This window comes from Trematomus bernacchii, unplaced genomic scaffold, assembly GCF_902827165.1.
Source record: "Trematomus bernacchii unplaced genomic scaffold, fTreBer1.1, whole genome shotgun sequence".
Lineage (NCBI taxonomy): Eukaryota > Metazoa > Chordata > Actinopteri > Perciformes > Nototheniidae > Trematomus > Trematomus bernacchii.
The window spans coordinates 6,402,116-6,474,204 of NW_022987803.1; the positions used below are offsets into that span (position 1 = coordinate 6,402,116).

The 72,089-nt window shown below is 42.5% G+C and overlaps 1 protein-coding gene across 1 annotated transcript; it reads left to right on the forward strand.

Moving 5' to 3' along the window:
- The first annotated feature begins 44,060 nt into the window (after window positions 1–44,060).
- On the forward strand, window positions 44,061–58,779 carry LOC117498306. The gene is made up of 11 exons (XM_034150317.1): window positions 44,061–44,445; window positions 54,077–54,236; window positions 54,409–54,673; window positions 54,773–55,034; window positions 55,116–55,287; window positions 55,401–55,471; window positions 56,272–56,452; window positions 56,540–56,788; window positions 56,912–57,083; window positions 57,172–57,296; window positions 58,370–58,779. The coding sequence occupies exons 1-11, from the start codon at window positions 44,170–44,172 to the stop codon at window positions 58,627–58,629; spliced, it is 2,193 nt and encodes a 730-aa protein (XP_034006208.1). The 5' UTR covers window positions 44,061–44,169; the 3' UTR covers window positions 58,630–58,779.
- The last annotated feature ends 13,310 nt before the right edge of the window (window positions 58,780–72,089 follow it).

The following is a 72,089-nucleotide window of genomic DNA, read 5'->3' on the forward strand; positions in this document are numbered from 1 at the left end:
GATGGGAATTCAGAGTCCTATCATATTGTGTTTGTGCCATTCTCAAGGACTCAAAGATATGGATCCAATTTGGGCCCAAATACAATAGATACACTAAATGAGCAGCTTTAGAATGAGTGTGGCACCGCCCTGGAACACATAATCAACTCTATCACAACCATGGTAAAAATGAATAATAATAATACAAAATAAATAAAAGCTTCGGAACAGAAAGCATTACTTTAAACTCTTAAACAATGAGTAAAGTGAAATTATGATCAGATACAGCTGAGTCTTGACTTTTGTAACACACAAAACTACAGAACATTCAGAACGCTGATACCATATGACTGTTATTGTGAGGATTTACAGTATCTCCCTCCTTCTTCTCTTCTTTGTTTTATGTTTGTTATGTTCGTTCTGTCTGTCTGTGTGTCTGTCTCCCTGGCTGGGTGTGGCTGACCCACTTCTGATTCCCGCCAACTCACCTTCGCAGCTGCTGCTCATCATCCTGATTACACTACTCACCTTCACCTGCTTATATGCCCGGTCCTCTCATCCAGTATTCACCAGTTCGTCGTTTCACCTCGCTGGTAATTCGACTTGGTACATGTAGTTTATGGTAAAACTAACTCTCTGTGTTCCTGCCGAATCTAACCTTGTGTTCTCCGTCAGAATCCATCTGCCTACTCCTCTGCCTGCCACATCCAGCCACGTACCTCTCGTCTGAGTATCTCCGTGCTTCCACGCACACCGGCTCCAACCTGTCAACTATCGCCAGCTCTGGATCAGCGGCTTTCCTCGCCAGTGTACCTTAGTGCTTCCACGCACACCAGCTCCTTCCTGTCGACTCTCACCAGCTCTGGTCCCCCGGCTCTCCTCGCCAGAGTATCTCCGTGCATATCCGCACCACCTCAGTTAACAAACCCTGGCTTTGGGTTTATTGGATATTTAATCCCTCGTCTGACTCTATATAAGGTTTTTGGTTAATAAACCTTTTTCTACCTCAAAAGCTCTGTTTCATCGTCCTGTGTTCAGCATTGTGAGTTCACTCCTGTAGCTACCGGTGAGCTTAACAGTACGAACTGGTCACTATGAGCTCCGCTGACGCCGGATCGGATCCCGCCTCAGTCCAGCACGCCATTTCCCATCAGGGAAATCTTCTGGGCCATCATGAGCAGATGATTCGAGCCTTAGTGGAGAGCAATCAATCCATGGCTCTAAACGTCTCAAACCTTGCTGCTCAGGTCTCTGCTTTGACGTCTTCTGGTACACTTCCTGCCTCCTCCTATCCACCTGTGGATTCCACTCCATGCCGGGACTTCCCCATTGCCGATCCTGAGCCTTTCCACGGAGAGGTGGAGAAATGCAGAGGATTTCTCTTTCAATGCAATAAGGTATTTCGCCAGCGCCCCGTGTCTTTTTCCTCTGATGGAACTAAGATTAACTATATGTTGAGTTTGCTTCGTGGAAGAGCTTTAACCTGGGCCGAAGCATTGAGTTCTTCTGTGGATTACAATACACTTTCCTTTGGAGTTTTTTCGGATCATTTTTCCTCTGTTTTTGATCATCCTGAACACTCTGGCTCAGCTGCTAATCGTCTGTTGAATCTGCAACAAGGAACTCGAACCATTGCAGATTATTCTATCGAGTTTCGCACACTGGCGGCAGAAGCCCGATGGGACGAGGCGGCTTTAAGGGCTGTGTTTGTTAGGGGATTGAGGGATCAACTGAAGGATGAGCTGGCTGCAAGAGAGGAGCCTGCTGACCTCCAATCCTTAATCTCCTGGGTTTCTCGTCTCGACAGCCGGCTGCGGGAGCGCCGTGCGGAGCGCACGCAGCGTCCTCCTTTTGCTTTGCCTTATCAGCCAAACAGTTCTCCCAGGTTTGCTCCCTCTGTGTCCGGACCATCTGGCTTCACCTCACCAACCCGCGTGCCCACTTCTGCTATGGTGGAACCTATGCAGTTGGGACGCACTGGATTATCCCCTGAGGAGCGCCTTCGACGTATTAGGTGTGGAGAATGCCTGTACTGTGGAAAGGGTGGCCATATCCTCTCTGGCTGTCCTGTTCGCCCAAACGCAAGGGCTCGTCAGTGAAGTTGGGGGTCCTGACGAGTTCGCTTCCTACACCTATTGTAGCCCCAATTTTGAGCCGTTTTTTGATTCCTGCTAGACTTTGTTTCAACGCTCAGACATTGCCCCTTTCTGCTCTCGTTGACTCTGGAGCTGAGGATAGCTTTGTGGACGGTGAACTAGCCAAACAGCTGGGGTTACATTTGGAAGCTCTAACAGAACCTCTGACAGCATATGCTTTAAATGGGAAAAGCATTTCTAAGGTTACACAGCAGACACAACCTTTAACCTTGTTTATTTCTGGTAATCACAGAGAGGAGATTCAACTGAAGGTTATTTCCTCACCAGCAACCCCTTTGGTTCTTGGATACCCATGGCTTCGCACCCACAATCCACATATTGATTGGGCCGGAGGAAGAATCATGGAATGGAGCCAGTCGTGCCACCTTCACTGTTTACAGTCTGCTGTGCCTCCCGTCCCTGTCGAACCTAAGTCTGCTCCTTGTGTCTCTGCTGAAGTTGACTTGTCTGGTGTTCCTGAAGTTTATCACAGCCTGAGTGGGGTCTTCAACAAGGAGAAAGCTCTCTCTCTCCCTCCTCATCGTCCCTATGATTGTCCCATCAATCTGCTGCCTGGAGCTCCTTTACCCACCAGCAGGCTTTATAATCTGTCTCGGCCTGAAAGAGAGTCCATGGAGAGATACATCGGTGACTCTCTTGCTTCTGGGATAATTCGTCCTTCTTCCTCTCCTCTGGGTGCTGGGTTTTTCTTCGTGGACAAAAAGGATAAGTCTCTCCGACCCTGTATTGACTTTCGTGGGCTAAATAACATTACAGTTAAAAACAAGTACCCACTTCCCCTGATAAACTCAGCCTTTGAACCTCTCCAAGGTGCCACCATCTTCTCCAAGCTCGACCTCAGGAATGCCTACCACCTTGTTCGAATTCGCCAAGGAGATGAGTGGAAGACAGCTTTCAACACCCCCCTTGGTCACTTCGAATATCTTGTCATGCCCTTTGGACTCTCTAATGCCCCCGCTGTTTTCCAGGCCCTGGTTAACGATGTCCTACGAGACTTCCTTAACCGATTCGTGTTCGTTTACATTGACGACATCTTGATTTTTTCCACGAGTCTGGAGGAACATCAGGACCACGTCAGTCAGGTGCTGCAAAGGCTGCTTGAGAACAAGCTGTTCGTCAAGGCTGAGAAGTGCGAGTTTCACCAGGAGCGGGTCAGCTTCCTGGGATATATCATCAGGCAGGGCAAGTTGGAGGCTGATCCAGGAAAGATCCTAGCTGTCTCCGAGTGGCCAGTCCCCACTACTAGGAAGGAGCTGCAGAGGTTCCTGGGTTTTGCTAACTTCTATCGCCGGTTCATCAGGAACTATAGCAAGGTAGCAGCTCCACTCTCCAGTCTCACTTCTGTCAAGATCAAGTTTACCTGGACTACTGATGCTAACAAGGCATTTCTTCTCCTCAAATCCTTGTTCACATCTGCCCCCATACTCATCCAGCCGGACTCAAGCAAGCAGTTTGTGGTGGAGGTAGATGCATCTGACATCGGGGTTGGCGCTGTTTTGTCTCAGACGGCAGGGCCAGACAATAAGCTTCACCCATGTGCTTTCTTCTCTCGCCGTCTTTCCCCAGCTGAGAGAAATTATGATGTGGGCAACAGAGAGCTGCTGGCAGTGAAGATGGCGTTGGAGGAGTGGCGACACTGGCTCGAGGGCAGCGAGCAGCCATTCCTGGTTTGGACTGACCACAAGAACCTGGAGTACATTCAGTCTGCTAAACGGCTAAACTCCCGACAGGCCAGGTGGGCCCTCTTCTTTGGTCGTTTCAACTTCTCTCTAACTTATCGTCCTGGTTCCAAGAATACTAAACCCGACGCCCTGTCCAGGTCGTTTTTGTCTGAGGGACCAGTCACGTCTTTTGACTCTATTCTTCCCCTGAGCTGTGTTGTGGGTGGCCTCACCTGGGAGATCAGTAACTCCATCCAGGAGGCGCTATTAGAGCAACCGGACCCTGGTTGTGGTCCGCCAAACCGTCAGTTTGTCCCCAACTCTGTCCGTTCTCAAGTCCTGCAGTGGGTCCACAGCTCCCTTTTCGCTAATCATCCTGGTGCCAACCGCACACTCTCTCTTCTCCGGAGACATTTCTGGTGGCCAACAGTTGACAAGGACACTAAGGAGTTTGTTTCAGCCTGCACTACATGTGCTAGGAGCAAGGCCTCTCATCAGAGACCTGCAGGATTGCTCCAGCCCCTTCCTATCCCAAGTCGACCTTGGTCTCATATTGCACTAGATTTTGTCACCGGCCTACCTCCCTCACAAGGAAACACAACTATTCTAACAGTTGTAGACCGTTTCTCCAAATGTGCCCATTTTGTAGCTCTGCCCAAGCTTCCCTCAGCCCTGGAGACCGGTCAACTTCTCACCCAGCATGTTTTCCGCCTGCATGGAATCCCGGCTGACATCGTCTCCGACCGTGGACCTCAGTTCATCTCTCTGGTTTGGAAGAATTTCTGTCATTCACTTGGTGCATCGGTCAGTCTAACTTCTGGTTATCATCCCCAGTCAAACGGTCAAACTGAAAGGGCCAATCAAGACCTGGAATCTACTCTCCGCTGTGTTGCCAATCGCAATCAATCTACCTGGAGCTCCCTTCTACCCTGGGTGGAGTATTCCTTTAATTCACTCACGTCTTCTGCAACTGCTCTCTCTCCTTTTGAAGCCTCCTTAGGGTACCAACCTCCCCTGTTTCCTGAGGAGGAGAGTGAGTTGGCAGTTCCTTCTGTCCAGCATCACATTCAACGGTGCCGTAAGATTTGGAGGGACACTCGCTCAGAACTCCTCCGGACTTCTACCAGGAATCAACGGTCAGCTAACCGTCACAGACATGCCGCTCCCCATTACACCCCTGGACAATCAGTTTGGTTGTCTTCCAAAAATATCTCACTCCTCACCGAGTCAAAGAAACTGTCCCCTCGGTTCCTTGGGCCTTTCCTCATTGAGCGCATTATTAACCCCTCTGCTGTCCGCTTGAGACTCCCCAGATCCATGAAGGTTCATCCAACCTTTCATGTTTCCCAGATCAAGCCAGTCCACACTAGTGACCTGTGCCCTCCAACCATTCCCCCTCCTCCCCCCCGAGTCATCGATGATCATCCTGCCTACACTGTGCATCGGCTTATGGATGTCAGACGCCGGGGCAGGGGCTTTCAGTACCTGGTTGATTGGGAGGGTTACAACCTGGAGGAACGTTGCTGGGTGCCTCGGTCACGCATCATGGACCCTGTCATGTTGAGGGAGTTCCACAGAGCACACCCTGACAAGCCTGGTGGTCGCCAGGAGGCTCCCGTGGAGAGGGGGGTACTGTGAGGATTTACAGTATCTCCCTCCTTCTTCTCTTCTTTGTTTTATGTTTGTTATGTTCGTTCTGTCTGTCTGTGTGTCTGTCTCCCTGGCTGGGTGTGGCTGACCCACTTCTGATTCCCGCCAACTCACCTTCGCAGCTGCTGCTCATCATCCTGATTACACTACTCACCTTCACCTGCTTATATGCCCGGTCCTCTCATCCAGTATTCACCAGTTCGTCGTTTCACCTCGCTGGTAATTCGACTTGGTACATGTAGTTTATGGTAAAACTAACTCTCTGTGTTCCTGCCGAATCTAACCTTGTGTTCTCCGTCAGAATCCATCTGCCTACTCCTCTGCCTGCCACATCCAGCCACGTACCTCTCGTCTGAGTATCTCCGTGCTTCCACGCACACCGGCTCCAACCTGTCAACTATCGCCAGCTCTGGATCAGCGGCTTTCCTCGCCAGTGTACCTTAGTGCTTCCACGCACACCAGCTCCTTCCTGTCGACTCTCACCAGCTCTGGTCCCCCGGCTCTCCTCGCCAGAGTATCTCCGTGCATATCCGCACCACCTCAGTTAACAAACCCTGGCTTTGGGTTTATTGGATATTTAATCCCTCGTCTGACTCTATATAAGGTTTTTGGTTAATAAACCTTTTTCTACCTCAAAAGCTCTGTTTCATCGTCCTGTGTTCAGCATTGTGAGTTCACTCCTGTAGCTACCGGTGAGCTTAACAGTTATGGCTTCAGGTATCTTTTCAAATGTATTCCAAAGCCCTTCTTTTTGTTTTTAAGGCACTTAATGGTATTGCCCACTTTTATCACAAAGACTCTCTGTAATTTGATGAACCTCCACTAAACCTCAGATGCTCTTTAGCTGCACTTTCAACAGTACCCAAGCTAACCAAAACAAAACCTTAGAGGATGATACATCTATTAAATGCTCTGCTATGATTGGGAGCTAGTTGCTAACTGTGCATACAGTGGAGTTATCAAAGCTTGTTTGTAGTTTTCTGAAAGGTAACCTGCTGTCTTTCTCTTTGTTGAGCCCCATTTGCACAAAGTCAATAACACCTAAACTCAACTGTTGGGTAACTCTCAGAGCAAAATCCAATTTAAGGCAACACACAAGTCAACCTGTCCACATTGTAGTTGACTTGGACAATACTTCAACCAGGAATGAAAATTAACAGGAAGGCCAAAAGGAGCTGATCTTGTTAACAAGGTATTAGGAACCTGCTCTGAGGCAGCAGAGTATGAATAAATGATGAAAATCGAGGTATTGGGAGGAATTAAATGAGTGAGAAGTTCTGAGCTGAGAGGCTAAAACATATTTATAGACAGGACTCAGGATACGAATAAGCCCTGAGATGAATAAACTGTTGGTCTGGATTTTATTCTGCTGCGTTTTTTGTCGATTTGTGAAATCGGCTTACACTAATGTGACCCTTTGGATATGTTTTTATATTTACAATAGGGCTGTCAAGTTAACGCGTTAATAACGCGTTAAGGCAAAAAAAAATGAACGCCACTAATTATTTTAACGCGATTAACGCATGTGTATTTTTTGTCCTCGGCCGCCCCGTAGTTTAAGAGCGCATCGAGTTTAAAATACCATCTACAAGCTGATGCTGACAGCCCCGCTCCTGCCGCTCGCTTGTGGCAGACCACACTTCCACGCTCACCGGCAGGCCCGGACTGGCCATCGGGAGGACCGGGAGGGTGTGTGTATGTGTGGCGCGAGCGAGGCACACCTTACGTGTTGTTGTTGTCGTTAGCATCTGGTGCTAGCTAGCTGCGCTAACGGATATAAGGAGCTGTTTCAATTAAAACAGAGGAGCGACATTTCGCCGACAACTGCGCCGAGCACTTGACTTTATGCAGGTAGCCAGACAGTGGGACATTGTACGAAAAGTCAGCACACTCAGCACGGATAGTGCGCGCAACATGATTGCAGCGTCCAGGCAGCTCCCGTTCGAGCATATATGCCTTGAGCTGCACATAGCTCCAACGATCCATCACAGTGTCTCCACATTCACACACACACTTACTTTGTATTGTATTATTGTATGAGAGAGGTTCCAGGTTGAATTGAGGCGAATATTTGTAATGTTCAGAGGTTGTTGTGTTTAATATTCATGAGAATATTTGTCATTGTTCAAATGATAATAAACAAACATATAAAGCATATTTGTCCACTCATATGTTGATAAGAGTATTAAAAACTTGAAAAATATCCCTCTAGGTACATTTAGAACAGATAAAAAATGTGCGATTAACTATGGACAATCATGCGATTAATCGTGATTAAATATTTTAATCGACTGACAGCCCTAATTTACAACCAAACTGCAACCTAGATTGTGTACATTTGACTGTGTAGAGTCAAATGATGTTAACCTTGGGCATGTCAGGCAATTTTATGGTTATCGATTCTGGCTTAGGCCATAACCGCCTCCATATTGTCTGTGACCTCTCCTGCAGGTCAACCTAGGTTCAACCCCTACAGTCTGTGGTTCGACCTGAGGCAACAAACATCTTCCACTGAGGCCCCTATACACACCACTTGGTGCAGTTTATTAAAGGGAGATCCAATTTAGGTGAATTTGGAGAATATATTTACCTCATCTTTGGCTGCAGAGGAGTAGCGCCAAGCTTTCTAGCACGCTGTTATTCAGAGATCAAAGAGAAGCGGGGGGAGCTGAGGTTCCCTTTGTGAGTTTAACGAGAGGAAAAGGGCAGAAGTATAGAGATGTTCTTATTTAACAGGCTGCAGCGATGAGTTAGAAACTGGCTTCCTTTGGCTGTTCATCAAAAATAAAATCACAATCTGCTGCCTCACCACTTCTTGAGGTCATCCTGTAGAGTACACAGCCCCGAGACCACTTTGACTTTTTGTATTTGTGAAGCTAATGTGGGTTTAGGGACAACAAATAACAACACTGATAATGCACTTTTTTTCCTAACAGCATTGCTTTAGAATTGGCAATGTCCGTCAGTGGTAGGTCGATATAAGTCAACCTCTTTATGTGCAGTCTTAATAAAAATTATATAATCAAATCATGACATTTTGTGCATATTTTTGTGGTTCCAACACAAAAGACTCACCTTTCTCTTCAAACTTTGGATAGATGGCCGTGAAATGTGTTACAGCCATTCATGTCTCACTCACAATTACTTTGGAAACCATCTAAATGTTTATTTAAAAACATTTGCCCAACAGTGGTTTGTGACTAAATTGAAGTATTCAGGGATCATTAATTGTCGGAAAACCTGATGAACCAATCAAATGACCAGCAACAACAGCTGTATTTGTATTAACCAGTTGTGTAGAATGCTAACATGCTAACTATAGGATGATGACCATGAAACATGATTTTAAAACTTTTAAACATCAGCTGATAGCCTGATGCCATGCTGATATTGCATGCCTTACACCGGGGGACATGCAAACTGATGCATGCAATAATTCATGCTATCCGAGACATTGGAATTCTTGTTTTGGCTCGTAAAAACATGTCTAACACAAAGTGTTGTAAGTGAAGAAATGTACAGCCGAGTTCCTAGAGTGTCTTCTAGTAAACAAAACACTGTCTAGTAGCTGTACCACTGCCTAGTAGCTGTACCAATATATGCATGTAATCAACAACTGACTGAAGTAATAAATAAAGTACAAATAAAAAAAACTTGGACAATGTTTATTGTCACTTAACATTGACCTATACAAATACTGTATATTAATGTAGATATGTGTAATGTTCTTCTCGGGCTGTATTTAAAAATACAAGAATGATTTTAAATATAGAAAATAAATAAAATAGCTTTTGAAAAATTGTGCATCTTAAAATAAAGTGCTTAATATTATAAAGATAAAATAAAGTGTAGTAGCAGCTTGAGTTTCCCTTTTTTCTTTAACTGTTTCACATCTTGACTTAACAGTCTCAGACAATTTTAGAATAAATTAGTGTCAACACATCTTAGCAATGGAACAGTTTGTCTTTCTGTCCCTCTTATGTCCCACTCTCCACTTACTTTTGTTCAGTGAGAGAATTGAGCTCTAGCTCTTGTCCTGCCAGGAATTCAAATCTGATTATTTCCTTTGACCTCAGTTCTGACTTGAGTGGGTATTTTTGGTCAAAAACTGTGTGCTTTGTCTCATTTCCCATGAGCGCCACCGTCCCCGAGCATATGAGACACACTGGTGTTGTGCTCCCAGTGTTAGAATAGAAGAAATCCGTCAGAATTGAAAATCCCTTAATCATTTATTGATTATAGGTCGGCGTCCAGACCCGGACCGCGGTCTGCCTAGACCAGGGGTAGCCAACGCGGTGCTACCGTGCTGGTGCACGGTGCACCGTGTTGGTGCACCGTGTAAGTGCCTGCGGGCGACTAAGTGCCCGCGGGCACTTAGTCGCCCACAGGGGCAACGTGAGTCGCCCGCGGGGCATGTTCTAAAAATAGCTCGCCAAGCAAATCCAAAATGTATAAAATACACAAAACAAAAAAGGAAATGTAATTAAAAGAATCTACCCTATGCATAAACGAAACCTAAATCATAGCGAACTCTATCTAACACCCCTCCTCCCCCCACCCCCACAATGAATATCGACCAATCACGTTCTTGCTTGATTTGCGGCACCAGCGTTGCAGTCGTGAAGAAAAGCAATGTGGCACCTCCCCGCTGATTTTCCTTCTGGCAGAATCTACACAACACATCAGCCCCATTGAACAGCCTATCATGCCAGCCTATACAACACATGGGGGGCAGAGTTTTACTCTGTGTGTTGCAACTTGCATATATATTTATTGCACTTGACGCACACACACACATGGCGTAATTTCCAAAAAAGAAATCCCGTTTGTGTCCCCCCACTTTACAAATATGTTTATGAGAGAGCATACCTTTATCTATTTAATATAGATAAAGTCAGAAATCATTCCAATGTGTATAGGACAGTAAAAAAAAAAAAACAGTTGTAAAGGGGAGTGATTAGTAAAATAAGCATAAATAAAAAGAAAGAATGCTAACTAGGTAACATAAGATAAGAATAAACAAGTTTAAATGATTTGTTATTGGTTGTGATCATATTCTAAAGATGTTTGGATTATTGAAAATTATACAGCTCCCTTTCATCTGAGTGTTGAGAGCTGTATCCATACATTCATGTTGTGCTCAAAGTGCACCAAATTGATGCATTTCACTTCAACATTTAAAAATAATCTTCCCGGGGGAGCATGCCCCCGACCCCCCTAGAGGAGGTGAGGACCCCCCTAGAGGAGGTGAGGCCCGTCCACCCCCAAATAAAGCAGGTTAAAATAATTAGATTGCATTCATGTTCTTTTAGTAAACACTGAAAACGGGTTCCACAGACCCAAACAGCACACAAAGGTTAAAGGTCAGCATATCATAATGTTAAAATGTGCTAAATATATACACTGCAAAAAACAAAAAAAAAGAGTAAAAGTAGCCTCCGACTTGTTTTATTTTTTTAAAGTAGCCCTCACCCTAAAAAAGGTTGGTGACCCCTGGCCTAGACTATACAGCCTGCCTAGACTATACAGCCTGCCTAGACTATACAGTCTGACTTATTTTGTGTTTTAAACCCATTGTAGTCGCCCCCTGCTGGCCATTGAAGGAATGCAGGTTTAAGGCACTTCCGCATTCGCCTCAATTGCGCCCCCCATAGTAAGCAGATCGATTTTGTTTGTACCAGGTCCCAAGGAAGTGAGCCGGCAATGGAGCACATTTTCATAGTGGCCCAACGATGGTACTACACATCTGAATCCGTCACATAATGTTATTCAGCCCTAAAATGCTTTTAATCATTTACTTACATTGGGAAAGAGACATCTGTAAATCAGCAGATCAACTTTTTTTAAACAAATCATCTTCCCAAGACAAACACGTTAATTTGACTGAGCCGAGACCAGACGTGACGCTGCAGTGATGCGACAGCTAGGAGGCGGGCCTCTGGGCCCAATGTTTGCAGAAGATCCTCATGATTGATCTAATCTCTTCTGACATTAAAACGCTCTGACTCAAGCAAAGAGAAGACAAGATGGATGAATCCCTTCAAGATATTTGTTCTATCTCTTGGCTCATTCCATCACGCTGCCTCTTCTCTGTTGTGGCTCCCCTGCTGAGCTCATTGTCTCTGGCGTATATATAGCTGACTGTAAACTGTGGCGCTTTATGTTTTACAACAAAAGGAGGGGATGAAACGGTGACTAAAAAAGGCTCACTGCCATCCATTTGTCTTTCGTGTATATCATCTATAATAAAGTATGGTTTGAATGTTTAACTAAAGAGGAGAATGTTTGAAGCTCTTCTAACAAAGCAGGCCCTGTATTTGTTTCTTTACAAGTGAGCAGATTGGATTTGTGTGTTTAGACAATATGTTAATTTACTATTGGTTTGATAGCCATCATACTGTAGTAATAAAGCAGGTGTGCACACATTGAACAAAGGGGAGTTACGCTAAAGATAAAGCACTTATGTTTGAAAAGCCTCATGCAGGTTGGTTCATGCCAAGTTTGCCTCAATGATGTCACTATGATAGGGAGGTCACTACCATGAATGTTAGCTGACTACAATTTATAGTTGGAATTAACAATTCAATTATCTATTTCTATTCATTTTTTGCCATAAAGTGATGCTGCTGTGTTTGGCTTGGCTACCAAATATAGAACTGATTCCATTTTGTTCATCTACTTGGCTGCTTGTCCAAATGATGGATTTATTGGCTATGAAGTGATAATTCATCTTTGAATAGTGTGAATGTCGCCCAAGGGGTAAATAGGCTCCTATCAATCAGAGGGTTGGGGGTCTGATCTTCAGCCCCTGCAGTAAACATGTCAAATGCCCCTTTCACACCAACGCAACTCCGGTTCAAGCTCCGTGCTAGAGCTTTTCTGGTTCAGAACCGGTTCTTCGGTTTAGCGCCGGCTCTTTTCACACCGCTCAGAGCCCGACTGGTGCTGCCGCTGCTGCGTCATGACGTCACAGTTTACGTCGCTGAGTTTCTCCCCAACGCCGGAGCTCACCTCACAACAACAACGGGCCGGGGACTGCGTTGCTTTTAATCATACGAAGCCAGATTAAATTAAATAACGACTTCTCCAACCTTATACTTTTCTCCAGAGTGCCGTGGTTCATTGTTTATTAATGTGTTTCAGCGGCATTTACCGACCGCTGCAGTGCTGGCCGGCTGCTCTTCAACGGGAGTGTATTCTCCCGTTAGCTCCGGGTTAGCTCACACGGCTCTAAAGTATTCACTGTCTGACTGTCACACAAGCAGCTGATACATATCCCCAGTTCCCCTTAAGTGAATGTGTGTCAGTCTGAATTGACGCTGTTTGGTGTCAGTCTGAATTGACGCTGTTTGGCATCACAACGCTGTTATGAAAGTTTCTCTGGTATAACATGGGTGATGTTAGCATAGCAACCGAAGCTAAACTGACTACTTGCTAAGCAGTTTTCTACAGGCACTTTTTACCGACGTATTTTTCATTATGATTCTACTTGTGATAGTCGGACATGACAACCTGTGCAGCCCATGTATTGATTCCATCCGATAGCTGCTATAATAACAAACAAAACGTCTGCCTGCTCTCCACAATGATCAATAACAGCGAACGGATGGTCAAAGTAAGGTACAAATAAACAGAATCACACGTTAGTGTTGCCTGACTTTATAAAGTGTGTTTTTTTTAACAAGTGTGTGGTTGCGTTCTAGTCACTTTGCTCAGCACTACTGCTTGTTACAACTTTTATTTGCCGTACTCGCCTTAAGTGTTAGCTCAGGTTAATCTCGCCCTCCTCCGACGTAAGCGTGACGTATGCGGTTCTTGCTTCTAGACGGACAACTTTTTGGTGCTCGAAACGAACCGGATTCCGGAGCTATGACGCTGCTCCGCTGCGGTGTGAACAGGAAAACCCGGTGCTTTTCAAGCACCAGCACCGAACCGGCCCTGAAACACCGTTGGTGTGAAAGGGGTAAAAGTGTCCTTGGGCAATATAATGAACCCTGAGCGTAATTGCTGACGTAAGCATGTCTACAGTTTTGAAGTGTATGTAAGATACTTTGGATAAAATCCTCAGCTAATATACATGTAGTGTAAAAATTGTTGTTGATACAAAGATTCACGTCTCACTCTGTTGCTCTGTTTTTTACAGGTAGCTTTTTCCAAAAAATATATTTTATTACACTGAAAATAAAAATAAATGTTCAAAGATAAACAAAAACCCTAACCTAACAGTACCTGGAATAATTTGCACACTGTACTGTATATTTTTGCCATATTGTACCATCGTTTTTAACTTGTTCTTTATCGGTTTCCAAGTTGGACTAAGATAATGTACACAGTTTTGGTTTTGTCTTTAAAAATTATATAAATGTTTTGTTAATAAGTTTAAGTGTTACAATAGTGACATCACTATTAGGCTAATGCTCCAACACATTGTATGTGATATGCCTAATGGGCGGGACATCTCAACAGCTAACCAATCAGAGCAGACTGGGCTCTGGTTTCAGACAGAGGGTGAAAAGAGGTGCTGCAGCACAGACAGTATGAGAAAAATAAAGACCTTCGGAGACAATACAAAATATTGATCAGTTCACCTTTAAGTGGATGTGCATTAACTTTTTTTTTATCCCTGACCTACATTAACTTTAAAGCTGACAGACCATTTGCAGATAATTTTGCTAATGTCTAATGTACCGTGTTATGACTATATCAATGTCAAAAAGTTAATTTAAAGGTTTTTTGTTCACAATAACCACTTTGAGAGCCTGTAATCACTGCCATTCATCCGGTAGCCGTGAAAGAGCCTAAAAGCAGGTGAACATACTACATTAAAAGCAGTTACAAGGCGCAGCATGTTCAGGAAGTGTGAAGGTCATTCCAGTCTGAAGAATCTACTGAAAATAATCAATGTCAGGCTGAAAAATCCCATGTGTGCCTAGAAAAATGCTGTCCCTTGGAACATTTGAATGACCCCTGTTATATTAGCTGTCAAATACGGTTTGATGTGACACACAGTTAGGAAGCTTAGATGGTCCCATGAGTCTCGATGTCACACAACCTGTGTTTATCCTGTCAGGGATACTGCTTCCATTCCCATGGTAACACTGTGACAGTCTCCTTACCTGGGTTTCATTTCAGCGTTATATTAAACAGGCAACCGCACATAGAAATATACCAACACTGTCATTGCTGTATCACATGACCTCGGGACATCCTTCTGGTGTTTTCTGGAACGACTACTGTCTCATATTGAGTCATGCCCTTTACATGGATTTGTTTTTATGTTACAGAGTGAGGACACATTTCCCCTGTCAGCCCCCGGCCTCAACATCAAGGCCGCCGGCCCCCTACTGACACTGACTCTCACCCCATAGACATGATGCTTTACATTAATGCACATCATGTGAGCAAATCTTATTCATTTTAATATTGTGAATCCCGACCATCCCTATACTCTGCACATTTCTGTTCAAAGCTACCTCGTTTTAAATCAGCGCAGCTCTCCTCTTAAAATTCCATTACTGCACATATTTTATTTAACTTTTGAGGATTTTGTCAAATTTTACAAGGGCAATGTGACCAAAGGCAACGCAAGTCGGTGTTTTCTCTCAACAGCCCGGGCTCTGGAGGGTCCCCGTCATATCATCCGAAAAATGCTCAAATAGACTGTAGTTCTTTCTAACCAAAATATATGTCACTATCACATCACATGATGCCTCTGGATGAGGTAGATACCACATATTTTGCAGCAAGAAGAAATCTGCATTTTAGAATTGTTTAGAATAACAGTTATTTATAACTGAGTTGAGTCTTCAAGCAGAACAGGAATTTACAAAGGTTATTACTTAGATATACTGTGTAACTTACAGTATACCTGTACCTTGCTAAACTTGACCCTCTTCATTTTATTTAAACCTGCACTTTTTTGCCTATTTGGGCAGCAATAAAAGTGAAAGCACAAAGTTGATATAGCCTCAGCCTAGACCAGGGGTGCCCAACCTTTTTGAACCAAGAGCTACTTCTAAAGTTGCCAGTCTGCCGAGATCTACAAGTCCAAATAGATGGGGAGTGAATTGTCAACGGGGGGGTGCTAGCGAACTGTCAACTGGGAAATGGCGGACCTCTGTCGGTGCAACTTCAATGATGCCATTTAAAAACATAAAAAATTAAGGGCGGTGATGGCCGTCAGCGAATTGAGCCGGCCCTTGACGACCGGCTGTTCTGTGTTTCTCCAGATTCTACAGATGGCCAGTCTGCGGAGGGTGGAAAATACATACCGGAAGTAAACAAAGACGTGCAACGGGAAGGTGTTCCCATGGGAAACAAAACTTAAAATATTAAATGAAACAATCTCATCTCTTAAAATTCACAACTTATTATGAATTAAACATTCACAAACTTATAATTATGTATTCACATGTTTAACTCTGTTACATATGCACGTAACGAACAGAAGAGCGTAGGGCAGAATTAGGAGGGAATTCCGTCTCGTAGCGTTTGTGCACCGTTTTGAAATGCTGCTCTAAATTACCCTTCTTCGGTAAAGCCACGCTCGCATTGCAGATGACACAGATGGACTTTGAATTGGAATAAACAAAAAAATAATCATCATCCCACTCTGAGTGAAAATTATATATTTTGGGCTTTTTTGCTTCTGCCATAATTGCGGTCTTGTGTGTATGCGGAGTCTGCGGACTGTCACTCCTGTTGACACGGACAACGTCAGCTAACTACAATAGTATGAAGCTGCAGCGTCGGAGACTGCAGTCTCAGGACCGCACTCCTGGGGCCCAGCGCCATATAGATAGATAGATATTCTATTATAGAGAGGCGAAGTCCCTCCCCTTCCGGTTGAGCTCCATGGGACCTTATTTCGGAAAAGTTATGCATTGAAGTCAATGGAGAGAGAAAGATTATCTTTCGATCCGGTTTGAATTGTGCCACGAATTACACATATGATGTTTGTCAATTTAAAAGATAATTTTACAAGTAAAAAAAATATATATGTGTCGTAAAACTGTGAAGTAACACTTTTTCTGTGTGAAACCGCTCAATGAACTACATCTCCCGTCTCGCACCACGTTGGCACATTTCACTTCTTTCTTTCAGAATGAGGCGAAAAGTATTAAAAGAGGTGAAAATCACTACAAGTCTGGGCATGTCGAGAGCTGTACATACACACAAGGGGAGTTAGTCGGTTCCGTAAGAGCCAGCATGCGGGACCGGGATTCTGGGATTTGTAGTCTTTCTAGTTGTGTATTTTTCATAGTCTTATATTTCAACAGTTTTACGAACTGTGACTTTTTTGACATGGAAATTATTATTTAAGATTGACAAAATCATATGTGTAATTCGTGGCACAATTCAAATGGGATCGAAAGATAATCTTTCTCTCTCCATTGACTTCAATGCATAACTTTTCCGAAATCTGGGTTGCGGTCGAATAGTCTATTTAGCTTAGGAACCTTCCTAACGGAGTGAAATGACCCGGAAGTCCCTCAGTGGCAGCCATGATAAGTGCCGTTCGAATTCTCTAAATGAAATGAAAGGAGGTTTCAAACTTCATTTATAACCTCCTTTAGCTTAGGAACCACTGGACCTCCCTAACCGAAAGGAGAGGAGAAAATGCTGCCCCACAATGCCTTGCGGCCGCGGCATTTGGCGTCACACAACAGTCGGCCGTTCACGGAAACAACCGATTATGAACGAGAAATGATATCATGAAAGTTACGATGCTTATTAAGCATTTTAAAACGTATGTGGTAAGTTGCCAAAGTGCTTTGTTTTGAACGTTCATCAGTATTATAATCAAAAAGAGAAATATGAACGTTAGTTTTTACTGAAATGATCAAATAAAGTCAACATTTCACAGTCTTTACTGAGCTGTGTGGGGTATGTTTGAATGGTGATATACACAGTGATAGATGTTAAGAACTAACGTTTATAATAAATACATTTGTATTGATTTTAAGATCTTTTCATACAATCATACGTATTGGGATCATTTGTATTAATGTGGACCGGAGGGAGAGGGTGACGAGCATAAGTTTCACTTTCCTTTTTTATTTTAATTCCAACTTTGGTCATGAAGAATATGTTTCTCTGTTGTCCCCGTTCATAAAGCATAAAACAACAGCATCAGAGCACGGTGCAGAGTCTCTAGATGAGTTTACAGTAGTCCCTCGTTCTTATTAAACATCCATGTTGTAGTCCGCTGTATAGAAAACTGTAGTTTCCATAGTTTCCCCACAGCAGCAGACGCACATTTATGACGTCCGCTGGCGCATCATAAACACGTCGGATAGTGAAAGTGCAGTCGGATTCTCTAAAGTACCGCAGTCTCTTCTCCTAAGTACTTTTGAATTCTCCTATCCACTATCCCTTAACCCCGTGACGTTTCACTCAGAGGTCAAGGAATAGACGATAGGGTTAGAATTTAGGAGCTGATTTTTGGATTATTCGACCGCAACCAAGGTCCCATGGAGCTCAACCGGAAGGGGAGGGACTTCGCCTCTCTATATGGCTCTGCTGGGGCCGCACTCCTAGGACCCTAGTTGTTTTGCAACATCGCCACCTAGTGAATTGGATGACCGCAAAAGTACAACCAGCGAGTATTGAGTCTCATACACAGCGAGTCTCTTTAGACATTGTAATGCTTGTTATTAACGATCTGAAAATGTGTTTTTCTTACAGAAATTAAATTATTATTATTAACAACAATTTGTTGTTAATATGTTTTAGTTTTTTAATAACAAATGTATTTTGTATGTCAGATGTAAAAAGATATCTTTTATATTTGTCTTATCAAATTTAAATATATATATATATATATTGTAGTAAGAATGTTATAATCTATTTATAATTGTAAATGTAAATGTAATCAATTAAGGGCAGCTCTTTGTGGAATAGCCTCCCAACTGAGTTACGGGATTGTCCCACTTTGAACAGTTTTAAAGGTCAACTAAAAGAATGGTTGAGAAACAAACAAACGTGCAATCACCGCTAGATGCACTTCAATACAGGGGCATCTCCTCTTGCACTTGATGTAGCTCTTTTATCTTCTCCTGCACTTTATATTTCGTAGCTGCTACATTGTACTGCCATGTGGTAAATGCTTATATGCTGCTCATGCTCTTTCTGCATGTCATGTATTTATTTTGCTATGTATATAAATGTCATGTTCTTAAATGTTGTATGTGAGGGACTACGGATGGATAGCTCAAAGCTAAAATCCGGCATGTTTACGTTTTTAAAGCATTATTTGTTTTAAATGTTCATCAATGTGCACTGTCCCTCGTCAAATAAACGATTAAATGAAAAATGAAAATGAAATAAATGTATATAGTATGTAGACATACATTTAGATGTATATTTTGTTAAAAGAAAACAAAAATGTTAATTTAGTTTTTGGGAGAAGGGGTGGGATTAAATACGTGTAAACTCCGTCCCACGCCTTTTCGGATGTGTAATTAGGTAGATCATTTGTTTATATATAATTTGTAAGTCAATAATATTTAGTTTATCAATTTGATACTGCTTACGTTTCTACAGTATCAGAATTATCTTGTTTCATTTAATTATTATCATTTTTTGTTGTATTGTATTACACGTTCGAAATAAATCAAATCAAATCAAATGTGTCTTTGAAGAGGTGCTTGATTATTCAAAAACAAAAATAGCTGTTACGGCCCCTACACGCGGCGGCGTGCGTTGGCGGTGAGCTTGGGGAGTTAACGCGAGAAACGCGACCAGCAACCAATCACATGAATCTCCCGCCCCGGACATACAAAGCAAAAAAGCCCCGTTCTTCTATCCACTCTAGCCAAAATGGATGCCGGTTTGGTAGCAAGGGTGGCATTGGTATATGCATCTCGGGAGGTGACGTCGTGTGCGTCGCTGATGGGTACATCCGATACTCAGAAAACGTCAGCAACGGGGAGAATACCTCGTTCTGGTCCAAGAGCTCCGTCTGGATGACGAACTGTTTCAGCAGTACTTCAGAATGAGCAAAGGCCATTCCGACGAGTTGCTCGGCAAAGTGGGTCCACTGATTACAAAGGCGGACACCAACGGACCCGCCGAGCGACTCGCCATCTGCCTACGGTATGTTTTGTGTATTTCGACTTCTTTAATCTGACTCTGTATAGAAAGAGAGAGAATGCATGCCATGGATGAATGATGAATGAAGTCTGTGATTTAGTTCAGATGGATAACATTAATTAAGATAGCTAGGTAAACACAGTGTTGCTCCCCTGTGTGTGTGTGTGTGTGTGTGTGTGTGTGTGTGTGTGTGTGTGTATGTGTGTGTGTGTGTGTGCGTGTGGGGTCTGTGTGTGCGTGTGTGGGTCTGTGTGTGCGTGTCTGTGGTCTGTGTGGGTGTGTGTGTGTGGGGTCTGGGTGTGTGTGTGGGGTCTGTGTGTGCGTGTGTGCGTGTCTGGGGTGTGCGTGTCTGTGGTCTGTGTGGGTGTGTGTGGGGTCTGTGTGTGTGCGTGTTTGTGTGTGGGGTCTGTGTGGGTGTGTGTGGGGTCTGTGTGTGTGCGTGTCTGTGTCTGGGGTCTGGGTGTGTGTGGGGTATGTGTGTGTGCGTGTGGGGTCTGTGCGTGTTTGTGTGTGGGGTCTGTGTGTGTGCGTGTTTCTGTGTGGGGTCTGTGTGGGTGTGTGTGGGGTGTGTGCGTGTGGGTGTGTGTGGGGTGTGTGTGTGTGGGGTCTGTGTGGGGTCTGTGTGTGCGTGTCTGTGGTCTGTGTGGGTGTGTGTGGGGTCTGTGTGTGTCTGTGTGTGTGTGTGTGCGTGTGGGGTCTGTGTGGTCTCTGTGTGTGTGCGTGTGGGGTCTGTGTGTGCGTGGCTGTGTGTGTGGGGTCTGTGTGTGTGTGGGGTCTGTATATGACTTTTTTCTCAGGTACCTGGCAACCGGTGACTCATACAGGACCATAGCATTCAGCTATAGGGTCGGTTATATAACAGTGGCTGTCATCGTCAGGGAGGTTGCGGGTGCCATCTGGACCGCCCTGGTTGAGGAGACCATGCCGGTACCACAGATGGAGGACTGGAGAGCCATCGCTGCTGAGTTTCAGGAGCGCTGGAACTTTCCAAATTGTGTTGGTGCCATTGATGGGAAGCACGTGGTGATCCAGGCTCCGGCAAATTCTGGGTCCCTCTACTTCAACTATAAGTCCAGCCACTCCTTGGTACTACTGGCTGTCGTGGATGCCCAGTACCTCTTCAGGGTAGTGGATGTTGGAGGCTTTGGAAGGAGCAGCGACAGTGGGAGCCTGCGGAATTCCGCTTTTGGAGAGAGCCTCAGAGATGGCAGTCTGCAGCTACCACCTGACACCGTCATCCCAGGAGCAGAGCGGCTGGGCCTTCTTCCCCATGTGTTTGTTGGAGATGAGGCTTTTCCGCTGCTGGACAACCTGCTGCGTCCATTCCCTGGACGCCAGATCACACGCGAAAGGAGGATGTTCAACTACCGCCTCAGCCGGGCCAGGTTGGTGGTTGAATGTGCGTTTGGCATCCTCGCATCTCAGTGGAGAATGTTCAGGCGTGTCATCACCACCAGCCCGGAGGTAACAGAGATGTGTGTGAAGGCCGCCTGTGTGTTGCACAACTTTCTCCGCAGGAAGACAATAGGAAGGAAATCACGCACATCTGTCGAGGAGTCCACGGATGAAGCTCCAGATACTCCAACCCTGTGTGATGTACCAAGGATGGGCTCCAACAATGCCACACGCAGATCGCTCCAACTGCGGGAGAACTTCTGCTCCTATTTCAATGAGGAGGGTGCAGTGCCATGGCAGCAGAATGTGGTGTAGGGTCAACATGGCTCTTTTAAGAGCATCCAAACCAAAAGCTCTTTTAAGAGCTACCCATATTTTCTTTAAAAAGCAAATATTCCAAATGAGCCATTTAAAAATAAAACATTCCTAATAAACATGTTTCTTGAATTGATATTATGATATTGCTAACAACCTTTTTCCTTCAGCCCTGTTTTTACTGATAAACCACTCATAATTTCAATAGGTTTTCACATGGACAATTGTACAGAAGACAGCACATTATATATCAACATACATGAAGCTTCTGGTATGTTGCAACTGACAAACCACATGAACAAGTGAAGACACAGTATAGCCATAACATACTTTTTAAATAACTTTTATTTATGTAAGTGTGTGATGAGTGGATAAGTGTAAAACATGTAGTGTGGTGTAGTGTAGTATGTGTGTGAATTACAAAAAAGAAAAATCAGTTCTCTTCCATCTCCTGCTCTGCCTCAAAAATGGCTTCATGGATTTGAAACCGCACTCTTGCCCTCTTTGAAATTGACATCCTTCGCATGGCAGGCAAGAGGCTCCTGAAAAATAACTCGTCCTCATCCTCCACCACTACTGGTGGGGGTGGTGGAGGATGAGGTTGAGGTGGTGGCATGAGCAGAGGACTGATGGCTGACATCAAGCCTTTTTCAAAGGAGGACATGTCCCTTCCCCTTCTCCTTTTTTCCCCGGTCCCGGTCCTCAATAATCGCCACCTCCTCCTGTCCTGTCTCCCCTGCCTGGGCTTGCTGACTGTCGGCTGGCTGGCTGACTGTTGGCTGGCTTTCTAGCTGGCTTTCTAGCTGGCTCTCTGCCTCTGGCACCAGGTTGGATGGAGGCAGGGTTTGCCGGGGGACATTGCTGGACGTCTCACGGTCAATGATAAATGGGGTTAAAAACCCCATCACTGCCGTGAAACGCCAGGGCTTATATCCCCCGGACGACCCTTCCCCGCTTCTCTTTGCCTCTTTCTCCCTTATTTTCTCCTTGCGGAACCTGTCCCTCAGTGACTTCCATTTTGTCCTGCATACTTCCTCTAATGAAATGAAATGAAATAATAAAGTTAATTTCTTGAATTACTTGAAGAATTTACTAAATTGTTCCTCCATTAATGAAAACCAAATCACTGTCAATTGCATAAATGGTTTTACATGTCACACTTTATATGATGAACATTTACAACACAGTCTCACGGCATTTCGTGTTATAGTCACGAAATTAATCTATTGATTCGTGTTCACCAACACGATTTCGCCATTTTTTTCGTGTCACACAGAACGATTTTAAAAGCAATGTAAATAATAACAAATTAGAAGGAAAAAGACATAAAAAAATATACAGATTTAAGTATTCTGACACAGAACGATTTTAGAAGCAATGTATTTATATTGGTAGTATGTTTCGTGCCTGCACCAAATAATAACAAATTAGAAGGAAAAAAAGATGACATAAAATACAGATTTCAGTATTCTGAGGCTCTGAGCCCCATTTCTTTTCCTCACTGACGGCAAAAAAACTCAGACATTATACAATTTAAAATAAAAGGGATAGGGTTAGGCTTAGGGTAAGATATTGAGTAAGAACATGTTTTTATGAACCACACAGATTCTGGTCTTCCAAGACCCGACCGGACAAAAAGACGTGTTGCAGGCACGAAACATACTACCAATAGAAATACATTGCATTTAAAATCGTTCTGTGTGACACGAAAAAAATGTGAAAATCGTGTTGGTGAACACGAATCAATAGATTCAATTAATTTCGTGACTAATAACACGAAATGCCGTGAGACTGGGTTGACATTTATGACATTAATGTCTATGGTGCTATGTTATGCAACATTCCATGCTGGCTAAATATACTGTCTATGCTTGCTAGCTGTCCATTCAAACGAAGTACACTGGATATAAACTCCCCAAACAGGCGAAAACCTACCAGTTTCACCCACTGTCTCTGCCACCTCCCTCCATGCCTCGCTCCTCCGGTTTGTATCCCGGTAGGTAAAGAGGGACTGGTCGTATAGCACCGGGTGATTCCCTACCGCCACGATTATTTTCTCCTCCATTTTTTGACATATGGGAAATGAACTGCGGTATGGCTCTCCCAACATACACGCGGTTTGATTGGCTAGCGCTTGTACTGGCAGATTTGCATACGCGGGATTTGATTGGCTGACGCCTCCGTCGAAGCTTCAAAAGTAGAACATTGCTCTACTTTTGCAGCGAGCACCGCGAGAAAAGCAGTGACGTCACCCCATTCAAAGTGAATGGGCAGAAGCGTTGAAGCGGCAACGCATGCCGCCGTGTGTAGGGGCCGTTAGTGTGTTAATGCACTTGGCTGCCAAAGATAAACATGCAGTTTGACCAAGAGGCATTTCAGTGCAGAATCAATTTGTATTTATTTAGAAGACGGGCACAATTTCCTTAACACGGACACGGAATGACCTCTGGAGTCCAGCATGTCTGAGTTTCTCTGACCCTTCCTCTGAAAGTGTAGAGGACACTGAGGATTCTTCACTGGGGTGAGGCGGGGTCTGTTGTTCCCACAGCCACCAGAAAACAGCTCCAGCTGCAGTACCCCGGGAAGCCCTCTTCGGAGTTAAAACCCTCCTAGATTCCTCGCCATCCACTTCCCCGGTAGCCTGCCAACGTCCTTATTAAGATGGTCGCATTGAAAGCACCCGGTTTCATTAAACAAATAAACAAAAAGGCTAACAGTTGGTTTTGCAGCGAGTCATCATAGGCTAACAGATGACTGTTTCCCTGTAAGACTCACATTTAGCACGTGTTGCTTGTATTGCTGTCCAATTCAATACACCAGAATAGTTGTTAACTTTAAACAAACAACACGATTCACATTACTCACACTCTTACTGTAATTAGTGATTAAATCAATAATTAATGTAGGACACCTAGTTGAGCTTGCCAAAATCACGCTACAGTTTCATTAAACAAATAATCAAATATGCTAACAGTTTATTTTGCCGAAATCTATAGCTAACGAATAATTGTTTTTAGTGCCTTTAATCAGGGTTGCCAACTTTGGGTACCTGGCTGGAGTGAGATTTTGATATCATGGGTTTAATTCGGTTTAATTACACATATGCGCACGAAATGACTGCTATCGTGTCAGCAGCGGGACCTTAACATATATATAGGATATATATACAATATATACAAATACACAATAATGGACACAGACTATAAAGGGCACACAGTTTCATTCACTAATGAAAGTTAAACATGTTTGTTTCCACTGTTTTATTGTGTGCCTGTCGCGATAAGCAATTAATTTACTTATCGTACGATAAATCAAAATGAACTCGATAACTTTTCTGACCTTGATAAATTGCCATTTACATGAGGATGTGACTAGCAGTTTGAAAGGATGTACTTGAATTATTATTATATATTATCATTATGTCAGTGGTCTAAAATGGTCATACAACGGTGCCGACAATATTATCGTTTATCGCAATAATTTCCGGGAAAATGTATCCAACAAAATTAATTATCGTGAGAGGCCTATACATGAAACACACACACACAAACAAATCTACAGACTTACTCCAAACTGCCAAATATATTAATTAACACACTCTCACTCTCATATACTCTTTGACTCTATTTTGGCCTAGTAGAACAATAAGCAGCAGACTTTTACTTTTTTATCATTTCTACTGGATCTTAGATCCAGCATGCATGCGCTCCAGAGTATTTTTGTTGGGTAATCTATGGTAGTGTTAACCGATACAGTGGTGGGGCTCAAGTCAGTATTTGCAATGTAATTACATACACCAGGGGTCCCCAAACTTTTTCCTGTGAGGGCCACATAACTTTTCCCTTCTCTGATGGGGGCCGGGGTCAGTTTGTAACAGAAAAAGTGTGACGATCGCAGGGGTGCCTAAACGTAAACATTTATTGTTTTCCAGAAAGCCACACATAACCAAATATTAATAACCTTTTCCGGGATCTTCACAGAAAAAAAGTCAGGAAATAAATAATAACACTATTAATGAAATAAATAATAACCAAATAACCCTCTCTGGGTTCTTCACAGAAAAAAAGTCCACTGAACATTAACTTTCTGTTGTGCCGTGCACAATCTTAACAGGTAAAAGTTTAGCTTAGTTGTCAGAGCAGAATCTCTTACTCAAATGACTCATATGAGCAGTCTCTCAAAGTTCTTGTGTTCCTTCCTTATAATCCTTTTGTAGGTTCCAGTAGGCTTGTAGACACCGCTGTTTGCAGCTCTCTCTCATCAACTTCCCTGTGAAAACCACAAAGCAAGCAGGCTGAGAAACCGAACTAAGTGATACAGCACCCACACTGAGGTAATGGTTTTTGGAGCCAAGGCAGAACGTATAAAAGTTAGCGCTGAGCTTCAGTCTGCAATGTTCAAAACAACAGATAAAGCCAGAAATCTAGGTGTAGTCATGGACTCTGACCTGAGTTTCAACAATCACATTAAAACAGTTACTAAATCAGCCTACTATCACCTAAAGAACATATCTAGGATTAAAAGACTAATGTCACAGCAGGATTTGGAAAAACTTGTCCATGCTTTTATCTTCAGTAGACTCGACTACTGTAATGGTGTCTTTACAGGTCTCACTAAAAAATCTATTAGAAAGCTGCAGCTAATTCAGAACGCCGCTGCTCGAGTCCTCACTAACACTAAGAAAGTGGATCACATCACTCCTGTTCTGAAGTCTTTACACTGGCTTCCTGTGTGTCAAAGAATAGATTTTAAAATACTGCTGCTGGTTTATAAAGCTTTGAATGGTTTAGGCCCAAAATACATGTCGGACCTACTGCTAAATTATGAACCATCCAGAACTCTCAGGTCTTCAGGGACTGGTCAGCTTTCTGTCCCCAGAGTCAGAACTAAACATAGAGAAGCAGCATTCAGTTATTATGCTCCAAATATCTGGAACAAACTCCCAGAAACCTGCAGGTCCGCTGCAACTCTTACTACTTTTAAATCCAGGCTGAAGACTTTTCTTTTTGCCGCTGCTTTTAATTGAACTATTCACATCTTAAACTGCACTATAACTTTTAACTTTTATCCATGTATTTTTTCTTTTAATGTTTATTTTATTATCTTTTCTTTTTAATGACTGATTTTAAATGCCATTTTCATAATGTCTTCCATTTTTGTAAAGCACTTTGAATTGCCTTGTGTTGAAAGGTGCTATATAAATAAACTTGCCTTGCCTTGCCTTGCCTTGCCTTACACAGCACAATACATTTCACTACCAGTATGGTTGTGGAGATGGATTTTATCCCAGTAGATTTTATTATGATTACATTTGTTTATACTCAGAAAAGTCAGAAAAGTGATCTACCTATGTATGTTCATCAGTGTGAACTGTGGGCCTGCATCTGGCTGGTGAGAAGTTGAATGTCAGGTTCCATTCTAGTCACAGCCAGTCTCAAACACTGATGCAGATGTTCATCTGTCAATCTTGATCTCATCTGAGTTTTCAGGTGTTTCATGTGTGAAAAGGTTTGCTCGCAGATATACGTGCTGCCAAAAAGTGTAAACATCTTCATTGCGTGTTTTTTTATGTTAGGGTACGTGTCGTTTGGGAGGGCGGCATAGAAGTCAATGAGACTGTTGGGCTTGAATGCGTCTTTCAGAACATCACAGTTCTGTAACTCGGCCAACTCAAACTGATAAGAAGGCTGGGCTTCATCGATGTCGGCAAGAAAGGGGTTCTGAAAAAGACGGATTTCTTTTGCATTAACACGTAGTTGCCGGAATCGCACACCGAACTCCGCCTTCAGCATTTCCAGTGCTTCCACACACTTTTCAGCTGGGAACGGGACCGCTGGGTTCTCTGCAGAGAGGTTTTGGGTAGCAGGTAGATGGATGAAGTTGTGCTTTTTCACTTTTCGCCATTATTCCGTTCTATTTGACAGGGGCTAGTCTAGGATTCGCGTGGCCAGACTGAAAAAAAAATCATAATGCGTCTCTGGTATTGTTCAGGGGGCCGGGCCAAATGTGGAGGTGGGCCGTATCCGGCCCGCGGGCCTTAGTTTGGGGACCACTGACATACACGCTCCCCCCGACAGTGAAACGCCACGCGTGAGGTTTAGATTATTTCCCTGTCTCAATCCAAATTGAACTGTATGAAATAAAAAGGCACATTTGTCTTGTAGTAAATAAAAAGGGCGACCTGGAGCCAATCCTGCAATTTGCCCACAGGTGAAAGAGTTGACATGCTGAAAACCCAACCCCTGCAGGGGGGTCTGGGGGGATTTTCCCCCAGGAGATTTTTTTAAATACTAACATAAAATACACATTCTGGTACTCTCTTGAGAAGAAAAATAAATAAATCTATTACTACACATTTAAAAAAATGAATGCCATATTAGTTTTTTGTTACTTTGTTCTGAAAGCTGAACCTGCTGCTCCTCACAGAGAGAAGAGGGAAGAGGCTGTGTGAATTACTTTAAATTGTGGATAAGGGTGGATAGCCCCCATTGTTCTGTGTGTCAAAATGAAAGACAGCCCACACACCTATCAATCATCAAACCGTGGGGTCTTATTTCATTACGTGTTGATTTCTATCAACACGTAATGTTGTATCGATGTATAGAGATGTACTACCGCAAAAGTATTCTCCGTCGGGACTTCCTGCAACAACACCACGCCGTTATCGTGATTCTGATTGGCCAGAAGACATTATCAAAGATGTTCTATTGAGAAGACGATCACTACGTGACAAAAGTTTTCAAAACCGTTTCTAGTCTTCGGTATTCTTGTTTTTGGCGTGAGAATAGTTTGGGCAGCGTGAGAGCGTGAGATTGAGAGTGAAAGCGTGTGTCACACGCCAGATGCGTGAGAGTTGGCAACCCTGCTTTAATACGGTTAGAAGCTATCATACGCTAACAGATGTTTGTTTGTTTGTATTGCCTTAAGACTATCATAGTTAACGTTAGCTAATCACACTTCATTTCAAGACACCGGAATTGTTATTAATGTTAAACAAATAAAACTTTAAAAGCACTTCACATTACTCACACTCTGTGCGTTGTCGTTCATATTCATGTCTCCTGCTCGCTAGGTGGCAGTGTCACGAAAAACTAGGGTCCTAGGTAGGGCTGTGCAATTTTAATCGCAATTACGATTTTGGCCTGCCACAATTACGAAAACAACATAATCGAAAAAAACAATTATTTTGCTTTGCTAGGTTGTGACAGTGCACTGCAACATATTTGATCTAATTAATTTTGGTCTCATTTATTTGTATTTATCATATTTATATATGTTTAGTAGCTTGTGGAAGTGCGCTCCAAAATATTTGATGATCTTGTTTATTGGTATTTATTATTTTGATATTATTTATTTAAATGTATCATTTATTTAATTTATTTTTGTATTGGTTTTTCAGTTGAACGTTATACGTTCAGGGTAATCAACAGTTAAAAAGATAGTGTTCAAATTATTATTTGTATTTCTTTTAAAGTTCAATAAATTGATTTTTTCAAAGTCAATGAATAATCGTATTTAATAATCGTGATATCAGTCTCCGACGCTGCAGCTTCATGCTACTCGCCAACTAGTGCCCACCAGCCACACCCCGATACATGGGGTCACGCCAATCACAAAGCTTTGATGCGTTCAAGTCAAGCGGCAAACTCTGGGGAAGAGCCGGGACGCCAATACGGAAGTGCCACAAACTGCAGTTCATATATTGGCCGATAGGCGATGACTGCAGAAAGGAGCAATTTCCATAGACCCCCATGTTAAAATGCCCAATTTCACAGCAGAAAAAAAACGTTTCTAGCCCTGGATGCAATAAATATTATTATGTATATAGTTAGATACCACCTTCATGATTATGAATCTGTGAGTGAATTGTTTTCTAACATGACCCTTTTCTTTATATTAGGTCTTAAAGTTTTTGAATAAATTAGGGCGTGGTCGCATTGAGTGACAGCTCTGTCAAGTGACTGCTGCTGTTAGCTTCTTGTCTCTCTGCTAGCTGCTCCGTCTCCGTGAAGCTACAGGGACTCTCCATGCTCAGTTCATCCAGGGAACACAACTTGACCCCGGCCGTGTTTGTTTGTTCTTCATGCTTATATATCGGACTATTGTGACTCGCTCTGCGGTTAAAACAGACGGTGCATGAATGCGGTTTTGCGGTAAGTGAAATTCGAGTACTTTATTTATGTGTTTATGATTTCAATCAGCTACGTAATGAATGTTAAGGCTTGGGTTAGCGTGTAAGCGAGTGGTAGCTACATCGGTGCTAACGATGCTAATCTTAGCCTCCAAGTTAACTTAAAACCATAGACTGTATATATAAAGGTTAAAACGAAATAGTTAAGCGTTAAGTGGGATAATACTGTAGAACAAACGGCTTCTGTTTGAGGTTGATAAAATAAGGTCATCCTTGTAACTTAGAGAGATATTTTATTATGTAGGTAGGAACTGTATGCATCGCTAAGGTTAATTTAAATTGGCTATGCTCAAGTATGTAGACAAGCTAACGTCGAAGTAGTGTATGTGAAATCAACCTCACAATAAGATGTGTGTATATTACAATTATTAATGTCATATTTCAAGATGATTACTTAGATATTACAATATGGTTGGTTGAGCTGGAGTTCATTATTGAGCTTACACGTTAACATCACAGTCATCTGAAGAACAAACCCAAACCTTGTTGTTTTTATTAATTGCATTACCAAATTGGTATCAAATAAATAGTAAGCATTGGTGTGACGACCCCTGCCTTGTTGTCTCCTGTGGTGTGCATGGCCCTTTAATGTTTCTCCTCTGCTTGAGACGCCCTGATTGGGGACACCTGACGCCCTGATTGGGGACACCTGACGCCCTGATTGAGGACACCTGACGGCTGGCGGAGGATTAAGAGGCCTGGGCCAGAGTCTTGATCTCTCTCTCCCGCGGAGGACCTGACCACGGAGCAGCCACGTTGCTTAGCCTTTTTTGGCTTGTTCCTTTGTGTTAGTTTTTCTTTGTTTATGACAAACTTTTGTTAATAAATATATTTTTCATACATGTTCTTGTCCTTTCCCACGCTTTTTGTTATGGCCAAGAGCCAGGCCATGACAGATGGGGGCTCGTCCACTTCTTTTTATCTGTGATACAGCAACGGATAGGTAAGATTTGTGTTGGGAGTTGGTGCGCGTGTATAACGTTTGTTGGGAGCGCGTTTGCAGTGCGGCCGGTTTCTTTGTTTCGGCTTGTTGTGGGAAGGACATTAGATTTCAGATCGTTGTTTGGGGACTGATTTGATTACTTTGTGAAGCTTTGATTTGTTTGGTATTATATTTCGGGAGAGTGGTTGCTAGTTGTTCTTAGCCGTGGTCAGCTGTTTGTTTTGTTTTGTTTTTCTCCTTTTTCTCTCGTGGGGGTTTGTTGGTGCGTTGCAGGTGTAGCGGAGCGGTGCGGAGTTTTCCCTGGCAGGTTAAGCGGCGGTTCCCTTGGGATTGTTGAGCGGGGTGTGTAGTGTTGCGGAGAAAGTGGTTGAAGCTTCGGCTTGGGAGCATGGCCGTGGTCACAGTAGTGTTGCTAGCTTGCTAGTCGCTTTGCTGGGCCATCGGTCTCCGGTGCATAAATACCCACCACAAGTAACTGCATGAAGACTAGGGAGGAGATTAGTCAGTGGGATGGTGAGTTAGTGGGGAAACTCCAATCAGAACATTAGTGTTGTTCCACTTTGGACGCATCACGCATAATAAGCGTTGTGGTATCTGTCCGGTTTGTTTTTGTGTTTTTTTTTCTTTTTCTCATCTCTCGGTTTAAAGGTCCGGTGTTGTGTTGTGAGGGGTCGTTGGAAGTTAATATGGCTGACGTAGAGGCATTTGTTGAAGCTCCGTCTCAGGAGTTGCTTGGTACTTTTTCAAGAGAGCAGCTGCTCTTAATTGCTGAGCATTTCGCTGTGTCTATTGTCGGGGATAGAAGGGTGAAAGATAACATAAAGGACTCTATAGTGTCGACATTAAGGGAGACGGGAGTTTTTGCTGCAAAGGAAGAGGGGGTTTTGTTAAAACCTCGTTTTCAGGCAAGTGCACTTTCTTTTGAGCAGCAGAGGGAATTGTTGTTGTTGCAGCTGGAACATGACAAAAGGAAGTATGAGTTGGGAATTGAAAAGGAAATCACAGTGGAGCGGATGCGACAAGAATCTGAGAAAGCCAAGATAGAGTTGGAGGGACGTCGTCTGGCTATTCTCAGAGATGGCGCGTTGTCGGGTGAGGGGCAGGGTGAACAGGTGCCCAGGTCTCCTCATCGCTTTGATGTTAATAACCTGCGCTTGCTGCCTCACTTTAATGAAAGTGATCCTGACACGTTTTTTTTGTTATTTGAACGTGTAGCTAGGGCTAGAGAGTGGCCTGATGCGGACTGCGCTTTGATGCTTCAGTGTGTTCTCACAGGAAGAGCACAGTCTGCATATTCCTCTTTATGTCTGGAAGATAGCTCTAGCTATAGTAAAATAAAATCAGCGGTGCTTAGAGCATATGAACTGGTGCCAGAGGCCTATCGACAGCGTTTTAGGTCCTTTGAGCAAAAACAAGATCAAACATATGTGGAGATGGCGAGGGATTTGTCTGTTCATTTTAAGCGTTGGTTAACTGCTCTTGACGTCACTACTTTTGACGATTTGTGTGAGCTCATGACTTTGGAACAGTTCAAAAATATTCTTCCTGACAAGATTGCTACTTACATAACAGAACACAGGGTCACTTCTGCGGCTGAAGCTGCTGTGGCAGCTGATGAGTTTGTGTTGCTTCATAAGAGCAGGTTCGGAGGGCGCTCTGGGGCCCTAGCTGTTTTTGAAGGAAGTAGAAAGGCTGTTGATGTTGGTTCATTTGGGATGGAGCCAAGGAAATTGGGTTTGGTCAAATCTGAGGTGGATAATGATATTTGCCACTACTGTCGTGAAAAAGGCCATTGGAAGGCAGAATGTCCTGCGCTTAGAGCAAAATCTGAGGGAGGAAGATATTTTGTTGGGCCTGTTGCGTTAGCTGCTCCTGTGAAAAGCTGCTGTGTTGCCGATGTGCTTACATCCCACTTATGTGGATCTGAGGTTTTGGCATCTTATGCTCCATTTATACGAGACGGCTTGGTGTCATTGGTAGGTAGTAATGTCAGAGTTCCAATCAAAATCTTGCGAGACACAGGGGCTTTTGATTCCTATATTGTTGACTCTGTTTTGCCTTTGTCTTATGAAAGTGACACTGGTGACACCGTTCTGAGTTGGGGAATGGGATTAAAAGTTCTTCCTATTCCTGTTCATAGGATGTATATTGACTGTGACCTTGTTAAAGGTGAAGTAGCTGTTGGTGTACGTCCAGCTTTGCCAATCGAGGGGATACACTTCATCCTGGGCAACGGTTTGGCAGGTAGCAGAGTCTGGACTGATGTTCCCCCTGCGTTTTTAGTCACTGGCGGCCCGATTGAGTCAGGGTCTGAGGAGAGCTCTACAGTGTTGGCAGACGTCACGTCCTCTTGTGTGACCACTCGTGCTATGGACAAAAATATGTTTGGAAACCAGAAGATCAAGCATTGTCCCACTAGTCAAAGTGGTCGTGGCGGCGGTGGCCTTGATGGTGGTCGGGGTGGCGGCAGCGTTTATGGTGGTCGTGGCGGCGGCAGCAGGGGTCGAGAAAGAGGCAAGGAAATGTCCTGCTATCGGTGTGGAGACCAAGGACACATGGCTCGTGACTGTGGGTATGCCAACGACCGGAAGTGCTATTCCTGCGGTGGGCTTGGTCACATCCAGAGATGGTGCAGTAGGGTGAAATGTTACAGGTGTGGCGACATTGGCCACGTTGCGGTGCAGTGCAGTAAACCCAGTGAAACTAACTGCTACAACTGAGGAAACATGGGCCGTGACGGTAATGTATTGTCTGTCATACTGTTCGATAAATCGTTCTCGCTCTGCCCATCCTTTTAAAGTGTGCTTCTCAGGTAGCTTACCTGAGTTGCTAAAGATGTGGCTGGGTGTTGGAGGAGCGTTTGGCAGTGTGAGGGTTGTATGTTGCAATTGGTGGTTTTGTTGGAGGTGGGGTGCATTATGTCTTGTGTTTTTTTGGTTCATTACTGGTGTTTTTTGTTTTGTCAGGGTTGGGATTGGTGGGCCGGTGGTCCTGGGGACACCGACTTTAAGGGGGGGGGTGTGACGACCCCTGCCTTGTTGTCTCCTGTGGTGTGCATGGCCCTTTAATGTTTCTCCTCTGCTTGAGACGCCCTGATTGGGGACACCTGACGCCCTGATTGAGGACACCTGACGGCTGGCGGAGGATTAAGAGGCCTGGGCCAGAGTCTTGATCTCTCTCTCCCGCGGAGGACCTGACCACGGAGCAGCCACGTTGCTTAGCCTTTTTTGGCTTGTTCCTTTGTGTTAGTTTTTCTTTGTTTATGACAAACTTTTGTTAATAAATATATTTTTCATACATGTTCTTGTCCTTTCCCACGCTTTTTGTTATGGCCAAGAGCCAGGCCATGACACAACTTCCAAAGTTACAGTAAAATAAAAAGGGCCCTGACTCGGACAATACACAATCCAACATGTTCAACAGAAGATAATAAGTTATATTGTTTGTACACATGGTTCTTTACATATATATCTGTTTGTTTAAAGTGTCCAGGTGATGCAGACAGGCTGGACCAGAGAGTGAGAGACAGAACTGGACTCCTCACAGCAGTGAACTTCAGCACAGGTGCAAATACTCTTTTTTCATACTGTACAAAGAATCAAGAAAGATATTGGTTTAAATAAATGAAGTATTGACTTTAATACACTGCTATACATTCCATTAAACAATACTAAATACTAGATCACCTACACATCAGTGAAGTTGAGGGTTTTTTCCATGCAAAGGGTTACATTTAGATGTTAACAAGCAATATGACTGTCAGCTTTCTAATTTAATGTATTGAAGGCAAAGATATTTAACGCATAGTGACAACTGCTATTTATCTCTCAATATTGTCTGTAAAAACGTGGTAAAAGTTATTCTTTCAGTGAGAACAGAGCAAGCTTGTTTTAATAACAGTTAAATATTATTTTGATAATAAAAGATATTTCAATGTTGATGAATTTCATACTGTTCATTCATAATCTGATTGTCTTTGTAGCTCACTGTTGAAATAAAAAAAAACATTACAATTACAAAATAATTATATCTACAGCCCCTAAACACAAACACACCTCTTTCATAAATAACACACTTGTTCTGCAATAATATGTTTTATGTTTCTTGTAATTTTTGTTAGGAAAGGACATGCCTGAAAGACACGACTCAGCATCTCCTCTTTCTCTGAGGGTCAAGAAGAACATCCAAGAGGAAAATTAAAAGCTGATGTTATGAGATGTTAAGAGCAGTACAGGACATTCACTAAGAAACTATTTTTATTGTGAAAACAGTCAGCTGATCGAATGCACCTATTTCCACATCTACACTCCATCAGCTGATTATTTCTATTTGCCTCACTTCATGAGCTTCACAACATGTACCTTGTACCGCAGAGTTTGCAACGCAAATAAATGGGGCCAATCTTCAGTCAGATGTGAATGTGTAATCTAACATTTTCAGTAAGAATAATGGACAAAAGGAGTGCAAATACAAATTCAATTTATTGAAATGTGAACCAAAAGTTAATCAAACATGTTTTAAATAAAAAGCACATATGGACAGAAGGTGTAAACCTATTAAATGTATAAGTAAACACATTTAGTCAAATAAAGTGACAGACTAGGCCTGATCAGGTGGTATCAGCTATGCATGGGCTCCTCCATCAGGCCTGGTCCTCCTCACAGAGGAAAGACCCTCAGTCCTCTCCAAACCAACAGACTGGACGTCCATCACACGGAGGTTTCTCTCTGAAGTCTCTGCAGCTCTCTGGACACCACGCTGTCTCAATCCATCCACACTGAATATGAGAGGGGAAAAATGAAAATAATAAATGCTTTAGACTATTAAATAGAAAGTCATGACAGAGATAATGAGGAGAAAATGCTTAAGGAAGTAGGCAGAGAATATCAATGTCGAAATCATCTGTGCTCTCGCGATATCGAACCGGCAAATGAGTAGGGAGGGCCCACTATTGCACAGCGGGAGACAACGAGACATGGATAAAAACAGCAGACAGAGGACCGCTCCGCCCTTCTTCGCTGCAGCCACTCTGAAGACAACACCGGCTTTGTCTTTTCCTTACCCTCTGCTTGTTGTATCATCGTGCCATTTAATTAAACTCACCAATTTGAACCTTTTCGGAGACTCCATTAGTCTCTTCATTCTAAGCTCCTCTCCTGGACGCGAGAACATCGAATACTTCTAAAACTAATATCTCAGGTTAAGAGGCACCTTCAAATAAAGATTGGTCTTTAAATACATTTTGTCTTTTGAATTGTTTGTCTAAAGTCAAGGACCTAGAACTGGTACTTGTAGTTTTAATGATACAGTCTGGTTATAATGCTGTTTGGAGGAGGCCTCACAGGTAAGAGCACTAACTAGCTATCATCACATGTACCTTAGCTTAACTTAAATGTATTAAACGTATAATTAAGTGATGGCAAAATATAAATAACTAATGTCATGCAAACATATTAATATTTGCTTGATTCCAGTGTTTAATTTAGCACATTGCATACAAACGTTAAGGGATTTTAAGATTCTGAAGTATTATGCTAAAAACTAGTTTTGCTGAATAGTCTCATGTCCGCTTACCTTAGAAACGTAAAATGCGACGGCAGTGTGCAGATAGTGAGCATGTTAGCTTAACTTGGTAGCTTGAGCTAGCTCTGGAACTTCCAGCCCGGAGGCAGCAGGTCCCGCCTCGGCTCCGTCTCTTTGCCCTTATTTGGAGCAGGCGGGAGTGGAACTCTGACGTCACTGTCGAGCCGTTAGTGGCCGACTCCGCCTACTAAGGGCTTCTCGGCAACTCTGCAGAATCCTATGGGTGACGTCACGGACCCTACGTCCATTTATATATACAGTCTATGGTTCAAGTGCATTATTCTGGCACAGGAAGATTATGTTATAGGACATTAACGATAAAACAGAATATTGTTGTTCTATTTTTAGACATCTCGCGATCGACTGGTTGGGCACCCCTGGCCTAGACAGTTGTTTTGGCTATAATGTTGTCCTGTTTAAACATCCAGCAGACAGGCTGACATTATTGTTCATAAGGAGGCTTCGTTCCGGCCACCGGATAATTGTAAACCAAATGTTCACTCTCCTATTAGCTCTGTTTGGTCTCCATCAACGCCCAAACTGAATTTCTGGCCTTTTGGCTGCTAAATTATCCGCTCATTCTTTTTGGTGTTTACCACTTTGAGTGTCCCCATTCAACTGACATTCATCTATTGTTAATTAAAATATTGAGTAGTGAAGAGATCAGAGTAAATTAAACGGGTCTCTAAATGTCATTGTCTCACTTCTGTTCTTCTTTGTTCTAGGTTGTTGCGGTCTAATATCCTCTTATGAATTACATGGTTAAAAGGGTCTGTTTCTTTTTGGATGAGCACAGGTTATTAGCATTTTTATATTTTGCTCGAGGCAATATTTCCTAAGATGAAAATGCTTGAGGCCAGATGAAAGAGAGAAGGGAAGGGAGATCTGGTTAAAATATCTTTACAGCATCCTCCAGGAGGAAAAGTTCTCTCTTTTCATTTCACATCGTAAGCTAAATTGTCGTAAGGAACTGAAGTCATGTCAAAGTTCACTCAAGGAGATGAAAGGACAGTATAAAGTTGCTAAAAACTTACAAGGATAGGAGCATAATACCTCCTTGTCCAATCTTTCCATATTTGTTTCAAACAGGCAATAAAAGGGAGCTGTAGTGTGTTTGTGGACCTTGTTGCTTGACTAATCTGTCTTAATTAGCAAAAAGGTCCTCAGTGGCTAGTGTGCTTTTGCACTTTAGCTCAGTGTTGCGGTCTAAGAAGCTGAGTAAACCTGATAACATTTACAAAGAAGCCGTGGCGAATAAGGAAGGTGAGTCAAAGTCGGCAGCTCTCGTCTGCACGAAAGACAAAGGGACGAACAAATGAGTCCAAAAAAGATGGCGTCTGGGAGACGGTGGTAGTGGCTGAGGGGATTGAGAAAAGGGACACTACAAATATGACAAGACTAATGCCAAAAATGAACTTATTACAACATTTCAAAAACAATGACGAATACCATGCTACAGGGTATAATTAGGATTATCATGGCAGAGTGCACCACCTCAGGTGATCTCATGGGGAAGCAGATGTATAAAAAATGGAGACAAATGTGATGAAACAAGTTAGGGTAGAAAGGTTCCGCAGTGACAAAAAACAAAAGGCTAATCAAGTCGAGTCAACAGCAGTATGCTACCTATGCTAACGTTATTTTTAACCTGTTAAGCCCTGAGCCTGTTTTTCAGGTTTTAGGCTCAAAAATGACATTCCCGGAACAAATTACCATATCTTCACTTCTAAAAGGGTTAAATTAATAATCTTTTTTCTCAAAGCAAGGTTACATCTGTGAGTTGGATGTAGAAGTGTCAGAATCAATATAGATGTTTCTGTGTCAGAGTAAATTCAGATGGAACATTGTAAAAAAAGGTAAATTCTTACCTCCGCCTAAAAAAACCCCATTACTTATAGTGAAAACCACCCTTGGATGATGGTAAGGTAGACTAAAAGCTTTAGGAACATATAATAAGTACCCTGTATCAAGATTGATGCAAAACAAGTGACATTTGACCTCTTTAGAGAGATTTAGAAAAAGAAAGATAATATGAAATCTCCGTTTTTTACATAAAAATTCAATGATGGATTATCAGTAATCCTTTCAAAGTGACACAGACACATTGGATTAACCTATGGATTAACCTTCAGCGGCGTTTTTATCATTTTAATGCCATTGAACACGACTATTGATCAGAATAACAGCTCATTTGAGACGATCTCCCGTGAATGTTCCGTAATGCTACGTGTTGTGACGTCTGTCTTTGCTTCCCCTGTCACAAGTTCTGATCGCTCAGTGGTGATACTTATACCTATAGAATCTGTGGAATCTCAGCTTTAATCTGATATCTGTTTTTGCAGTTACGATAAGTAATAAGGATATTTTTACCTTGAGTTCTGTGCTAAGTGTGTTAGCATTTTTTCGCTCAGGGCTCATTTAGACGCTTCTTGTGAGACTTGTGTTTTGTTTCGGTAAAAATGGTTCATATTGTCAGTTAGCTGAGTTTCTTCCCATTAAATGGGTATGACACATTAATAGGTTTTTAAATATTAAGAAGCCCTGAGACACAGTTTCGTGAAAAAACACCCCACTGGCCCCTGTACAGGGGGCTCTAGGGCTTAATGGCTGGTAGGTTTACTGTTGTTTTGTCTCTTTTACTGGCTACTGCAGTTGCACTCTGAAAGAACTGCTGAATCATCTATATTACCTTGATAATATTGTACCTCTTGAATTGGTTTGTAAGCAGGTAGGGAGGTTTAAAGAGGTTCGTAGTTGAATTTGTGTTTCTACTGTGACATGTCTCCATGCTTTAACCTGTTACGCACGGCCCCCCCGGTACCGGGCGGATAAACGCGTCATTTGCAGGAAACAACGTCTAAGGAATCTTAATATTTAATAAAACTATGAATGTTTTATATCCATGTAACGGGAAGAAACTCAGCTAACTGATCTTTTTAATTTTTTTTTCCAAAAAAAACCCACAATGCTAGCACTCAGCCTCTGAATTATCCACGAGCGAAAAAAATTAACCTAAAACGGCACTTAAACTCACAATAACTCCCTTATTACTTATCCTAGATGCACAGCCAACCACTCGTTTTTGGTGTCCTGGAGACACTGAATCTAGTGGTGCCCTCCTCAACACGACGCTATAAACGAAAGCGTACATCATAACATGTGGAGCTAAGTAGCTAGAAACGCTAACATGGCTTACCTTGGTCAAAACTGGTCTTCAATGGCATTAAAACGATAGAAAAACGATGCTGCAGTTAATCCATAGGTTCATCCAATGTATCTGTGCCCTCTTTGAAATTATTTCTGATAATCCATAAGCAATAAAACTGCTTTTTAGTTTCCAAATCCAGAGGGAGAGATAGCTGCACTCTGCCATAGAGTTACATGCGCGCAGCCCCCACCTTTTCTCTTTACAATGAGTGTGTATGTGGGCCTCCCTCTTCGATTCTATTGGCTCTAACAGTCAGAAAGAGGTGTCAACCATCCAAATCGACCAAGGGGGGCCAGAGATATGAAAAAAAATACATTTTCACCCAAGTCACCTCAGAGGTGGGGTGGTTTTGGCTAAACCTCTCTAAAAAGGTCAAATGTCACTTGTTTTGCATCAATCTTGATACAGGGTACTTATTATATGTTGTACTTTGGATTCCTAAAGCTTTTAGTCTACTAACCCATCATCCAAGGGTAGTTTTCACTATCTGTAAAAAATAATTTTTGGACGGACACTATAATTTACAGTTTTTTACTATGTAAAATCTGAATTTTCTTTAAAATAAAAAACATTTATATTGATTCTGACACTTCTACATCCAACTCACAGATGTAACCTTGCTTTGATAAAAGAAATTATTCATATAACCCTTTTAGAAGTTAGGTTGTAGTCATTTGTTTTGGGCATGTCATTTTCGAGCCTGAAACATGAAAAACAGTCTTGGTGCTTAACAGGTTAATGTTCAAAAAGCTCTTAATTTTTCTCGTATTGCCTGTGCTGCAGCACCTCTTTTCACCCTCTGTCTGAAACCAGAGCCCACTCTGCTCTGATTGATTAGCTGGCCGGCTCTGTTATGATTGGTCAACCACTTAGAGATGTGTCGGAAATGTCCCACCCCCCCATAGCATATCACGTACCATGTGTTGGAGTGGTAGCCAATAGAAGCATGTTACGTAGTGATGTCCAATGGAGGCGATTAAGGCACTCCTTTTGGAGGGAAGTCTTTGCAGACCATTTACGTGCACAAACACCTATAACACAATACAGGAAAACCGAAACTCCTAAAAAGTATATTGAGGCCCCTTTTAAGACTCTTTCAGATCTGTAAAACACTCACATTACCAGTTAATCAGGTTTAAAACAACCGTACCGACCAAGGATTTCTGCTCTAGGAGGGGTGAGTCGGGCATAAAAAACTGCTGTCGTCTGAGGCCAATTTGAGTACCTCAACTAGCAACAAAGGAGCTCTTAAATAAATGAACCCAATTCCCCGATGTGTCTTTAAAGGGGCAATTTGCCAAGCGTATTGTTCCAGCCTCCATGTTGTGTATTGATTAGCACTTTGAATGAAGGTGAACTCCTGGAAAGGCTATAAAGTGGACCTTACCGTGTCTGCTTTACTTTTGTTTTCCGGCAAAGTTCTGGCTCCTGGAGGTGTTTCTCACATCTTACATAAAAATGGCAATTAAAAGCAAGTATGGAGAGATATAGCTTGTTGCCTGCGCTCCCTGTGGCCCTTTACTGGCCTCATAACCCATGAATAGAGTTTTTCTCTCTTGGTCTCTTTGAGCAAAATGCTGATCCAGCAAGCTGTGCCCTACACAGATAGGCCCTGGCACATTCAGAAAGGCACAGTCTGCTTCGCCGTTTCTTTGCTGCTTCATCCCGCAAGGCTCACAAAATCACAGCCAACAACACAGGAGTAAAGCTTGATGAAGAATACGGCCAAGATCGGGAAAGAGTTAGCTAAACTGATAGATATTCCGAATGATGGTGCGGCATTTCTCTGGGACTCTCTCTGATAAACTCTGCTGGAGAGGAGGGATGGTGTGACTTTGCAGCAAAGCTTACTCAGACAACACTTGGGCAGATCAATGCTCTCTCTGCCAGGGCCCTAATCGAGTTCTCTATAGTCTGTCACATTGTGTATAAACGGCAATGCTGCAGGTGCTACAGGAGCCAGGGAAAAGTACGACCACAGGAATGACATGGAGCACGACCGGGACATTACAGCAGGATGTTCATCTGCAGGTGTGACTCACCCTGCTACATCCACACTGCTTTTATCCTGCATGATTTGATTACATGCTGAGTGAGGAACATCTTTCTCACTTTACTCCGACAATGGTAGTTATCTGTACCGTATATAGTGCCTGGATGGTCATTTTTTATGTTTTGGGTCCAGTCATTTCATAATGATCTCCAGGTTAATCTAACAGAGATAATGTACATAGCAAGTACCTTTTGATTTATTTCATTTTCAAAAAGCCTAAAAATGTATCAGTTAACTAGTCTCAAAAAGGACTATTCAGCCAGTAAAAATTGTCCTTTATGGTTCTTGATGAGCTTAATAATCCTTAATAATAAAAATCATCCTGATGATTGAGTTTTTGTGTTCTATTTTGACCTTGTAAATAGCAGTTTATTTACAAAAGTCCATTAACTGGTTTTCTTCTGAAACTTTCACAAATGGCTGGTGGCCTTCATTAATGGGTTGGAATTGTAATTATTCAAAATAAATGGTTCCTTTCAATAAATAAATAACGGTTCAAATAGGGTAGCCTGATACTGTCCATCTTCAGAACAAATTCAAATGCTGTCTACTGATGTTGTATCTTACCATACCTTATAACACATAATATTAAGGTATAAGTGTTTGCTTGCCTCACTGAATTATTTGACCAAAGAAAAGATTCAAAATGTTGCTGACCTGCTGTGCACTGTGGTTACTTTGGTAAAACCAGTGGTGGAAGAAGTAGCCTACTCTTATTGAGTAAAAGCAGCAAAACTACATTGTGACTGTTACAAGTCCTCCATTCAAAAATCTTAAGTAAAAGTAAAAGATGATTGGCCTCAAATTGCTCTTTAAGTAACAAAAATGAATGTACTCGTATGTGTAATGCCCTTTACAGAATCACAAATGTCCTTTTATAAGTTATTATTATTGATACAGTACATTTATGTGACTATCATGTGACAAAAGAGGAGGAACATTAAATTACTCTGCTGCTGATTATCTCAACATGTAATTATGTCAATGTTCATTTATTTGTTGGTTTATATTTTGTATCTCTAAAGTAACTAAAGCTGTCAAATAAATGCGTTGGAGTAAAATATGGAGTAGAATTTTAAAGTAGCATTCAAAGAAAAATATTCGGTTAACGTACAAGTAACTCCAAATCGTACTTTTAGTACATTGCTTTAGTACATTTACTATAACGTTCCACCCCTGGATAAAATGCAACGTTGCAATCTATAACAAATATCATAGAATGTTTTTCTTCTTGCTAAAAAAATGAAACTACAAACAATACTTTCAGATACGGTTTTTTGCTTTCCGTTATAGGTAGAATAAACGTATCAAATTCCCAAATCCTGCATTGGTGTGAAAGCTAACTTTTTTTAAACAGTTCTGCTTGCAGCGGTATGGGGAATCGTTCAGCATCCGTTTTGAACAGGAAGTTAGAGCCAAACTGGATTAGAATTCAATCAATAGTATTGATCAGTGATTCATCTCAATCATTAGAAAGGAATCCTGTGTGGGCTTAAGTAAATGTAAGCATCTATCGGCATCTGAATAAAAACATGGCTGTTTGTCTCTCTTCATCCTATATGCTGGACAGCTGCAGTGATGTAAAGTAACTAAGGTACTTGTACTCTACTTGAGCATCTCCATTGTTATGATACTTTGTACTTCTACTCCACTATAGTTCAGAGATAAATGGTGCACTTTTACTCCACTACATTTATTTAATACCTTTAGTTACTTCACAGATCTGGATGAATTATGTGAAATATAAGCAAGTGTTAAATCAGACTTTAGTTCCACCTGGAGTAAATTCACAAGCTACCCTGCAGTATACAAAGTCATTCAAACTAGCTGCACCTTTACCAGCTTTGAGAACACTTTAATGATCAATCATTATAAAACATATCATATATATTATTCTGAAATGGACCAATCTGCAAAATGACTACTTTTACTTTTGGTACTTTAAGTGTATTTGATGCTAATACCTTTGTACTTTTAATTGAGTAACATTTTGAATGCAGGACTTTTACTTGTAACAGAGTATTCCTACACTCTGGTACTTCTACTTTTACTCAAGTACAAGATCTGAGTACTTCTCCCACCTCTGGACAGCTGAACATCCTATTATGAAAGCTGAGAGGACAAACTGTTATGATAAATCCATGAAGCAAGAGAGGAAGGAAGTTAAAGACTGCCATCAAGTGGTGAAGCTGAGGATAGGCTGATATAAACCAGTGAACACTAAAGAATGGAAATATATTAAGGGTTGGGAGGGTTACTTTAAAAATGTATTCTGTTACATTTCTATTTACCTGTATAACAAATCAGTAACCTCAATAAAAGTAATGATACCTGATTACTTTCCATTACTTTTGGATTACCTCAATATCAGATACAATGCAAATAAATACAGGAGAACAAATTAATATATTATGCAAGATAACAGAACAATATAACCTTAGAAACCAAGGTATTTAGTATACAAAATGATTTTATTGATAGGAAAACCTGCCCTCAGCATATTCAGGCAGCAGCATATGCACCAACACTGAAACACATGAGCACATACTACAGTTTAAAAAACCAGAAATAAAATATGAGCTGACAGAAAATGCTCCTTTTTAGTTTAACACACACAGTTATGCTCACACACTATTTTATGAACATATAGGTTCACCTACTGAATTAAAAAAGAACAAATGAACCAAAGAAAGTGAACCATAAAGCAGATTCAGGCAGTAGGCGTATAGATTCACACTACAGAAACCACATCATGCACAGAACCCCCCCCCCCAAACGCCTCGTTGATGGTCCTTTGTGTTATTCCATAGCGTGGTGACATCACTATGTAACTCATTTGCATAGCCCCATCCCCCTCACGCTTCTCTCGGCCTGCACCCCAGCACAAGCTCGTCAGAACCGGCCGAGCAGAACCCAAGTGGTTCCTAAACACTGCGACACCATGTCGAGAAGACGCTGTTTCATGCGCTGCGAACGGAAACTCCCCTTGTTTGGACTACCGAAGGAAGAGGAGTTGAGGAAGAAATGGCTGCAATTCATTTTCATCAGTATTCCCACCCAGTTCAACCCGAACCTATCATTGTGTTCCCAACATTTCACCGACGACTGCTTCATGAACCACACACAGTTCGTAAACGGATTTTCGCAACGTTTACACATGAAATACGGGGCAGTGCCTACTTTGTTTGGTGACCCTGGCAATCCGGTGCCACAACCTGTAAGTCATTTTTAATATTACTTGTGGAGTTGCTAACACAGTGCTAGTCTCAGCTAATTTGCTAGCTAATGTTAGGAAGTTCAAACTGTAGTGCTTATCTGCTTTATTTCAACCAACTTTATAAATATGGCGGTGTTCTTTTCCGTTCACAACATGTTGAAATGTGTTCTAGTGTCGTCGGTGTAGTGTTACAAGCTTTTATGATACGGTCTCTTATCAGCTGTAGCTTAGCTATCTTGCTAACGTTAGCTGAGTTGATAATAACTCTGGCGCTGTTGTTCCTGCCCAGTCTCTGTTCTCATTTCATAGTTGCGTTATTGCCAACCAATACGACCAAAACCACCGTAGTAAAATATGTCACACTTCAATGTATGTTGGCTAATTTGCTAACGTAAGACAAGTTGATACTATCACCGGTGTGTAAGATACACAGACGTGGACTTTGAGGACCCAGTGATAACTTTTGATCGCTTCTCCTCCATGGATGTTCTCCCTGGCCCTTTCTTATTTCACTAATTACCCCTCCTCGACTCATCGGTTGCGGTAGAATAGTAAAAAAATCAGCTCCTAACGTCTATCCCTTGACCTCTGTGTGAAACGTCACGGGGTTAAGGGATAGTGGATAGGAGAATTCAAAAGGACTTAGGAGAAGAGACTGCGGTACTTTAGAGAATCCGACTGCACTTTCACTATCCGACGTGTTTATGATGCGCCAGCGGACGTCATAAATGTGCGTCTGCTGCTGTGGGGAAACTATGGAAACTACAGTTTTCTATAAAACAGACTACAACATGGATGTATAATAAGAACGACGGACTACTGTAAACTCATCTAGAGACTCTGCACCGTGCTCTGATGCTGTTGTTTTATGCTTTATGAACGTGGACAACAGAGAAACATATTCTTCATGACCAAAGTTGGAATTAAAATAAAAAAGGAAAGTGAAACTTATGCTCGTCACCCTCTCCCTCCGGTCCACATTAATACAAATGATCCCAATACGTATGATTGTATGAACTATGAAAATAACTTAAAATCAATACAAATGTATTTATTATAAACGTTACTCCTTAACATCTATCACTGTGTATATCACCATTCAAACATCTTTTAAAAGTTGAACAAACCCCACATAGCTCAGTAAAGACTGTGAAATGTTGACTTTATTTGATAATTTCAGTAAAAACTAACGTTCAAATTTATCTTTGATTATAATACTGATGAACGTTCAAAAACAAAGCACTTTGCAAATTTCTTTTTGGAAACAAACTACTTTGCAAATATAATTCCTGTTTATTATTATTATTATCAACACAGTTACTTTTTTATACAGTGAGGTAAATGGTAGATGTGCATGTATGTCATTCAGTATGCGTTTACAGGTGAATACGTCTGCATTTCCTGCCAAATACTAGCCTCAAAAAGATTAAAATATAATTAATGCAAATAAACTACTTCTACTAATAATAATAATCATAATCAATTCAATAATATAAATACTATATTATTGTATTATAATATAGTTGTAATATAGTCAAGACAAAACATGCTTATGACATGCTCAAAAACTGATATTTCTTAAATCTGTATTCAAATGTCGTTCCCTCTGTCAGCAATGTATCAACAACTACACACACATTTCTATCAGTATTTCTCTGTGTTGTGGTTGACATGATGATGACTGTTAGGAGTTAAGGGGAGAGGCTGAGCATCACCATGAAATGTGCAAATTGACATACAAATGAATAAAAGGGGAAAAAATGCTCCATGTTTTTTAGGCTGTAAACTTTAACTGTTATGTAAGCCAACTAGACAGACAGTTTATCACTCTTCCTCCTGAACATTAGCAGATAAAAGGCATAAAATACTTGAATGAATGGTAAATAAAGAATGCTGGAAATAACTGCATCTCCATTAGCCTATATGCTAGGCAGAGACTGCATTCATGTCGTGAATTGCAGCTGATGTTTTAATATGGCAATTGGCAAAAGTTTGACATTTGACTTATACAACATTTGCAAGTTGTACATTTGACTCATGCAGCTGAGAGCTGCGCACAAGCCTGCATGATCGGCCTGTAGGGAGGGACGGCCTTGACCGTAACTTTCATGATATAATTTCTCGGTCATAATCAGTTGTTTCCGTGAACGGCCGAATGTTGTGTGACGGCAAATGCTGCGGCTGCAAGGCATTGTGGGTCAGCATTTTCTCCTCTCCTTTCGTAAAGGGAGGTCCAGTGGTTCCTAAGCTAAAGGAGGTTATAAAGGAAGTTTGAAACCTCCTTTCCTATCATCTAGAGCAGTGGTTCCCAAACTTTTTGTGCCCAAGGCACACCAAAGGACAAGTAAAAATCTCAAGGCACACCTATTGTGCAAAATAGCCCTTATAACACGTGTTATCACTCATATCATGTAAAATATCTGTAAATGTGCATAATTATTTACTAATGCCAAATAAAATGTGACAGACAACTATATTACTCATGAAATATTTATTAACGAAATATTTCAGAAATGAATTTGAAACTTTATCAAATTAGGCTTCATCAAAGCAGCAACACACTCATTTAAACCAGACAGGTCACAACATTAAAAATGAGGCAAAGACTCAGCAGAAATTCAGCACAGAGAACTGTCAATGCAAGGAAGCTGCACTGTCCATGGGCCTGAACTACAAATTATAAATGTAACATTTCAGCAATCAGCATTGAAACATGTGCTATTGTAAATATTTTTGCCGACTTACAAATTAGTGGGATACATGTGCCTGTCGGGGCGCGCAGATTTTTTTAATCCTCTCCTGAGGAGAGGGCCACTCGCAAGTCCTGTTCAACAGAGAGCCGTGACCTCCTGTTGTTCTTTATGTAAACCAGAGTACAGAACGCCAACTCACACAGGTAAGTAGTGGGAAAAAGAAGAAGTTGCTCAATCGCGTGGTGGGAGATGCTTGGGTACTCCGATGCAGAAGCCAACCAAAACTGATCCAGTGGGAGCTCACTAAATTTGAGTTTCAGTGTGTGGTCCACACGGAGCTCTGCGCACTCCTCTCTCTCTTTCATAGTGAGCTTTTCTGTTGGGAATTCCTGGTGGAATGGGTCTCGGATCCAGTCATAGTCCTCGATGTCAGCCACACGTGGAAAATAGCGGTCAAACCTCTCTTTTAAGGTCTGAAGGTGTTTGGCATATACAGCGCGCTCCCTAGCTGCCTGCGGCGCAGCTGATGCCAGCGGGAACATGTCCATGGAGCCCTGTTCCAAAGCCTCGCGCCACAGGATAAGTTTGCCCATAAACCCCCGAATCTTGTCTGTGGATGATCAAATGTTTTCATTCCTGCCCTGAAGCTTGGCGTTTAACTCGTTGAGATGCCCAAATATGTCTGCGAGGTAAGCCAGCCTGGCGCACCACCTCTCATCCGCGAGCTTGTCTTTATGTGGGACAGCGTGTTCACGTGAAAACTCCAAAAGCTCTTCCCGAAGCTCATAAAGACGGGATAGGACTTTCCCCCGTGACAGCCAACGTACCTCTGTGTGGAGGATCAGGCTTTGGTGGTCGGCTCCCATCTCGGCGCACAGCTGGGAGAAGAGGCGAGATTTCAGGGGCCTTGATTTGATGTAATTCACCATCTTCTCCCGTAGTATGGCTTTCCATTTCTTTGCAGAAGAAAAACGTCTCTTTGATAGTCAGCATCAACATATCTGACGTTTGCCAGAAGTTGGGCAGCCCCACTTATGTCAGTAGATTCGTCTATTTGTAGGGAAAATCTGCCGCTCGCCTGCAGTGCCATAAGACAGGTAACTTTCATGATACTGTCTGCTGACAGTTTTTTTCCTCTTTTCTTTCGGTGGTGGGTTGTCGGCAGTCTCTGCACTGGTGGTTGGTGGTTTGCTCCGCACAAGAAAGCGCTCCATTTTCCCTCTTGCGTGTTTCTCTGTTTTAATGTTGTCCTTCAGCCTTCGATGTGTCACGGTCTTATAATTCCCACCTGTGCAACTGCGTTAACAGCGAAATATGGGGTTCTGTGAGGATTTTTTTTTAAAGAATTGTTTTTAGGTATAGAGTTTGCCTCTGTATTATGAAATGAGTGCATACAAAGTACTGATATAGTAAATTATAAAAAATATTATTTTTGTGTAGTTATATTGCAATAATAACGTATGGTTGTCACAAAATCCACACCGTTTGTGAACCACTGATCTAGAGCAGCGGGAGAGAAAAAAATAACGAGAAAAAGATGAGTAAAGTGTCACTTGCACACTTTTGGCTGTCTGTGGAGACCGAGTTCCCCCAACTCGCCAAAAAGGCTGTAAAAGTGCTCATTCCCTTCACCTCCACCTACCTGTGTGAGTGCGGGTATTCCGCATTGACTTTGATCAAAAGCAAGTACCGGTCAAGGCTGCAGCCAGAGGATGATCTGCATTTATTCCTGTCTACATTGCATCCCCGCCAGAGTCCTGCACGGGTCTGATTTTCAAGACCCGCTCCCGCACCGTACCCGCGACGTGCAATACCAAACCCGCCCCGCCACCCGCACGTATTGCCAATTAGTTCCGCAAACCGACCCGACCCGTCGGCACAAGATCCGCAAACCGACCCGACCCGTCGGCACAAGATCCGCAAACCGACCCGAACCCGCATATCCTATGAGCAGTGAAAACATGCAATTAATAACACACGCAGTTGCGTATTTGGCCCAAAAAGCGTGGGATGTTGGTTATTTTCTCCATCTAGGATGACACCAAAAGCCTCCCAGACGTTGGATTTCGCTGTGGAGGAAGAGTTATTTACAATGCTGTATTCTCCGCTAGAGAGCTTCACCTCAGCCATTTCGAATGTGGCCCGCTCAGCAGCAGATTGATGCGGTGCAGCTGTTATGATTATGCGCGGTCCCGCGGGGGAGATTATAGCAACAACAACAATAATAATAATAATTGGGAGGGGGGGCGCGGCTGTTCTTATGTTCTCTGAAGGGAGGCTCGCCTTCCCACACTTTGAAAACCCCTGATCTAGAGAATTCGAACGGCACTTATCATGGCTGCCACTGAGGTACTTCCGGGTAATTTCACTCCGTTAGGAAGGTTCCTAAGCTAAATGGACTATTCGACTGCAACCCTCGAATCCTCGGTCCTCCGGTAGTGACCCGGAAATGACTTATCTCAGCCAATGACAGCTCTGCATGCATCCCCTGGATATTATTTTATTAACTGCTTTCATCGCGACGTGATGTTTACACTGAGAACAGCTGTGAAGTCCGTGCAGAAAGCAGAGCAGTGTGTATAATATATATCACTCAGTATAACAGGCCAACATTACTCTCTTTATTTGTATGCTTTAGTTTAGTATATCTACAAACAAAGAGTCGATATTTGTCTAAAACCATTTAGTGCTTCACATAATAAAATACACAACGGCTGATATATATGATATGCTTTAGGAGCTGTAGTAGTGCGTGTGGTACAGTGTGTGTGTGTGTGTGTGTGCGTAGATGCGGCGGACAGACAGGTTTCATGGATGTTCTCCTCTCGTTCACTTTCATCTGTTTGTGTATGTAGCTCTGTAGGTGACCGTGCGGATGCCTGTTCAAAACGCAAATAGCAAATGGGAGAAAAAAAAACACATGTAATTTGTTTATCGCTATTAATGTAATGTCAAATAGATTTGTGATGGATGTAAATGTTTAGCCATAAAATATGACGACTATGCATTTGCTTAGTAGAAGTACATGATTTACTTCTGAATTGTAGTGGGGTAGAAGTACAAAGTAGCATAAAATGGAAATACTCAAGTAGAGTACAAGTATCTCAAAATTGTACTTAAGTACAGTACTTGAGTAAATGTCTTAGTTACTTCCCACCTCTTTACATAAGTTACATCATCTTTGTTGTGTTAATTGCACATTTTATTAACCTATTTATATTTATCAACACAGTGCACAAATTAAGTTCAAATATGCAATACCGCTAGACATATTCATTACAGACATAGGGAAGGCAACACAAGTAGACATAACATCTAGGGTCAGGGAATACAAAGCTGAAAGCATAAAAGTAAAAGAGGAATATTATGTTCAAGGTTCAAGGCTTTTATTGGTCATACGAACATAGCTACAGTGTAGTTATGACAATGAAAATCTTAGGTCACAGGCTCCTCCAACAGTGCAACACAATAAAACAGAAAAACATAGTGCGAGTAAATAGTAAATACAAAAAGAAAAATAGTAAAAATGGTGCACCTGTAGAAGGTCAGGATCGTCTCTATGGTGCACCTGTAGAAGGTCAGGATCCTCTCTATGGTGCACCTGTAGAAGGTCAGGATCCTCTCTATGGTGCACCTGTAGAAGGTCAGGATCCTCTCTATGGTGCACCTGTAGAAGGTCAGGATCCTCTCTATGGTACACCTGTAGAAGGTCAGGATGCTCTCAATTGGCGCGTTCACACCGGAGTACTTTTCTCACAATAGTTCATCAGAACTCAGATATATTTGCGTTCACACCAAAAAGCCCCCTGAACTAAATTAGTTCATCAGAACCATTTTTACCCCCTTTTCAGTCCCTGCTAGAGAGCAGGGACTTTCTTGGGAGAAAAAGGTTCCTATGTCTGATTGGCTGGGCGGAATGCAAACCACGCCCCGTAAAACTCCCAAAAAGTTTTGTGAAGCCGCCATTTTATTATCCTCGCATTAGCATTATTAGCATTAGCCCAGCGCACAAACGCAGAGAGACTAACTTATGGCAACACAAAAGAAAACATGGGAGCAGTGGAGATGAGGAGGTGTCTGCGTTCTGGAGATTTACTCGGAAGGCTTCAATAGAAGCTGCTGGGAGTCCCAGCAGCGTCTACTGAAGCCAGTCCCCAACTCCGGGGACTTCCGGCCGGGGACTTCGAGTGGCAGTATACACCGTGAAGTTGCTTCCGGCCTGCCATTAAACTCAAAGCAGAAGAAGAAGAAGTGACGTCAGAGCCTTCATTTGCCTAATCCACCCCCAGGAACTCATTGCGGTGTGAACGCGATCTGCTTTAGTTCATCAGAACTAAAAGAGTTCTCATGAACTGAGTTCTCATGAACTATTGTGGGAAAATAACTTGGTGTGAACGCCCCTTATGGTGCACCTGTAGAAGGTCAGGATCCTCGCTATGGTGCAACTGTAGAAGTTGCAGAGTATCCTGGAGTCCATGTTGAACCTCCTCAGCCTGCGGCGGAAGAAGAGCTGCTGTCAAGCTGTTTTGGTGATGGTGTTAGTGTGATGAGTCCATGTCAGGTCCTCAGTGATGTGGACACCGAGGAACCTGAAGCTGCTGACTCTCTCCACCGTAGTCCCATTGATGGCGATGGGGGCGTGTCCCTCTCTGCTGCTTCCTGTAATCCACAATCAGCTCCTTGGTTTTGCTGACGTTGAGATGGAGGTTGTTATCCTGGCACCAAGATTTCAGGTTTTTCGACCTCCTCTCTGTACGCCGTCTCGTCGCCGTCGGTGATCTGGCCGATGACGGTCGTGTCATCAGCAAACTTCACGATGGTGTTGGAGCTGTGTGTGGCCACGCAGTCGTGAGTGAACAGGGAGTAGAGGAGAGGGCTGAGCACGCAGCCTTGAGGGGCTCCGGTGTTGAGGATCAGGGTGGAAGATGTGATGTTTCCCACACGCACTGCCTGGGGTCTGCCCGTCAGGAAGTTCAGGATCCAGTCACAGAGGGCGCTGTTGAGCCCGAGGTCTCTGAGCTTGATGACCAGCCTGGAGGGCACAATGGTGTTGAAAGCTGAACTGTAATCAATGAACAGCATTCTCACATATGTGTTCCTCTGGTCCAGGTGTGAGAGGGCAGTGTGGATGGGGGGGGGGCTATGGCGTCGTCTGTGGACCGGTTTGCTCTGTATGCAAACTGCAGGGGGTCCAGAGAGTCAGGGAGGGAGGAGGTGATGAAGGTTTTGACTAACCGCTCAAAGCACTTCATAATGATGGGGGTGAGTGCTACTGGGCGGTAATCGTTGAGGCTGGTTGGTTTTAGACTTTTTGGGGACAGGAACGATGGTGGAGTGTTTCAAACATGTGGGGACTACAGACTGCAGCAGGGACCTGTTGAAGATGTCTGTGAACACCTCTGCCAGCTGAACTGCACACACCCTGAGAACATGGCCAGGGATGCCATCAGGTCCAGGAGCCTTGTGTGGGTTAACCCTTTTAAAGGATTTGCACACATCTGCCCTGTCTAAAGCAAAAGGGCAGGGCTCCTGGGCTTCATGTGCGTCCACAGCCTGGCTGCTCTCGAATCGAGCAGTACATAAGAATGTGAAGAATAGAGATATATATTACTTTTGTGCGTTAATTAACTTCTGTTGCCATCGTCGCATCTTATCTGGATATATGTGTGCTGCACAGTGTAGTGTGTATCATTGTCATGAAAGGCAAACAGGTGTGTAGTCTTTAATATAAATCATGATCGCTGCAGATCACAACTTGCCGCTAGCTGCTTTCAAGCTGTGTGTAAACGTGTGTTTCACTTATAGGCTGCATGAAGGTATAAACAGGTCTTAAATCAACTTGGCATCAGATAAATAGCCATACACAAATGTTAAACTGACAACAAGAACACTAAAGAGTTAATGGGGTACTGTTTTGAACAGGCGTACACATCTACTTTCTCAGTCTCTTGTCCTTACTGTAACTTTCTTGAGTTAGGCTTCTCAATCACAGCGTCACACACGCACTGAATGTGCAGCAAAGTGTTCCTATGGAGTTATTTAAACCAACAGATGAGTGGGAACATGAGGCAAAACAATCAAAATGTTTATTTCCTGGTAAGTCGGCAATGGGTCCTCAAAGTCCACGCCTACCACTAACACATTCGAATATCATCAGTTAATCTTGCACACCGGAGCTTTTATAAATGAAATCATTAACTGTTCTAATTTCATAGAATCTTTACTTTTCTGACCAAAATCAGGTCAGCAACTTTGATGTCCTAAAAGGACATCAAAGTTGTTGCCATGTTAAAATTAGGTTCACCATAACGTTGCATATACAACAGTGTCACTACTTCCTTCCTTTGTTTCTATCAAGTCGCCTTAAACAGACAGTTTTGACGTGTGATCTTTCCTTAATTTGTTTTGCTTACAGTTGTGATGACTTGTTTGGCTTCCGATGATGTGTTGATGCAATGCGAATCACGTTTAATCTAAATTAAATAATACACTTTTCACATACTTTCATCAAAGAAAATAGCCATTTAGAATAGTCAAACAAATCAAAACAAGAGTCAAAACTCAAATAAAATAATAAACAACTTAGACTTCTTTCTTTTTTTTACTTTGTGTAAGCTAATATACCTTGGCGGTTAAAAACTGTGTCTCGACGGTATCTTTTGCACAGGTTTCCCATCTTTGTGTCTCTTCAGAGGCTGGCGCCGTGGGAATTGTAGTCTTGTATAGTGTCTTGACTACAGAGGTCACGAATAGGGGACATTTTGGCCTTCTTTTATAAAAACAAAAGACTGGCTCTAACAAGCAGTGTAGTTGTTCTTGATGTTAGACTGGGCCGTGTTTGTGCAACACAAGCTTAATGTGCTTTTTAGTTTCTGAATGTTCATCAGATGCAAAATTAATTTGATGTATCTAATTGCCCTTTCTTTTAATAAAATCAGATCATCGCACCTTTAGCCAGATTCCATGATGTAGGATGCCAGACTGACACTCCACAAACCATGTCAGTGGGCACGAGGGTTTTGATACTTCCAAAAAAGGTGACGGTCGGCACACAGCTGGCCTGGGGAACTCTGAAGCACAGGCACGTGAGAAGCAAAGGTATGTAACTTGGTTTTTGTGTTTGAGATGCAGTACCTGTAAAACAACTTAGTTGTATGTGAGTCATAAGTTGATATTCAGTGCTCTTGAGATTTAAAAAAGGTCCAGCAGAAATAACATGACTCAATGTTATAGCAGTGACATATTTGTTTCTTTTCCCTTTCATTCACAGGCAGCCAGACAACAGAGTCCTCTCTCAGAGTTGTCAACGAAACGATTTCCAGTCTCCCAGATTTCCATTTGCCCTCAACATCTATAGAGACACCAGGTTTGAGGCCAAGAAAGAGGCCTCGTCTTGAGTTGGAGTACGATATGGAGGAGGAAGAAGAGGAGGAGGAAGAGGATGTATGGGACCCTACCAGAGAGGTCAAAAGTGAGCCTAAGGAAGCAATGTACAGCCCTGTTGGCTCTGTCGTTACAGAGGGATCCGAAACGCCGTAAGTTTGAATATTTTAGTGAAATATTCCTAGGAGGTATTTGCACAGCAATATTGTAAATATTAAGCCAACGTCTTCATTTCTTCTGTTTGGTGTTAGGCCCACGTACAGCGACTGCAAGTACATTGTTTTTGAGAGTTGCCTCAAAGAGCTGTTTGACACCTGTCCTGTATGTAAGAGGAGCTGTGACGTCCTGCGGCGACGGATGGGGACGTTCGTGGCATTCACCCAGCTCTGCCAGAACTGTACTTACTCCAGACGGTGGCAGAGCCAGCCTGTGGTCGGGAGCACCCCCGTTGGAAACCTCCAGATCTCAGCAGCCACATATTTCACCGGGTCATGCTTCTCCCAACTGGAAAAGGTATTGCTAATGCCACCTTTAGCATGTGAACATTTCAATCATGGCACCTTTTTTACAACTTGTTTCTCATGTTTTTCGTAGATATGCAAGGCCATGCATCTCCAGATTTTTCCATATGACACCTTCAGGAAGCATGCTAGGAGTTTCTTGGAGCCTGCTGTTGTCTACAAGTGGAAGGTGGATCAGCACAATCTCCTGCAGCAGCTACACCAGGGTGGAAAGGTCGCAGTTGGCGGAGATATGCAAACAACGGGTAAGCCAATACTCTGACCACAAAGACCTGACAGGTCTTTTTAAAATAAAGCAAACAACTTGTACATTAAATGGTGTTAAAAGTCTTACCATTGTCTGTCGTGTTGTTTTTAGGGAAAAAGTATGGCAGCTACACTCTGATGCACCTGGAGAGCAACCGCATTGTGGACCTGCAGCTCGTTCAGGTGTGTTACAATTTTCTGCATTTTTTTTTAATGCTTATTTCACGAGGCCCTATTCTCCTTTTTGTGGTTTTCCCTTTCCTGTAGTGTGTTATATAGGTTTTTCTGCATGTAAATGGTCTGTAAAGGCTACATTCGGACTCCTTAGTTTACTTCTGTAACATAGAGACATCACGATGTCACACGCGTGCTGCTATTGCCTAGTGCTCAAACACATTGTACGTGATAGGCTAAGGGGCGGGTCATCTCTGACAGTTGCCCAATCACCACAGAGCCGGCCACCTAACCAATCAGAGCAGACTGGGCTCTGGTTTCAGACAGAGGGTGAAAAGAGGTGCTGCAGCACAGGCAGTATGAGAAAAATAAAGAGCTTTTTGAACATTAAAGCATGGAGACACTACATACTGATATGAGGCTGAAAGTGAGCAGAATAGGGCCCCTTTAAATGTATGTAGCCTCACAGTGTACTCCAGTCAGTTTATACATGTATCTTGTGCCAATTACTCCTCTTTTTTTGCCTTCTCACGGACATGCAATTCATAGTTTTCATTTTGTTGCACTGTTGGAGGAGCATGTGACTTGTGATTTTTCATTGCCATATCTACACTGTAGCTAATGTGCACATGACAATAAATCCTTGAATCTTGAATCTAGTGAAAATCCCCGTGGAATTACGGAAGGACTCAAACTTAGTTATGTTATTAATTTGCGTTCATTTTTCTAAACGTGTAAATGTTTCCGGATTAATTGCATGTGTTAACACGTTAACATTGACAGCCCTATTTATTTAATTTTGCCACCAGAGCAATGAAGTAGGAGGTAGGATCCACATGGAGAAGGAGGGGCTGAAACGTTGCCTGAATGTTCTGGAGTCTAACTGTTTGCCAGTGGAGTACATCGTGACAGACCGCCGTCCACAGATCCAGAAGTTTCTGAGCGAATGCAACATCACACAGTTCTACGACGTGTGGCACTTTGAGAAAGGTGAATGTTTATCACTGTATATCTCATAAAATACACTGTGCGTTTTGTCATTGTATATTAATTTAACACATGTGTACATTCTTGCAGATTTGTCCGTGAAACTTAAAAAACTGTCGCAGAGCAAGGACTGTAGGGTGCTGAAGAACTGGCTGCGCAGCATCAAGAACCACGTCTACTGGACCGCAGTGTCCTCAACTTCAGGGCCCGAGAAGGTGGCCAAGTGGACTTCACTGGTGAACCATGTGCAAAATGTACACATGCACAAAGACCCCATCTTCCCCAAGTGTGAGCATCCTGTCAAAGTGTCCCGGGATGAAAGTAAATATGTCAAACCAGGTATGTATTCATAATATGACTCCAAAAAGAACACCCACAACAATCATTTCAAGTATCTCTTTTGAAATACTGATTGGTCTTTGTATGGACTGTTTTTTATGGATTGTTTTTTTTTTATCTAAGGTTCAATTGCACTCAACAAATTGGAAAAAGTCCTCGTTAACAAGACAGTAGTGGGGGATGTGGAGAAGCTGAGTCATCACAACCAGACTGCATCTCTGGAGGCCTTCCACAGACTCATCCAGCGCTTTGTGCCGAAGAATGGGGTTCTCCCTTTCATGGAGATGTTGTGCAGGTAATAAGCTTGTAACAAACAAGTGGCTAAAAATTACAACAACAAAATCAAATTGTTGTTCATTCTAATTTGCTATTCTATTTTGCAGGTTGTACTTAGCAGTCATGCATTTTAATGAAAATGCAAACCGTGAAGTGGTCTACAAGGTCGTGATCCTCGAGGACTTCAAGGGTGAATGCATCACCAAGCCAGTGAAAACAGAGCCAACACACAGTGAGTCCTAACATCGTTTTATTTAAAGAGGCCCTATTATCAGGGGTGCACACAACTTTCTCAGTGAGGTACTCAGATGAGTACCTGGAGTCAGTGTTTGGTACTCCAACTTCTGGCGATTGTCAACGGGGGGGGGGGGTGACAGTGGAGTACAGCGCTTCGCGATTGTTGACGGGAGGGGGGTGGAGTACAGCGCTTCGTGACCGCGGGGCGTGTGAACGTTGTCATCAGCTGTTTTAGCGCAGGGCTGCTGTACAGACCGACGTTAACAGCAGCCCTGTCTGTGCACACGGAGACCAACTCTGTCGTCCGGTGATCTAACCGCCTTCTGGAAAAGCTTCACAAGAACGTCGGTACGCAAATGCGCTTTGTGACACAAGTGACGGTACGCATTTCAGATTGTTGCCGCGCATGCGTACCTGCGTACCAGTTATGTGCACCCCTGCCTATTATCCTTTTTGGGGTTTTTATTTTCCTGTAGTGTGTTCTATAGGTTTGTGAGCATGGTCTGGAACAAAGTCTTGCCTTTCAGAATATGAACTTCAACTTCAGCGATCGCCATCTCCTTTCACTCTGAAAAGTGCCGCCCCCACTCCCTCCATACGCCCCCCCGACAGGCTGACAACATGGCAGGGGCCGGGACAGTGGGTTTTTCGCAAAAATAAAAATTCTAGAAAAGTCTAGGTTTCACTGTATTGAAATATTCAGATAATGAATATAGCGTTGAAGTTTGTAAACGTACGATGATGGGCAGTGATTGGAGCAACATAACTGCAGAGGCATTAACACAGGTGGTGTGTGATGCGTGCGCTTCCTTGAAAATACACACAGCACAAGCACACACTCTCCGACTTTCCCTCATCCGAGTACAAACAGCATCGTTTTTTTAGGGGTACTATGCATCCAAAATATTAAGCCTGTTAGCCCCCTCACAAAATAACTGTAACTCAAAATGTTTTTGGGGTCTAAGGGATTTTGATAAATCACCTCACAAATACGTACAAGGAAGACAGATTCAGAAGATTATAATTGAAAAGCAGGTATGTAACTAATTTGAATGAATTGTTTTACAGATTACGTGGATGACCTGATGAGGCTGGTGTTTGATGAGGTGCTGGAGGACCCAACTCCTTTTGTGGAGGAGTTAAAGACCATCCCCATCCCCGGGGAGCGCTCCTCGCAGCAGGAGAGGCCTTCGAACCGTGAAGAGGTTCCCCACAACGTCTCCAGCCAAGTGATGTTAGGAAGCCAGCATACTAACCTGCTGGTGCAGCAAACCCCTGGAGTATCGGGAATACAACCCTGGTTTATCATCCTGAACGCCCCCAGCTGACAGGGCTGAAGAGATGAGACCAGACACTTTTAGCTGTACAGATAAAACCGTCTCTTCTTTGTTGATATGTATATATAGCTGCTGATTTACACATGTTTTATTCAGTTTTTCAACTTAAACAAAAATAAATTCACTTTGAGAGAAAAGTAATTTCTCTTTCTGAGTTTCTTTGCTTAGTTATTTGCGTCCTATGGTATAATAAACATACAAGTTCAGATTTGTTTTAACGGTTGACTCTCATAATACTTCCTCTTATTCAGTTTGATGCCTTATAAAAGGCAAGCGCTAATTAACATTAAATGTTGATTAAGTGTTTGAAGTTTGTTGGTGTAACAACCAAATGGAGATTTTCGTTTTAATTCTATAAACTACTGACCACATTTCTCTGTGTTGGAATTCAACACACACTGGAATGGAATGGCTGCCATACATACAGATTGAGATTTAAGAACAATTTGGAATTTTTTCCAGAGCTGTACATCTTTATTACAAGCATACTCCAACATGTTATTGTCATGTCATTTACCAAAGTACAGTTTTTCCTCTAGGCAATATTTGACCTATATTTGTTGTCGGCACGGTTGGTTAAATGTTTAAAGCATATAGAAAATGTGTACTGCTAGTGCTGCCGTTTTAAAGAGAAAGTAATTAAAGCTGTGTAAATAGATGTTTGGCCACATGGGGGCAGCAGAACAAGCTGTTGGCACTAGACTGAATTATGATCTTCTAAAGCAAATAGCTTGTGTTGCTATTCACTTGTGAAGCCACAATAAGACACAACAAATGTATTTGGAGGCATATTTGTATTCAATTGGAAAAACTCCTTTTAGCTCTGTTTTGGTCTCCACTGATACCAGAGGGAAATATCTCAGTCTTTAACTGTTCAATTCTCCACCATGCCAACAACTAGCAAGTCCCTTACCTCTTTACTCTAGCTGGCAGCAAGTAGTTGTGGATTAGGGAAGCAATGTGGGAGCCTAAATATATAATATAAATAGCAGTTTCTACACATGTTCTAAAAAACAAACGGCTAAACAAGATGATGATAAATAAGTTATTGTTATTACAGTGCAGCTTTATGCCATTATATGATGGTCTGGTTTTAGCTCTAACCTACGGGGCTGTTAGGGGTCACAGCTGAGACCAGAGGCCTGTACTACGAAGCTGGATTTTCGCTTAGCCGGCTAACTTCAGGGAAATCTCGGGCTTTCCGGTCCTACGACGCTGGTTCTCTTTTTAGCAGGCTAGATTTCCATGGTAACTTATGCTGAGCGGCAAACCTGCTCCGGAGCAGGTTAGGTGGCAGGCTAAGAGATCAACTCAGTGAAAGCACCGCCTGCTGACCAATCAGAGCTCCGTGTGCGGAGTTTAAAGCTATCAAGTCATATTACAGGATAGAGGAAATACAGAAAAACTGCCGTTGCAGGAAAGACGGCCGGCAAAAATCAACTGACTGTGTGAACGTGAAAATTAATAGAATATCCCCTCCCATCTTCAGAGCAATCTGACTATTATAATATTAGCGTTAAGAAAGCTTACTTAAATATCTGCCACGACATAAGTAACCGGATCAGAGTAACATTAAGTACAGTCCGCGGCACTGTGAGTGCAGACGTCGATGTGTCCCATTATCATTCATATCATATCACATCATAATGTATCATATATTTCCTTATTTGAGTCAGCTTCTTGAGCCGTATCTGGCCGTGCAACACTCACAGTGTCACATACTGTATGCAGAAGTATTATTTTAAGCAATACATTAAGTTGATGAAACACTCGAGTCAAATGTAATTAAAGTCAGATCCACTCGTGTCTTGGACGGCAGTGATTTCGGCAGTGATTTCATAAACCTGTTAATGTACGCATTCAAACACTTTTTCTGTTACCAGCTGTATTCACCTTGCAGGTGCAGCTATGTGGCTTTTATCCTGGATAAAGTGTTTAAGTCATGGATGTTTAAAGTTTAACTTCTTCATATTTGACTAATATTAAAGTTCACTTTTCATTCAGGAAGTATGACGCTGCGCTGTCAGTACGCTTGTCCGTGTTTGAGATTGGTCGAATGCTCCAAATACCACCCCTTTCATGTGAACGCGCACCTAACTAGATAGGACACGGCTGGCTTGAGCGATCCACTTGATAACCAGCGTCGTAGTACAGTTTAGCGAGAGCGCGTATGTTTTGGATTGGGCCAACCGGCTAACTCAAACATATCCAGGTTAGGTTGAACCAGCTTCGTAGTACAGGCCTCTGAGGGTTTGTTGATGTCCGGGGATTATATGATGATAAAATGGCCCACTGTCACTGGGAACGTACCTAAAATTTAAGTTTTATTGGCTTATTTTAACAATGTGATTGTTTTTTTCCTTCCGATCTGACTAGGTAAGCTAGGTTAGCTAGCCCTGAATGTCAACAGTGCTCCAGTCCCAGCTGTGTGCATCCCTTTTTAGTGTTTCCGTTCCGTTGTGATGTATTAGTTTTGTATAATTTAATTTTCTTTATTCAAAGGTTGGGCATTATGAGGGTTGTTCCAATGTTTCCCAGTTAATGAGAGAATAAAAAACACAATTTTTGAGATGATGGAAGCTTTAATAAAAACAGTCTTCCTCTCAGGTTTCACTGTTGGTGCACTCTGAACTCAGCACCTTGTGTCAAATGCAGCTTTAGAAGACTGCATTTGCAATTGCATTGTTATTGGACCATTATACAAGATATTTGCTCCGGCATTATACACAACACTATAATCTGCAAATGAATTCCCTCACAGTGAGTTCGCCTTTTCATCCAGTCCTCGTATGTGAAAAGCCGTTATTAGTGGTAATAGTTCTTGCTTTGGAACAATAGCCATGGGCAGGTTGGGCAGATTGTTTCCAAATAAACTGCTGTGTGTCTTCTCACATTCTGCTGGAGCCGCTCATTCTCTCTGTGTGCAAACGTTTTGCTGATTCTCATTCATTTGCTTTTCTCTCTAAATGAATCCTTTCCTACAGTGGCTGTGTTTAATGGTTGATAAACCACTGTGTACAGTATTTGTATAACAAAAATAAGTGGATAAATAAAAGAATACATAAATGCTGAAATAAATAGTTGAAAATAAAACAAGACATGAATAGATAAATATATTTAGTATATATTTCTCCTTTACATTCAGACCACCCACATCATTAGCATTCAAGAAATAAATAAATACCTGTAAGTGAATGTAAATGTAGAAATACGTTAAATAATTGTATTTATTTATATTGTAATTTTTGAAAAGGTATTTATACATTAATATAGTTATTTAGTGGGAATGCTGATACAGCATTCCAACTATATGTTATTCTACGGACAACATTTTTAATATTCCGCCGGAATTTTGCACCTCTTCTCCTCCTGCATTCAACATCGCAGAAACTCCGTTCAAACATCAAAACGTTCAGCTCGGTCGGGAATCGATGGCTATCACTTGTATTATTCATAACTTTCATAATTCCAGAGATACATCCCATAATACATCCCATTTTAACCATTGAAGTCAATGGAGAAAATCTTCAGACTTGAACAATCTTCATGCGACTTCAACTGCTAACTGTTCATTCATACTTTCACTCATTCCAACTTTAAAATGTTACACATCTTTCTGACATTATTCGTGTAACACAACTTTTAAATCTGATTCTTACTTTTAGAGATATTAAACATTGTTCAGACCTTGGTAAAGAGGCTTTCTTCAGATTTTAACATTAACTAGAGTGCGTGATGTCACAGCTAGAGGGTAGGAAATCTTGAAATTTGCCTTCATATTTTTTTTTTAAACTGCCATAATTCCCAAACCCTAAATTCTTGAGACATCATTTTTCATGACAAACGCAGGAAAACATCTCGTAGCTTGAAAAATGATTAAATTAAACAAAATGCCTCTTGAGGGCATGAAGTGACAAAAACTTTCAACATGTCTCCATTAAAACCCATTGTAATTTCAGGCTGATATATCCTCACAGCAGCAGCCGCACACCTTTAGTTAAACTGCCAAAAAGGCCACATTATTAACCCGAAAGTACACAAAAATTACACTTCAGATACTCAACTTCCTTGACATGCTTCACGTTTTGAAATTTCACAGATATCTGTTATTCTTCCACAAAACGTTCACATGTAAGAGGTTTATCTCTCATTCAGAACAATGCAAACCTTTGATCTCTACAGAGCTCGTTAGCTCAACTATAAACACCTGTGTAATGGAACACGATGATGTCATCACTCCAACTGACAGCAGTCAGTTCTAACTGTTCATTTCATACACACACACACACACACACACACACACACACACACACACACACACACACAACACACCACACACACACACACCTCTCTCCTCTATTAAACACACAAACCACACACACTCTCTCCTCTCTCCCTCTCTCTGCTCCTCCTCTCTCTCTCCTCTCTCTCTCTTCTCTCTCTCTCACTCGTCTCTCTCTCTCTCTCTCTCTCTCTCTCTCCTCTCTCTCTCACACACACACAGGTTTGGTAACGATGCTAGCCATGTCAACGCATCTAAGCGTATTATGGGTGGTCATCAAATGCCGTTGCCATGGCGACAGACCACTCGCCCCGAAACACGATGTCTCTGTAAGTCCAATGGACACGGTCCATCGTCCCCAATCTTCACTTGTATATCACAGGTCCATGCCCTCAACAGCTCTACGCCAAATTTGAAATCTACCATATGCCGTTTCCATGGAAACGGCATCCCTCGCCATAAAACACGATGTCCCTTTAACTCCTATGAAAATGTTCAAAAAGTGCTAAAAATGCACATGTGTGCTAACAGTCCAGCCGTGAAGACATCTACGAGACAGTTTTGAGATTTCTTCAAATGCCGTTGCCATGGCAAAACAATGCTCGCCATGAAACACGGTTTTCTCATAACTTCAGTGAAAATGCTTCAAACGGCCCAAAACTTCACAGGTTTGGTAACGATGCAGCCTTCAACGCATCTAAGCGTATCATGGGGTGTCATCAAATGCCGTTGCCATGGCGTCAGCTTTTCAACATAAAGCATTCCCACTAGCAATTTCTTCAGGAATTGCATTCTCTAGTTCTCACTGGGACAAATACAGGGAAATCTGAGACAAACGAATCACTTACTGCTTCATTTCACACTATTTATTTTTCTGCTAAAGTGAATGCACGAATGACCATGATTATACCTCTGTATGAAGTTCACAGCTTGTTCTAAACTAGTTCAGGTGTGTATGGATGAATTCACCTGCTCCACTGACGGTGTTTTGCAACGTCCCAGGTTGAGTTCCCCTTTTAGTCTGGCTACCTGTTGGAGGGGTTGGGACCAAAGGGGGCAACATGTTGGCCGCCGCTGTAGAGCCCTTCTTGCGAGCCCCTGCGGGGGTTTTCTTAGGAGCAGCAGGTGTTGGTGAAGGGGCGGAGTCAAGCTTAAGACGGTCGATTGTTTTCAAAAAGGTCTCAACTTGACTTTTGGCTGAGTGGAGTAGACATCCATTCACCAGCACCCTGTCTGCTGAGATTAACGGCACAACTTTACATTTCCACAGTAGTCTAGGTTAGAAGAGACATTTTAAGATAAGATAAGATAGGACTTTATTCATCCCGAAGGAAATTGTTGTGCCATATTACAAAAATACAATAAAAACAGCAGCATAATAATAAAACTGTACACTAACAGTGCAGTAAAAATAGCAATAAAATATCTACAAGAAACATAGATGGTCACATAAGTAATGCAAAAAGGCAGGTGTTTTAAAAATGAACATCCATCAGACACTTAAACGACCTGGTAACAGCAGGGGTCCCCAGAAAAGATTGCTGAAATGTTGACTTGAATTAAATGTATTATGTCAACAGATTTCACACAACTGTATTAGGTTAGTTGAAAGCAGCAATTAAGTTGAACCTACTATTTTTTATATAAACTTAATAGTATTGCTTTCAACTAACCTGATACAGTTATGTGAAATCTGTTGACATAACACATTTAATTAAATCCAACGTTTGAGTTTTTCAGTGATGGACGCCCCCCTTCAACAGTATGTCTATAGAGAAACTGACCTGCTCCTCTGGCAGGAAACACAGGCAGGCGAGAGGCTCTTCTCCTGGGTGGAGGAGCAGCAGCAGGAAGAGGAGGGGGTGGGGGTGGGTGTGTATCTATCAGAGGAATGGCTCTCAGCTCACTGGGTGTGTGAGGGTCAACAGGGCTGAGGCGGTGGAAAGAGGAAGACGAGTTTGGCTTCCTGTCTCTGTCTGCTGCGCATGTCTTGGCAAGAAGCACCTTGTCCCAAAAGTGGTCCTCCTCATCCAGACTTTCAGGACGGCCCTGGTTTTTGTTGATGTACTCCCATTTCAAACGAGGTACATATAGAAGGCTTATCCTCTTTCGCCGAGAGAGATCTGGACTTCTGGAAAAAGCTGCTTCTCGAGGTCTGACTCTCTCCAGAACAGCGGCGTGTCGCGCATCCTCTGCAGCGCACAGCCTCTCCGTCTGCTGGGTCAATGTGGCCCTCTGAGACCTCTGTGTGTTCAGGACCCTGGACTCATCTGAGACCCCTTGTCCACAAAGGCTACCAGTTTGCTGTGGAAACAAAATACAGTTGAGCTTTTGACTCCCTTTCAATAAAATATTGGAATACTTTTACATAGACAGAAGGCCAGAGATAAGTAGAGTCGGTTACTTACATCACCATAATCGCCATTACAATGTAAACTCTTCCTAAAACGGAAGGTCTTTGATATTTGTTGGTTCATCACTTCCAAAAAACCTAAAAGGACATTCTCCTTGTCACCGCCAGAGGGCGCCTTATAATAACGGTAGAGGTGTCTGTTTGTTTGCCTCTTGCTCGTTGGTACACAGGTCCGCCTATTTCCTGTTTACCGTGGTTGCTTCCATGGGTTGCTTCCGCCACACCGGCGCAGGTATGTTTGACAGCCAGGGGCGGACTGGGACACAAATTCAGCCCGGGACGTTCAGACGCACCGGCCCACGCACCGGTCCGCCGGGCCGCCGCCCACGCATGCGGGCCACCCTTGTAGCCTACAGATAAATTATACATCTACTATGCTCATATATACTGTTATGGCTAGATTCCCCAGAGTCAAGCCATAACATAAAAGAGATGGACAACAAGAGTAAGGTGCAAAATGAAACCTTCCTTTATTTAAGGTTTCTTAAAAATGTCCGTGTCATGTGTGAAGTGTGTCAAAGTGGATATGTAGAAGTCAGTAACGTGTGAATGTACGGGATTAAGGACAAAGTACAGCAAATGGGTATAGTCAAAAATGGTTGCCTGTGCCTGGCTGTAAACAAAAAGAAGTGCCAATGCACAAGCAGCTCAGATATTCAATCAATGCCATGTGGTATAACCAACAAATGATTCTAATAGTCATTATGAGAGCACTTGTCCAGTATTAAATAACCAACTTCAAGGAATACAACAGGCACATACCCTCTCAGAAACCCCAAAACAAAGAGACTGTTCTACCTTACATCACCAGCAGGTGTCGCAGCAGCTCACTTGTCTCTGCGACCCTGTCAATCACTCCATCAGTGTCCAGAGCCATCAGAATCTCCTTCTCTGTGCACATGAGCATGAATGCCTCCATATGCTCCTGGGTCAGGGTGGTCCTCAGTCGATTCTTCACATATTTCAGTGTGGAGAAGGTCCTCTCACAGGCAACTTGACTGAATGACAGTGTTAGGAGGAACTTGTAGCCCAATCCAATGACATGATAGGCATCAGTCAGCAAGTTGTACTGTGACAAGACATGATGCACACAAATAGCACAGTTTTTGCAGTAGTTGCAACTGTTCTCTAGCTCCAGGTCTTCTTCTCTTCCATCCTCCCCTTCGGTTGTCCTGACATTGTATGCATCCAAATGGGGCATCTTAAGTCTTTCCCAACAGTTGGCTAGGCTTGACAGCTCAGCCTGCAGTATTCCAGCAGTGGCTCTTTCATCATACTTCTGCAAGCATTCGCTCAGCTTTTGCAATGCTTCTGTTGGAAGGCCCATTTCCTTTATTTTAGGGAAATTCCGAGGATCAAGACATGCAAAGTCTGCGCAGAGTGGTCCATTTGCAGCATAGCGACTCTGAATGCTCTCTGTGACTGTGTCCAGAATTACATTGTGGACCTTGATCCTGTAGTCTGCCTCAGCGTCTGACACAGGCTCATCTTCAGCCAACTCACCTGGCATGGCCTTCTTTCTCCTGACCCGTTTCTCTGGGAGCACAGCTTGGACCACAACTTCACAGTCCTCCTTCTCCTGCAGCTTGGCATTGGCCCACTCCACAAATGCATCTGCTGCTCTTTTCACCTCATCAAAACCCCTGACACACTTGTTGAGGCTCTCTTGGGTCCCTATTACTAACCGATGGGCAGTCAGTAAGTCCATGCCGCTGGTTTGGAGATACTTGGAGAGGGGTGACGTGATTTCAAATATTCTGAGAAAGATCTGAGCGGTCAGTATTGTCTCGAACCTTAGGAGAGACTCTGTGTACCCCCTGGCTTTTGCTCTGACATGTGGCTTCATGGAGTCATCTTCTTCAATCCTTGTTAATGTTGACACCAAGTCAATAAACAAGGCACGGTCAGGATTGCCAAAACACCCAAATATCTTGCTCAGAGCCTGATCCTTGGCCCACCACCTTGTCTCCCCGATTGGAGACAGCCGTCTGTGTCGTGTGTCTTCACTCACTTCCTCCCACATGTTCATACGCTTGTATGACTCTCTGATGAATACAGCAACATCATTCAGAAGTGAGAAGAGCGATGCACTGGCTATCACAACACCTGTGGTGTCTCCTAGCACAAGGTTCAGGACGTGTGCGTAGCACCAGATGTGCACTTGGTTGGGAGACTCTGCGGAGAGCAAGGTGGAGAACCCCTTGTATTGGCCCTGCATGTTTGCCGCTCCATCGGTTGAGTTTCCCACACAATTCCGAAGATCAATGTCCACCTTTGCCAGAGTTTTCTTCAGTAGCTCTACAAAATATTGTCCAGTTGATGACTCACAGTCAACCACAGCTATGAGCCTCTCGTGGACCACATCTGTCACATACCTGAGGATAACAGCACACTGGTCTGTAGATGTAACATCCTGTGTGGTGTCGATCTGCACAGAAAACATGCCTGCCACCCTTACTTCCCTAGATATGGTTTCTTGGATTAAGTGGCTGATGACATTGATCACTTTGTTCACTGTAGTTTTTGAGAGCAGAGTGACAAAGGACCCTCTGCCTTTAGACCCAGTCTCATGCAGCTTCTTGCTTTTTTCAACACATTGGGTGACATGTTCCTGCAGGCAGACATCGTATTTGCTGAGCAGGATGATTAATTCCAAGAAGTTGCCATGGTCAGCAATTTTCTCCCATGTGTATGCTGCTTCAAATTGTTTGCCTCTAAAGCTTAGACCACGCTTTCCAATGACTCTCACTACTTCTATGACACGTTCCATGACTTGCCGTTTCTTTCTGACATGGTCTCTGTGTAGAGACATTTGTTTGCCACTGAGTAGGCTTGCTACGTCTGCTTTACTAGCCTTCATAAAATATGCCTCTGCACTTTCTCTGTGGACTTGGTTTTTCTCGTGCTCTTCTATTCTTTGATGTACATGCTTCCAAGATGTCATTCCTCCTTTGATGAATGAGCTGTCATTTGCAGATGGCTTTGCATACGCTAAACATACTGTACAGTAGAGTGAGTTGGATTTCTCACAATATGTAAGCCACTTTCTATTGATTCCATCTTTATTGTTGTAGATATTTTTAATTGTTTGTTTTGGGGGTTGTTGAGGGTGGTATGCGAAAAATGTATTTATATCTTTAGCCTGAGGCCGGGCAAAGTAATCAAAGCTCACTTCATCAGTCTGCATCTCCCTGTCTTTTGGTTCTCCTGTGCTGGACCCTGCAGCTGTCTCACTTTCCTCAGGGTCAACTGTACTTGACCCTGCAGCTGTCTCCCTTTCCTCAGGATGAACTGTACTTGACCCTGCAGCTGTCTCACTTTCCTCAGGGTTAACTGCATAAGAAGAACATCAGCAATCAATTAAATTACCAATATTATATCAATATCATGCACAGTAATGTCAATCACTAAAATGAATGCAATAGTGAATTGGCCACAAATCTCTGTGTCCTTATTATTTAATATTAATATTATTAAATATTAATATTATTTAATATAATTATTTAAAATTATAATATTAATATTATATAATTTAACTTGGAATATCATGAGCATATGACTCTATCCTAATGCATCTAACCTTATGCACAATATAATAGTCTGGCCAGCCCTGCAGCCCATTCTAGGTTCTGATAGGCTCTCTAGGTTGGCATTCTAGCTTCTGACTGGCTGTCCAGGTTGTCAATCACAGCCGTGGGCATTTTATACTAGTCGTAACATTGCTAAACTTTTTTCATGACGGTTTTCTCAGTTAACTAATGCTATTGCCAGTGGCGACTGGTCATTAGGGGCAGGTGGGGCACAGCCCCACCTAGTGTCAGCAGAAAGTATTACACATAATGATTACAAAAAATGCAAAGAGATGCAATATATAAAATATATTTTAAGGTCATGTTTAATCATCTGATTCGTCTGTACATTGCTGTTTTAGTCTGTGTTCTTCTAATTAGTGTCTACAGTGCCGTTTTGACCCATGTGGGACAAAACCTGACCATGCCCCATCCACTCACTGTCAAAGTGAACGGTGACTGTAAAAACTACACTGCGCATGCTCAGAGTATTTTTCAATGTAATGTGTGTGGCAAAAAAAAAAAGACCAAAGGGGCACAGAGCTGCCATCCCCACCATACGTCATCTCACATCATTCAGAGCTGATTGGCTGTAAGTACGTGTACCGCGAAAAGTGTGCTGTGTGAAGAGGAGACGAGAGAGCTGCAGTGACGCGTCCTAAAACCAGGAAGTAAGCTGCAAAAAAGCAATGAGGTTTCTACATACTGTAGGATTTTAGAAAATAGCTCGAAATAAGATCTGTGGGAAACGTACCTGTTAGATAAATGCACGTTTTGTTCAGCCGGATAATATCCACATGTCTACCCTACTTTTATAATTTTTTATTCATAAATCTATCGATTAGATTTATGATAGACTTTTGAAACTACAAGAAGATAAGGAGGACTTTTACAAAAAAGTTATAGAAATTTTTGTCCAGAAGGATAGGCAAATGGAGTTCATCTTCAAGTCAAGGTAAGACCGCAATTTTATTGAAAATGGGATCTTACTAAGAGAGAACAATTCAATATTTAAATGATAAAATTACATTTTTTGGGTATCCTTTTGTTGAACTGTCTGTTTAAAATTAATCGAAGCATCAGACAAAAAAAGCTTTTGAAAATAATATTATATTTTGGTTTAGGTCAAAATATAATATTTGTAAACCTGAAGAGTCAGTGCCAGTGCCTCACCAGCCATGAACCTCACTGCACGTCACTGCAGAAGCTTATATATAGACATCTATGTTTTTTGTGCCCCACCACTTTTGTACTTATAAAAACGCCACTGGCTATTGCTAACAGTAACATACATTAACACAGCCCTGCACACTGCACACTGCACCTGCTGTCATTATATGCCGGGTCTGTGGTTCATCATCTTCCTTCTCATTCTCCTCCTCATTACTGCGACAGGGAGCGGGAGCCCTTCTACTAAACAGCTCTGTGATTTTCGAAAATTTTCCAGCTTCTTCCTGTAGCAATTTTGGTTTTTTCATTCTGGCTTTTTCAGCCCCACCCTTTCTTTTTTTACTGTTCTCCATCTTTTCTTTCTCAATTTTGCTAGCTAACTTACTGATCAATCATCAAACGAAGCTAGGGAGCTTGTCTGATGAGTGCGGACCTCTGACGCGGGCCTCGCCCTCTTTCCAATTGGAAGAGACGACTCATCTCTCCCGGCCCAGCCCCTTCAGTTCATTCAGCTTACTTTCAAAAACATAAGATTGACAAGTTTGACAACCTATCAATAGCCCCGTTTACATGGAATGTTTTTCCGGTCGTATCCGATCACTAAATAAAGCGATCCACGTTCACTCGTGGGCCAAGCATTAAGCTGATTACAATTTCACCGGTACCGAAGTGGGCCGATCGGAGTGGGGCAGTGGGCCGCGTCGAGTGGTCCGACCGGCCCACTTCGGTACCGGGCTACCGGCCCATCGGGATTCGTCCCGATGGCCAGTCCGCCCCTGTTGACAGCTGTCTGTTGCTTGTCCCGTGAATGAAGCTGCTAAATGCCGTTGTATCTGTCCGTTGTCATAGCATGTTTGTACACTCTAGTGGAGGGTCTCCATGGTGTCGGGCTAAGTACTCAGATCTTGTACTTTAGTAAAAGTAGTACCAGAGTGTAGGAATACTCTGTTACAGTAAAAGTCCTGCATTCAAAATGTTACTCAAGTAAAAGTAGAAAAGTTTCAGCATCAAAATATAGCCTACTTAAAGTATCAAAAGTAAAAGTACTCATTGTGCAGATTGGTCCATTTCAGAATAATATATGATGTGTTTTATAATGATTGATCATTAAAGTGTTCTCAAAGCTGGTAAAGGTGCAGCTAGTTTGAATGACTTTGTATACTGCAGGGTAGCTTGTGAATTTACTCCAGGTGGAACTAAAGTCTGATTTAACACTTGATTATATTTCACATCATTAATCCGAATCTGGAAAGTAACTAAAGTTACTGATTAAGGTAGTAAAAGTACAATATTTGCCTCTGAATTGTAGTGGGGTAGAAGTACAAAGTAGCAAAAAAAAAAAATACTCATGTAAAGTACAAATACCTAAAAATGGTACTTAAGTACAGTACTTGAAGTTACTTTACACCACTGTCCCTCATTTAATATGGATGACTATTAATGGCTAGGATCTGCCAAAATCTGTGTAAAAATAGGAAATGAAACATATTTTTCTGACAGCCTCATTAAGCAGAACTGAGTGTTTGTGGTTTACGAGTGATGACATTTGTATAACTGTCTGATAATGGAACTTACATTGGGCATGTGCTACTTTCCCAGCACTGGATACATTATTGGAAAAGGTCAGGGTGTCCTGCTGCTTTGGAGCCGCCGCACCAGACCTGTCTGTCCCGGGTCCCTGTTCCCCGAAGTAAATAAAATGTACAATTCAACAACTCCCGTCCTGCGGCAGAAAGTGACACTAAGCATGAAGCTCTCCTCTCCCGGCCATCATAAACAGCTATCCATTCAGTAATTCCCCCATAGGTGTCATCTATACTGGGGACATTGTCCCCACCTCTTTTTGAAATTGACAATTTTGTCCCCACCACTTTTTAAAAGTATAACTTGGGTGCAGAAAGAAATGTAATAATACAAGAACACTGGTTTATTTTGCACAAGAGAACATGTACATCTTGAGAACAGCTCATACTTCTCGGGAACCAAGATATGCAATTTGGACATGTTAATAAACTTT

Coding starts and splice junctions, on each gene's coding strand:
- LOC117498306 (XM_034150317.1), top strand. CDS start 44,170: ATGTCGAGAAGACGCTGTTTCATGCGCTGCGAACGGAAACTCCCCTTG. Junction 44,446..54,076: donor GCAATCCGGTGCCACAACCT/GTAAGTCATTTT, acceptor TAATAAAATCAG/ATCATCGCACCTTTAGCCAG. Junction 56,453..56,539: donor CGTGTGGCACTTTGAGAAAG/GTGAATGTTTAT, acceptor ACATTCTTGCAG/ATTTGTCCGTGAAACTTAAA.